The sequence below is a fragment of the Danio aesculapii genome, chromosome 10, assembly GCF_903798145.1.
Source record: "Danio aesculapii chromosome 10, fDanAes4.1, whole genome shotgun sequence".
Taxonomy (NCBI): Eukaryota; Metazoa; Chordata; class Actinopteri; order Cypriniformes; family Danionidae; genus Danio; species Danio aesculapii.
This window is the reverse complement of record NC_079444.1, coordinates 22,015,326-22,076,273: the sequence shown is the minus strand read 5'-3', so window position 1 is coordinate 22,076,273 and position 60,948 is coordinate 22,015,326. Positions and strand designations below refer to the sequence as shown.

Below are 60,948 nucleotides of genomic sequence, written 5' to 3'. Positions count from 1 at the left end.
GTGACAGTGCTAACCATTGAGCCACTGTGTCGCCACATTATTATTATTATTTGACTGTTATATACAGTTTATATATTGTTGTTCTTATGTTGCTTATACGTGTATATAGTAATATGTATCCATGTGATGCTAGTATTTTCACAAAGTCATGTATTTGCAGTTTAAACAAAGAGAATGATTGTATTGTTAAAATATAACATTCACTTTAATTCCTATTCTTAAAAGTTTTTTTTTTTTCTCCGAAATGGGTTTTTTTTTACGTAAATGAATAGCCAAAACCATTTAAAGTTCTCTGTTTTAAGTTGTGTAACAATGTTGTGTAAATACACTCACCAGCCACTTTATTAGGTACACCTTACTAGTACCGGGTTGAACCCCCTTTTGCTTCTAGAACTGCCTTAATCCTTCGTGGCATAGATTCAACAAGGTACTGAAAATATTCCTCAGAGATTTTGGTTCACATTGATATGAAAGCATCACAGTTGCAGCAGATTTGTTGGCTGCACATCCATGATGCAAATCTCCCATTCCACCACATCCCAAAAGGTCTCTATTGGATTAAGATCTGGTGACTGTGGAGGCCATTTGAGTACAGTGAACTCATTGTCATGTTCAAGAAACGAGTCTGAGATAATTCGCACTTTATGACATGGCGAGTTATCCTACTGGAAGTAGCCATCAGAAAATGGATATAATGGGATAAAGGGATGGACATGGTCAGCAACAATACTCATACAACAATACTGTGGGGTTTACATGATGCTCAATTAGTACTAAGGGACCCAAAGTGTGCCAAGAAACTTTCCCCCACAGCATTACACCACCAGCAGCAGCCTGAACCGTCGAGGCAGGATAGATCCATGCTTTCATGTTGTTGACACCAAATTCTGACCCTACCATCCAAATGTTGCAGCAGAAATCGAGACTCATCAGGCCAGACAACATTTTTTCAATCTACTTTTGTCCAATTTTGGTGAGCCTGTGCAAATTGTAGCCTCAGTTTCCTGTTCTAATCTGACAGGAGTGGCACCCAATGTGGTCTTCTGCTGCTGTAGCCCATCCGCCTCAAGGGTTGACGTGTTGTGTGTTCAGAGTTGCTCATCTGCATACCTCGGTTGTAACGAGTGGTTATGTGAGTTACTGTTGCCTTTCTTTAAGCTTGAACCAGTCTGGTCATTCTCCTCTGACCTCTGGCATCAACAAGGCATTTGTGCCCACAGAATTGCCACTCACTGGAGTTTCTCTTTTTCGGACCATTCTCTGTAAACCCTAGAGATAGTTGTGCGTGAAAATCCCAGTAGATCAGCAGTTTCTGAAATACTCAGACCAGCCCGTCTGGCACCAACAACCATGCCACATTCAAAGTGACTTACAGTAAATCACCTTTCTTCCCCATTCTGATGCTCAGTTTGAACTGCAGAAGATCGTCTTTACCATGTCTACATGCCTAAATCCATCAAGCTGCTGCTATGTGATTGGCTGATTGGAAATTTGTGGTAACAAGCAGTTGGACAAGTGTACCTAATAAAGTGGCCGGTCAGTTATGTAGATATCATTTGTAAAAAAACATTGTTTTGTTAAATTTCGTGTTCACAAAACTGATCTGAATAATTTGAGCACAAAGAATTAATTTAGGGTAAACGTAATAAGATTTTTATATTGTCATATGGGAGCTTGCATGTTCTCCCGTGTCCGCGTGGGTTTCCTCCAGGTGCTCCGGTTTCCCCCACAGTCTAAAGACATGTGGTATAGGTGAATTGGTTATGCTAAATGTTCCGTAGTGTATGTGTGTGAATGAGTGTGTATGGATGTTTCCCAGTCATGGGTTGCAGCTTGAAGGGCATCCGCTGTGTAAAACGTGCTGGATAAGTTGGCGGTACATTGCGCTGTGGTGACCCCAAATTAATAAAGGGACTAAGCCAAAATAGAATGAATGAATATTGTTATATGATTTTTTTACCTCTCCAGTAAACAGTCATTGCATCTGCATTTAATCACCGTAATAAATAATGTCTATTTCTGTGTTTTCTACAGTAGAACGTCAATCAGTCACAGGGTTTAGAATGAGATACTAGAGTGAATAAAGGACAGAACTTTTATATCTATTCAACTATTTCTTTCATCATGTGGAGGCCATCTTTGTGAAGGTCAGCTTTGATCATGTGGATTATACCAAAGCTTCACAACTGCAGTCCTCCACTTAAGTTATCATTACTCTCTAAATCCAAAAGCAGAAACGTTGTACTCCTCAAGAAAACTTCACGCTGACTTCTTCTTCGATTTCTCTGTAACAACACTGCAAACAAGATCAATGAAGCTTAGTCCATCTTCTCTCTCTCTGTCTTTCTCTGTGTTTCTGCTTCAGTTTCCAGGGACGAGCTGTATTTTAGCACATACAGAGAGATTGTAGAGGGGAGCTTAATTTAATATTTGATGAAGGGTGGTCTAAAGGGGGGCATGGATTGTATATTTAGTATTGTACCGTACAGTATCTGCTAATTTGTGCATTTGTGTTTGCTTACTGTACACTACCTGACAAAAGTCTTGTCGCCTATCCAAGCTTTAGGAACAACAAATAGTGACTTCTAGTTGATCATTTAGTATCAGAAGAGGCTAATATAAAAGGCAAAGGCCTGTAAAATGATGCTTACTTTACCAAAATAAAATATAATCATGCCTTGATTTTTAATGATTTAATTAGGACATTAGGGTCTAACTTTGCTTAGACAAAAGTCTTATCACTTAACAGAAATAATGTACAGTATAGAATATAAAGTCATGGTGCAGTGGAAAAAAACATGAATATTGTGTTAAAATCCCATGAGCTTGGAGGACTGCATCCATACATCTCTGCAATGACTCAAATAACTTATTAATAAAGGCATCTGGAATGGCAAAGAAAGCATTCTTGCAGGACTTCTAGAGTTCATTAAGATTATTTGGGGCTTCATCTTCAATGCCTTCTCCTTCATCTTACCCCAGACATGCTCAATAATGTTCATATCTGGTGACTCGGCTGGCCAATCCTGGAACACCTTGACCCTGTTTGCATTCAGGAACTTTGATGTGGAGGCTGAAGTATGAGAAGGAGATCTATCCTGCTGAAGAATTTGCCCTCTCCTGTGGTTTGTACTGTAATGGGCAGCACAAGTTATTATTTGTTGCTTTTACAACTGTGATTGTCGACAAGACTTTTGTCAGGTAGTGTACATGCTTGACTGGAAAACAAAAGGTGTGTGACCTATAATGAGGTTTTGTAAACAGTAATTCTATTTTCATGCTTTAAAGAGAACACTGTATTTTAAAATGTAGGTACGCAACTGCACTAATTGTTTGGTTTGTGTAGAGATTGCTAAAGCTTTGACATGAGTTAAACATGCTGTCAGTAAAAATAATTTTTTTTAAGCCCTGTGTTTGCTATATTCTAGCATTCACACAGCCTTTGACCTCTTTTCTTGTCACTCAAATTTTTACAGGTATAGGTGAATGAAGGCTAACTTATACTGTAAAAGGTGACAGAAGATCAAACAACTAATAACACCCCAAACCTCAGGTGGTACGTCTTGTAATAAAAGTTTGCATGTACTTTAATGTGATTGGATGAATAGTAATTACAAGACTTATGAACTTAGGTCTAATTACGGGAAGGAAAGAAGAGGCTTAAACTTTTAAACCTGCTCCGCTTGACCGTGAGAGGAAGGCCCTGAGGAAATTAAAAATAAATGAGAGGTTAGAAAGAGTACCTTGAATGCTTTTATTATTTAATTTATTTATTTCATAAATCTAATTTTAAAAGGTTTCAACAAAGATGACTATGGTATGTAAATATTTGTAGTTAGTGTAATGCTTAGAGGGAAAGAGCTTTAGGGAGGAGAATGTTTTCAAATATCAGACGATTACATAGGCGTATATGCTAAACATTTTTGTGATCTTCTACGTGGAAATACTGTACACAAATGTTTTGACATTTGTTGTCTCAGTTTATCATTTGGTGCACTGGAACTTAGTCAATACTGCCATCTGGTGGTTGTGCTATTAGTCTTTCTTTACTGTATGTCACTAAACAAAGTCACTTATAGGATTTAAATTACGTTTAGTGCTGAAAACCGTGTACTGAACGTAGTATAATGTCACGTGTCAGGAAAAAGAAGAGAAAAACAAAGAAAAGAAAATATATTAGCAAAAAATGAACTCGTATTAAACACAAAATGATCAATTATCTGTTTTGATACAAATGAACACTACAAAAATATATAGTGTTTATAGGAACCTAAATTGTCTGTTTCCTGTGTTAAAAAAAAATTACCACGCTCACACACACTCCTTTTTTCCTGAAACAAAAGTGAAAATAAGCATGAGGCTTGTGATTTCCCTATAGCACAGACTCGCAAGTCATTTCCTCATTAAGCGAACTTCACGATGGATGAATATTATCCCATAATTGTAGAGGGGGACTGGGGGCCTGAACACGCCAAAAGTGTGAAAAATAAACTTCAGATTCACTTCCAGAGTAAGAAGAAATCTCAGGGAGGAGACTGCGTCGTGAAATACGACGAAAGGAAGTCTGCGACGATTCTGTTCAAAACGTCTGACAGTAAGTGCGAACACAAACGATACAAACGCCGTTTGCGTAGATTTATTCAAAATGCAGACAAGCTTGAGATGTTACCATGCATGCTGCCAAAACTAGCCTGACGAAAATTAATAAACCGATGGTTTTGCTAAAACAACATAGTAGCCTACTTAAACCACAACGACCACAATTTAACCATGTTTTTGCCACACTGACCCTAGCATTTGTAGTAAAACCATGGTTATAAAATAAGCCAAAAAGAGAAAGGGAAAAAAGCGTTACATTTTAAGTATGATAAAACTGGTTAACTTCACTATATCACACCCATCAATTTAAACCAAGGGAGGTTAAATGAAGAATATTGAACTAAAGAAAACAGATACATGCTAAATATACATATAACAATGAATACATTTAATGAAATAAATCATTCTTTTTCAAGTAGGGTGGGAAAATGTTGTGTTTTGATACATGTCTAATTTGGATTGTTTGTGTTCAAGTCCGAGATGCTGTGCTCTCTCAGACGGAACATGTTATTACCATTGACACGCAACAAATCAAGCTAAAAGTATATAAACCCAGCAATGTAAAGGAAAATGCAGTCAGCACTGAACAACAAGTGAGTATAATTTGTCATGTCAACCATTTATGAATAGCAAAAAACGTCAAGAGTTGTTCTATCATTTCTCTAGAAAGTTTGTTGTCTTTGTTGAAATATTATTGGAAGAGGGTGGAGAGGAGAGAAGAAATATCTCACTGTACTTGTTTGACATCTTTGTGCTTTCAGAAAGACCAGGCATGTGCAAATCAAGAACCAAGTAAGTAAATCATCTGAACTTTGGACTCTGATAGCTTGCATGCATGTGATCTTTTATTGGTTAAGTTATCTTGTTATTGTGGGTGCTACAGAGAAGTTGATCCTTTTTCAAAGTTAAAAACAGTTTGGTATTTACTCATTTTATACAAAAAAAATATAATAATAATAAAAATCCTGTCTAAAGTTGCCTGTATAAAGCTGTCTATATATTTTCATTTACAAGAGAAAATTGTGTGATGCCACTGATATATGACGATTGCTTATATACCTAAAACAGCTAAATTTATTGAAATAAATAGAACTGCGATTGGTTAATTGTACAGAAGGACTTTAACATCTAACGTGTGCTACTTTTTAATTTTGTCTGAAGAACAAAGTGCCTCTGAGACTGAGTTGGATGTGAAGAAGCCTGAGGGGTCAAATGCTGTGGTCCTGGAGAACATTGCAGATCATATGAATCAAGATGTCTTGACTCTTTTGGTGGAGAACATCAGCGGTCTTTCTGATGATGACTTTAGCATGGAAATAATACCCGAATTACAAGCTGCCGTTGTGACCTTTAAAAATCCCAGTGGTATGTTGTTCTGCTTATATAAAATCTTGTTTACATTCATTATTAATATAAGAACATATATTAGCATTTTAGAATCAGGTTTTATTAGTGAATGATGTTATCTAAATGAATAAGCATTGAACAATATATTTATTACAATTTATTTATTCATCTTTATTAATGTTAGTTAATGAAAATACAGTCTTGGTCCTAGTTAACTCATATGTTTATTTTAGTAAATACATTACCTTAAAAAATGGATTTACTAATTTGGCAAAATCTTGATAGTTCATTGTGCTCTTTTTAGACTAGGATCTTAGATCTAATAGTTACACTGCAAAAAAATTATTTTAATACTTAGATTGTTTTATCTTGTTTCTAGTCCAAATATCTAAAAAAAACAGAATTATTTTGCTTACCCCATTGGCAGATTATTTTGCATGTTTTAAGGAAAAACTCACTTCATTTTGGCATATTATTTCTTAAAACAAGACAATATGTTTTGCTTGTTTAGAAAATACTTCTTGATTTTAGAGTTTTTAGATATTTGGACTAGAAACAAGACAAAAAAAATCTAAGTAAGAAAAGCATTTTTTTGCAGTGTAGAATATTTATCTGAGACGATATCCAGTTATTTTAGACACAAACCAGTTATTAAATTTAAATCAATGAATGCTGTTTGGAGCCTCTTGTAAGCACTGATCCTGTATTTACCCAAACTAACTCACTTTGGACATGTCTGACAGTCAGATTTACAAGAGAAAATATTCCAGATTTACTTTATTTTATTAAAAACACAGGTAATTATTCTGGTGATACAGATTTTACATTCTCAGTCACTAGCTCAGTCACTATTTCAATCTCCCCAGTCAGCCCACCTGTCACTGATCACCTATTCTAAGGTGGTATATGAAAGCTTAAAGTAAACTGACTGTTTGCCACAGGCAGTGACTTTAGAGTCAATAGTTGTTTAAATGGACACCTCAAAAAATTATTTCAGCAAAAGGATTTAGCCAGTGTAACATGGTTAAAACTTTATACTTTAAGGGAAGGAGGAGGCAGGATTGCTCTGTGTTTGCAGGTCGAAAATGCGAAAGTGCACCAGTGGAAACAACACACAATCATGGACAGCAAAGTATAGAGAGCTTTGGGGAGAAAAATAAGGGAATATTTGCTTACCACATTACTAACTTCTCGCTTGAAATGATATCAAAAGTTGGTCAGAAATATAATTTTACTATGTAAAATTAAAATGACACCCGATTAGAGCTTCCAGACACCATCTTTATTTTTTTATCTGAACTGTCAGAAATGGAACACACAGGTTTGTGGGATGTCAAAGGGAGTGAAGGCAACATCACAAAGGTACTCAGGAGACAGGAGGATAAACTAGATTAGGATTCAAACATGTGTTAGTACCATTATACCTTGGAAGTCATCCTTTGTAGGCTTCATTTTCCAAGCTTCAGACACAGTCTATAAACTGTCACCATTCACACCATTATTGTCTGGACTCATTGCTGTTTCTCAGTCTTACAATATTTGTTTAAAGTGAGCACGTGGCTTCTGTCATGTTTGTCATGTGGATTGTTCAATTGTGTAACAGACTTTTTTTTTATTAAACAGTTTGAATATAATTTTTTCAGCTGCAGAAAAGTTCCTTGAGGACAGCAGAATGCATGAAAGAATGAAGAAGAACAATCTGAAGACTCGTCCACTGGAGAGAAGCACATGTGTGCGGGTGGAGGATCTTCCAGCTGATGTTAACAAGATGCTGCTGGAACTGCTGTTTGAGAATCGGTGTGGTCCAGTACAATGTATTGATATAATTCCATCAGAACATGCAGCCATTATTACATTTAAGGAAGAAGAAGGTAAGTACATGCGCAATTGCTTGTAGTATTTACTTGTTTATTTCTATTTCCTTCATTTTGACAGCATTTCATTGTACTTGCAACTTTCATATTTTTTCAGCCAAGGAAAGAGTTATGAAGCAGCAGATTTTCATCAATAATATTCCATTGAAGATATATCCCTACTTTAAATCACTGGATATGGTCTCCTATGGTGACAACAAGCCACATTTAAAGCTGCCTGAACCCATTACAGCCAGTCTACATGCTGCCATCAGGGCGTTCCTCTTCAAGACAGGGCAGATTTCCTCTATTGAAGATAAAATGAGTTCACACTTCTGCCTGATAAACATGGACAAACCTGATGTTTTGCTCAGTCCTGATCCAGCATTACTGAAACAGAAAGGAGTCAGCAGAAGACACATTGATGGCTGGAGTAAGAATGCTTTAGAGGCCTTCAAGAAAATCATCTCAGACTACACAACATCTGAGTGGCCGGTGTCACACGCCTTGTGGTCTAAAGTGGAGACTGATGTTAAAGCAGTGGTGAAAGATCAGGTTTACACAGATATGGATGCCTCTAAAGGGGTCCTGACTCTAGCAGGAATGAGCCATGAGATAATTGGTCTGAAACCCATCATGGAGAAAATTTTGGAGCGAGCAGCAAATCAACTGGAGAGAGAGAAGAACAGTGTGACAGAGAACATAGAGATGTCTCCTGCCATGTACTCTCTGCTTGAACAAGATGGCTTGAAAAGTGCTGTTTCTCCACAATTGCGCATTGACTACTACAAAAATATGAACAGACTTACTGTATCTGGTCTTCAAAAAGAAAGTCTTATCTTTAAGAACTGGGTCCTTGAAAAACAAATAAATATGAAACAGAGGTCTTTAAAGATTGACCGTTCAGTCCTGGATTTCCTGAAATCAGTTGATTGTGATGAAATGTCCACAGATCTATTTTTATCTCATAGAATATCTGCTGTCTACACAATTGAAAATGGAGATGTTGTTGTAATTGGGAGCACAGAACAAGCACATGCTGAAGCAGAGAAGAGGCTGAATACAGTACTTACATCCAAAACACTCCTTGTAGAAGATCAGAGTGTTCTTCAAATGCCAGAGTGGCAGGATCTCAACAAACAAGAATTGTTCAATACATCCAAAAAGAGAACTGTGTCTATAAACGTTTTACAGAGCGACAAAGTGATAGTGTCTGGATTCAGAGAACCAGTGATGGAGGTCAGTGATAGGTTGGAAAAGTTCATTGAGAAACACACTCGAATTGAAGAAACTGTTCGTGTCAAATCACTTGCAACTGCACAGTTCATAGAAGACAGAAAATCACAAGATTGGCAACATTTATTGAAGTCTGATGAGATTAAAGTAAGTTTTGATCCAAAAAGACCCCAGATCAAACTGTCTGGACAGCGCATGTTTGTTCAGCCAGCTGTGACTTTCTTCAAAAGGTTGGCAGAATCTCTCCACACAGATACACTGACCATTAAAAAGGCAGGAGCAAAGAAGTACTTCAAGGAGCAGGGCAAAATGATGCTCTTAGTGCTGCTGAAGGACAAAAGATTTGTAGTGTTGCTCCAGGAAGATCATATGCTAGAAGAGGATGAGGATGATTTTACTGAAAGTAATTTTGGAGATTTTGGCCAGGCCTCTTGTGAGGTTCAAATTCCCGGTAGAGTAACAGTAACAGTCAGGAAAGCAGACATTTGCACTCTCAGTGTTGATGCTGTGGTCAATGCTGCTAATGAAGATCTGAAGCATACAGGTGGCGTAGCTTTTGCACTTCTCCAAGCTGCAGGAAGATGTCTGCAGGAATACTGTGACCTACACATAAAGGTAAATGGGCGTCTGAGTCCTGGAGATGCTGTCATCACTGAAGCTGGTCGTCTTCCATGTAAATATGTGGTGCACGCTGTTGGGCCTCGATTCAGAGGTTCAGACCAACGTACAGCTGTGCAACAATGCCTGAGACGTGCTGTGAGAGAAAGTTTGAACCAGGCATCACGCAAAAAATGCTCCTCCATTGCAATACCAGTGATCAGCTCAGGGATATTTGGTTGTCCTCTTGATCTTTGCACTGAATCAATCGCCAAAGAGGTGCGGCAGTACATTGAAAATCATAACTACAGTGGCTCCAGTTCCACACTGACTGAGATTCAATTGGTTGACAACAATGACAAGAATGTGAATGCCATGGCTCAAGCTGTCAGAAATGAGTTTGCAGCTTATAACCCCAAAATGACTTTCCCTCATCAAAGCAAACCCCATGAGTATAGTAACTATGAGCATGGACATCGTGCAGATAGTCGTGGTCATGGTCGTGAAAACCATAACCAAAGAAACCATCGTAGTCATAGCAATAGAGAATTTGAAGAACAAGCACACTCATGGTCTGGTGACAGAACAGATCAATCTGAGGGGTTGATTGTTCTTGAGACCAAAACTACACAAGACGGACTAAAAATTTGTCTGTGTGAAGGAAACATCCAGGATGCACGCGTAAGTGTATCAAGAGGTTGGGGTGGGTCAGGGAATGGGATTAAGCTGTGTTGTTTTTAAGAAAAAGGTAACTTTGCTCAAGGTTTAAATTTATATTTTTTATTATATTGTTTATTATCTTTATTATCTTGTATTATATGTAATATGTCAAATCTAAATAAATTAAATCAATTAAAACAAAGGACCATTTTTTCAAAATGGGAAATTTGTTAAAATATATATTATGGTGCTAACACTTTGCTAATATTACATACATTTTCTGTGCCAGCACACATCAAAAGTGAACTATTTCATATTGTGTTCATGGTAATCAATGTTGACCAATTCCTCCAGAAACATATGTCTGCTTATTTCTCCTGCAGGCTGATGTCATTGTCAACACTATATCAGAGGATATGGATCTCAGAAAAGGTGCTGTCTCTAAAGCACTCCTTCACGCTGCCGGTCGTCAGCTCCAGTCTGAAGTCAACAGAGCTGCTAAGCCATTTAGGATGAATACTGGTGAAATAGTCATCACAGATGGTTATAACCTGAAATGTTCCAGAGTCTTTCATGTAGTTTGTCCATTTTGGAGACACGGCTCAGAGGACAGGGTGAGAATAAGTGCTGTGTAAATCAGATCTTACAAAACTGTCAATGACTGTTACAGTTCACTGATTTTGAGATTAAACATTGTGCCTCATATTTAGGCTTCATTTAAGTATTTAGATGGTACTTTTTATTTAAAGATGATAATATAAATATTTCTTTACATTTTAAAAGGTTCTCAGTCAGATCATTAGAAACTGCCTAAAAAATGCAGAAACCCAGAGAATGAATTCAATAGTTTTCCCAGCTATTGGCACTGGAAATCTCGGCTTTCCTAAAGATCTGGTGGCCAAAATCATTCTGACAGAAGTCCAGCAATTTAACACTACAAACCTAAAAATGGTCACTGTGATTGTGCACCCTTCTGACAAGGAAAGTGTTAAGGTGAGTGAAGGAAAAATACAGAACAATAAAAACATTGTATTTTAAATAGTCTACAATAGTTTCTCATGTTAATGTTTTCTTATACTGTATATTTCTGTGTTTTATCTATTAGTGCTTTACCAGCATCTTCAGACATGGGCATCGGGGTCCAATCACAAAAGAAGCACATCACCATATCATGCCTAAAAAATCAGCTGAGACCTCTGGTAAAATTTTATTATCTGATGTCCAAGAGACTTTTTGAGTACATTTTGTAAAATGATTTATAATAATGTATCTACATCACAATAAATATTTAGGGTAAAGATTTTTCACTTTTGTTCAGGAACTCTTGGCAAAGTCTCCTCTCTGTCTCTTGGGGTTTACACTATGCAGCTGGGTCAGGTGACTCTGGAGGTTTCATCAGGAGACATAACCAAAGAAAAAACAGATGCCATTGTCAACTCCTCAAATCCAACATTTTCTCTAAAAGCAGGTTAACTAAACTTCACTCACAATATTACTCATTTGCAGAGTTGGGTGTAACGCGTTACTGTAACTTAATTGCATTTTTGAGGAACGCAGTAATGTAACAAATTACATGTTACATTTGTGTAATTTGATTACAGTTACTAAAGTCAATGTAATTGCATCACTTGCGTTACAAATTTAATATTTAGAAGAAAAAAAAATCTTTTAAATCACGTTTTCCGCTGCACCGTCCGTTAATAAGCATGTGCTTTTACATTGCTGGAAAACGCGAGCTGAAATAGTTGCTGTGGAGAGCGGCTGCTTCTTCAAGTGGAAATACAGACATTACTTTGATTTCATTGAGCGTAAAAACTAAAATATTGCTGTGAACTGCAGTCTATGTCCAGTCTCTAAAGAACTTTCGACTGCTTTTAACTCAACCAGCAACTTGTTCAAGCATTTGAACAGGAAGCATTCTACGACAAAACTCATCACCAAGGAGGACAACAGTGCCCAAAAACACAGTGGTCCAACTCAGCCTAAACAGGTTAAATTGGATTTTTGTGCAGGATTGGGAGTGAAGGTATCATCTGAATGTGAAGAGAAGCGTAGCTGCTTATGGGGTCGTTCATATATCACGTCTTTTGCGCATGTGCATAATGGGAGCGCATATTGTGTGCGCTCGCATTTCCCAGACGCACTCGTTGAAAACCGCGTGTCACATGACAAGAACTGACCGATCAGCTTCATATTTTGTAAGGTATATACACATTTAGGTAGACTAATTACCTCAGACAAACACAGAACACTCAAACACTGCAGTGCTTTTTCATACTAATAATGTCAGTGGTTACAGATATCCAGTTTTCTTCATGTCCTTTTGTGTTAAAAAAAAGACAAACGGGTTTGGAAAAAAAAGTTTTGGGCGAACTATTTCTTTAGCTCTTTTGAATATGTCAAGCTGCTTTCATCAACCCATTTTAATTTTTTTCAGTGAAAATTAAATTACTAGAAGAGTTGCAGTATATTTTGTATTTTTATAGGTAAATTTTATGTGTTTTTAAAAGTAACTTCAAATTAAAGTAATTACTAATCTGATTACTTTTTACAATAGTAAAAAAAAGTACAATACTTTTTACAATAGTAAAAAGTAGTAAAAAATTCATTGGAATCAGATTACAATTTTCCTGTAGTTTCCTGTACTTTTTAAAAGTAACTTACTCAACACTGCTCATTTGAATCTTTATTTATTATTAATTTAACATCTAATTCACAGACAATCATAATGTAATTGTTTTTCTCTTTGTAATCCAGGAGTATCCAAGGCCATTTTAGATGCTGCTGGAGGACAAGTAGAACATGAATGTTCACAAATTGGTTTGTTTACATATTTAAAATGTATTTTCATTTTCATATTTTGTTATGTTGATGAATATTACTTTATGAGATATAATGAACTTCATATGTTGGTGGTAAACCCACTTTTTTCCAATAGTAGCATCATCAAACAAGCAGCAAAGAGAAATTGTGACCTCATCCGGACGACTCCCATGTGGAAAGATCATCCATATTTCTGGATGCAATGGTCTATCTACAATTAAAGAGGTTGTTTTGTCTGTTCTGAAGTTGTGTGAATCACAGCAGTTTACCTCCATTGCCTTCCCTGCTCTTGGCACAGGTAACACGCGGTCCATAGTTAAAGTAAGTTTTGATTATTTGCTTAACTAACAATTTGCCTGAATTGTTCACTCTTCTTTCCTTTTTGGGAAATGTTGTGAAACCTTTAGGTCAGGGTGGTGCGGAACCTGGTGATGTTGCAGACGCAATGGTTGACGCAGTTGTTGACTTTGTGAAGAAGAAGAAACCGGTGCATGTAAAGTTTGTGAAGTTCCTTATATTCCAGGCGAACATGCTGACAGAGTTTCACCAAAGCATGGTTAGAAGATCTGGTGAGAAGGTGGAAGAGGAAAAAGGTCTGTTCACCAAATTTAAAGGTCAGTAAAAATTCAAAAGCTTGCTAATCCTATATATTCTAATTTTATAAACACGGTTATTGATCTCTCCTTTTTTCATCAAACATGGGCCTTGGAAAAAAAGATTATTTTTTTGGGGAAAGTTCAGAATCTTCTGCAAATGAAGAATTTGTGATGGTGGGTGAAGAAATTGAGCCGGCTGTGTTTCAACTCTGTGGAGAAACACCACAGGACCTGACTGAAGCCAAGGAAATGATCAAGAATTTTATAATACAGGAGCATTTGACCATCCCAATCCATGATCCAGCCATTGCTCATTTTACCAGGGAGGATGTAGAAATGCTGAACGGCATGCAGAAGGAGCTCACAGTCAGTGTCAAACTAGAGAAGAAAGGTCAAGACTCTGTTGTTACAATGGAGGGTCTGACAAGAGACGTTCACACTGCAGAGAGTCGCGTTCGGGACATGATCCGCAAGGTGGAAAGAAATGAAAGCAGAAAACGTGAAGCATTAATGATCAGAACTATAATTAAATGGCAGTATCAGGAGTATGGGCAGAGATTCGAAAACTTTGACATGTTGACCAATTATGACCTGGAACAAGCCTTTCAGAATCGGCAGCCTTCAGTGAGAATCAAGATTAATAATGATGAATATGAGGCTGATTTAGTTCGCAAAGTGGCCAATAGAAGAGGAATAAGGATTCAATTGAATAGAGTAGATCTGGAAGGTGAGATTATTATTTAAATATTAATTAAAATGTCATCATGTACAAAGATCAGCTATTAATGTTTTTCTTTTTCTTTTTGTAGATGCAGCTAAGTCTGGGTCCCAAAGCTCTTTGCCTTCACACTGGGAGAACATGAAAGGAAAGTCAGTCATTCTTGTGAAACTCAAAGCAGGTTCCAAGGAATATACTGAAGTGGAGAAAGAGTTCAGGAGAACTGGTCTAACATTTAAAATCATTGAAGTAAGACTGAGGGACAAGGGAAATCTCTTAATCACTTTTTAGGAGCAGGGTTTTAGTTCTAGTTTTCTAAGCTAAGCATTTATTTTTGCTTTTAGATTGAAAGAGTCCAGAACAGCGCACTTTGGAGAAGCTACATGATCAAAATGAATGAACTGGAAGACAAAAATCAGCACAAAAACAATGAGAAGCGTCTTTTCCACGGCACTGGCCCTGACACGACAGATCAGATCAACAATCACGGCTTCAATCGCAGCTACGCTGGGATGCACGGTACTAGTCAAATTCATCATAAACTTAATTTTCTCTTGTATTTATTTGTGTCAGCTGTATTGCTCTGTTTTTAGGTGCCATGTTCGGGAAAGGATCATATTTTGCTGTGGATCCGAGTTACTCAGCACAAGGCTACTCTAAACCGGATGCCAAAGGACATAAACGCATGTACCTCGCCAAGGTGCTGGTTGGTGACTTCACTCGAGGAAATCCAGGTCTTATTGTTCCCCCTGCAAAGAGCACCAGTAGTGCTGATCTCTATAACAGTGTGACTAATGATGTGAACAATCCAACCATGTTTGTGATTTTTCATGATGTACAGGCTTACCCAGAATACCTGATCACCTTCCAGTAATGATTATGAGATCTCAGTTCTGTATCGTAGGGTTGTTGTTTTCTTTTACTGTTTCAGTGAAGCAGATTATCTATGAATATGCGATATTTAATTTCAGAATTATTACAATGTTATAAGTTAATCCTCATATATGGCATTTTGGCGTATTACGGCATAACTGACATTTTGACCACCCTAATTAGGAGTTTTTGGATGTTAAATATTATATATAATTTTACTTAAGAAACAAGTTTTCTCTGAATACATATAAATGGTGATTTGTTTTTTGGTTTGTTTTCTGGGGATTTAAGGAGCGCAATGATAGAAATTAAACAAACCATTAATTAATAATAAATGTAAGAATTGTCAAATGTTCCACTTGAGATATACAATAAATAGTCAACTTCAAATTTAAGTAAAATGAAGTCCTGTGTCGTTCAGGGGTGATGAGTGAAAAATTATGTTGTGTCTGGTGTGCTGAAGCCTATTTTGTATAAATAAAAATTGAAATTATGTATTCGGCAAAAATTCTGGAATTGTCAGAAAGCTAATCCTCTTGAATTTCTATTTAGTTGTTAATACAATGTATTCATGAATAAAATGCAAATCTCTTTTACATTTAACCAACAATATTATTTCAGGTCACTTTTAAAGCCACCTGAACCCATTACAGTCAGTGTACGTCCTGCCATCAGGGCATTCCTCCTCAAGAAAGTGCATATTTCCTCTATTGAGGATGAAATGAGTTCACACATGATGTTTTGCTCAGTGCTGATCCGGCTTTATTGATTATTGATTATTGTGTCACCAGAAGACACATTGAAAAAGAGAGTTGTAAAGATCCAGAACTTATAGACTGTCCATTTTGATCCCTATAGCTGTTTTTATAAATGTTTTCTAATTGTACTATTTAGTAGATGTTGTCATAATGTATATTAAAGTATTCAAATAGCACAGGTACACCTCGAGTTGTCTTTTGCAGCAAACACGGCCTCATATACCACCTAATAATGATTATTTCCACAAACCGGATAGTCCGATTTTATAAGCCCGTTTCAAAAAAAATATTTAAATAGTACTTTTGAGGTATTGTTGAATTAAAATTAAAACTGATTGACAAAATTCATTGTTTTCTAGCGTTCTAAACACCGCACGTTGTCTACACCTGCTGGTCAAGATGCTGTAATGCAACTTGAAGGTTAATGACACCTCTTTAGTGTACTTTAGTTTGTTTAATTTTTTAAAATCTAAACCAAACATTTAGTTTTTAAAGCATGTAAGTAAAATAAAAAAATTGTTTACATTATCTAATTTTGTTTATTTTTTTAGAAATAAGTATTTTGTTTTGTTAAGAAAAAAGGCTATCTGACATTAAAGCTTGATGCGTTATAACAATGAATATCCCATTCGAATGAACGAGTTTCCTAAGTTAATTTGGAGGCTGAATTTATTTATTTATTTATTGCTCCACCTAGTTATCGTTTAAAAAAACTACTCTCTCTCTCTCTCTCTCTCTCTCTCTCTCTCTCTCTCTCTCTCTCTCTCTCTCTCTCTCTAATGTGTTCACAAAACAGCCTCAGTCTTGGTTTCAGTCGAAACTGAGGCAGAATCGAAAGTGAAAATAAGCAAGAGGGCGTGCGCTGCGCTTAGTGACTCGCAAGTCATTCCCTCAACAAGGACGATGGACGAATATCCCATCGTTGTAAAGGGGGACTGGGGGCCTGAACATGCTAAAAGTGTAAAAAATAAACTTCAGATTCACTTTCAGAGTAAGAAGAAATCTCAGGGAGGAGACTGCGTCGTGAAATTTAACGACGAGAGCAACTCTGCCACGATTCTGTTCAAATCATCTGACAGTAAGTATTAATACAAAAGTATAATGGGCTAAGTTTTGTGTTGTTGAGTAGACTAGTCATGGTGTAATGAATCTGTCGATAAACTTAATGTACTTTCGTGTACAAATACGTGTAGCATAATTAGAAAATATGCCGTTAAAATGTAGTTAGGCATTTGAGTAAATTAATTAAGTCTTATACAAACAATACAGGCTAAACCTGACATATAGACTCTAAAAGAATCCCTGACTGTCAACAATTGTATTTTCGAGCCTGTAATTGGGACTAACTCTAAAAATTTACAGGCCTCGAGTCAGGCTAACCACCTGATGAATATTATGTAACGTTAAACACGTAAAACAGTCTTGTATTATGTTCTATGCTTTATAGTGCAGTGGCGTATCTCACTAAGTTTGTATATGTTGTTTGTGTTTAAGTCCGGGATGCAGTACTTTCTCAAGAAGAACATGTCATTACGATCGAAACTCTGCGAATTAAGTTGAATGTTTATAAACTCAGCGATGGACAGGAACAAGCAGACAGTACTGCACAAAGTGTGAGTAGACTTATTACAATATAAGCCATATTTAAAAATAAGGCATATTGTGAACCACAATGATTTTAAAGTAAAAGTAGCTTTAAAAAATCTCCTTGTCACTATGTATAAATAAAACAGTTTATTATTAAATTAATTCATTTTTGTTGTTGATGTGTAGGTGCAGTTTTGAGGAAGTTGGTTAGCATTTCTCTGTATCGTTTAAAATGTTATGTATTTGTTTAGTAGCATATCTTTAGTTGGTATAATTGTAAATGTTTTAATTTTGTGTGGTTTCAGACGGACCAGGCATGTGGATATCAGGAAACAAGTAAGTCATTTATCTGAACTTTGATCTCAGACTGTTTACATGCATGCCTTTTTTATTGGTCAGGTTGTTTATTGTTAGTGTGGAAGTACTTATACAGCACATACAGTTTCATTCACACTGCTGCTTTGTCAATTGATATTACATATGTATTTTGCCTGAAGCTCAAACTTCCCTTCAGACTGAGTTGGCAGAGAAGAAACTAGAAGAATCAACTGCTGTAGTCCTGGAGAACCTTCCAGATGATTTTAATGAAGATGTATTGACTCTTTTTGTGGAGAACATCACCACTCTAACTAAGAATGACTTTACCATCGAATTTATACCAGAATTAAGCAAAGCAGTCGTGACCTTTAAAAATCCCAGTGGTAAGTACATATACATGCATTTTTCATCATAATGTTGTATTTTTTCATTCATTCATTCATTTTCTTTTCGGCTTAGTCCCTTTATTAATCCGGGGTCGCCACCACGGAATGAACCGCCAACTTATCCAGCACATGTTTTACACAGCGCATGCCCTTCCAGCTGCAACCCATCTTTGGGAAACATCCATAAACACTCATTTACACTTATACACTATGGACAATTTAGCTTACCCAATTCACCTGTACCGCATGTCTTTGGATTGTGGGGGAAACCGGAGCACCCGGAAGAAACCCACGCAAACACAGGGAGAACATGCAAACTTCACACAGAAACGCCAACTGATCCAGCCAAGACTCGAACCAGTGACCTTCTTGCTGTGAGGCAACAGCACTACCTACTGCACCACTGCATCGCCTTAATTTTTTCACCAAAACTTAATTTAATATTTGCATGATGAATTAGAAATCTAATGGTGTTTTTCTGTAAATGTAATTACATGCGTCTGGCCCATTGTGTAAAATATAATTTTTTACAGCTGCAGAAAAGTTCCTTGAAGAGAGCGAGACACATAAAAAGTTCAAGAAGAACAATCTGAAGGCCCGTGCACTGGAGAGAAGCACATGTGTGCGGGTGGAGAATCTTCCAGCTGAGGTCAACAAAAACAAGATACTGTTGGAACTGTATTTTGAGAAACTGGGTGGTCCAGTAGATGAGGTTATCACAATTGGATCAGAACAAGCAGCCATTATTACATTTAAGGAGGAAGAAGGTAAATACATAAATATTTGTGTAATTTACCATTTTTCCAATAACAATGCACTGATTCAACTTTCATTCTTAACAGCCAAAGAGAGAGTTTTGAAGCAGGAGAATATAGTCTGTGATGTTCCAGTCAAGATATATCCTTACTTTAAATCACTGGATACAGTCTTGTATGGTGGCAACAGGCCACATTTTAAGCTGCCTGAACCCCTTACAGTCAGTGTACATCCTGCCGTCAGGACGTTCCTCTTCAAGAAAGGGCAGATTTCCTCTATTGAAGATAAAATGAGTTCACACTTCTGCCAGATAAACATGGGCAAACCTGATGTTTTGCTCAGTCCTGATCCAGCATTGCTGAAACAGAAAGGAGTCAGCAGAAGACACATTGATGGCTGGAGTAAGAATGCTTTAGAGGCCTTCAAGAAAATCATCTCAGACTACACAACATCTGAGTGGCCGGTGTCACACGCCTTGTGGTCTAAAGTGGAGACTGATGTTAAAGCAGTGGTGAAAGATCAGGTTTACACAGATATGGATGTCTCAAATGGGGTCCTAGTTCTGGCAGGAATGAGCCATGAGATAATTGGTCTGAAACCCATCATGGAGAAAATTTTGGAAAGAGCAACAAATCTACTGGAGAGAGAGAAGAACAGTGTGACCGAAAACATAGAGATGTCTCCTGCCATGTACTCTCTGCTTGAACAAGATGGCTTGAAAAGTGCTAGAGCTGTTTCCCCACACCTGCGCATTGAGTACAATCAAAAACTAAGCACTTTAGTTTTGTCAGGGATTCAGACAGAAATTCTTTTGTTCAAGAATTGGTTCCTTGAAAAGAAAATAAGTATGAAAATAAAACCATTGAAGATCAGCCACTCAGTCCTGGATTTCCTGAAATCAGTTGATTGTGATGAAATGTCCACAGATCTTTTTTTATCTCATAGAATATCTGCTGTCTACACTACTGACAATGGAGATGTTGTTGTGATTGGGAGCACAGAACAAGCACATGCTGAAGCAGAGAAGAGGCTGAATACAGTGCTTACATCCAAAACACTCCTTGTAGAAGATCAGAGTGTTCTTCAAATGCCAGAGTGGCAGGATCTCAACAAACAACTACAAGAATTGTTCAATACATCCAAAAAGAGAACTGTGTCTATAAACGTTTCACAGAGAGACAAAGTGATAGTGTCTGGATTCAGAGAACCAGTGATGGAGGTCAGTGAGAACTTAGAACATTTCATTGAGAAACACACTCAAATTGAAGAAATGGTTCGTGTTAAATCGCAAGCAGCAGTTGAATTCATAGAAGACAGAAAATTACAAGACTGGCAGCGTTTTATGAAGTCTGGTGAGATTAAAGTGAGTTTTGATCCAAAAAGACCCCGGATCAAACTGTCTGGACAGCGCATGTTTGTTCAGCCAGCTGTGACTTTCTTCAAAAGGTTGGCAGAATCTCTCCACACAGATACACTGACCATTAAAAAGGCAGGAGCAAAGAAGTACTTCAAGGAGCAGGGCAAAATGATGCTCTTAATGCTGCTGAAGGACAAAAGATTTGTGGTGGTGCTCCAGGAAGATCACATGCTGGAAGAGGAGAAGGATGGATTAAATGAAGGTAATTTTGGAGATTTTGGCCAGGCCTCTTGTGAGGTTCGAATGCCCGGTGGAGTAACAGTAACAGTCAGGAAAGCAGACATTTGCACTCTCAGTGTTGATGCTGTGGTCAATGCTGCTAATGAAGATCTGAAGCATACAGGTGGTGTAGCTTTTGCACTTCTCCAATCTGCAGGAAGATGTCTGCAGGAATACTGTGACCTACACATAAAGGTAAATGGGCGTCTGAGTCCTGGAGATGCTGTCATCACTGAAGCTGGTCGTCTTCCATGTAAATATGTGGTGCACGCTGTTGGGCCTCGATTCAGAGGTTCAGACCAACGTACAGCTGTGCAACAATGCCTGAGACGTGCTGTGAGAGAAAGTTTGAACCAGGCATCACGCAAAAAATGCACGTCCATTGCAATTCCAGTGATCAGCTCAGGGATATTTGGTTGTCCTCTTGATCTTTGCACTGAATCAATCGCCAAAGAGGTGCGGCAGTACATTGAAAATCATAACTACAGTGGCTCCAGTTCCACACTGACTGAGATTCAATTGGTTGACAACAATGACAAGAATGTGAATGCCATGGCTCAAGCTGTCAGAAATGAGTTTGCAGCTTATAACCCCAAAATGACTTTCCCTCATCAAAGCAAACCCCATGAGTATAGTAACTATGAGCATGGACATCGTGGAGGTGGTCGTGGTCATGTCCGTGGTCATGGCGATGAAAACAGTACCAAACGAAATCAACAATTTGAAAGTCCTACACATCGTGGCAGTAGAGACTCTGAAGATCAAGCACACTCATGGTCTGGTGGTAGATCTGATAATTCTGAAGAGTTGACGTTTCTTGAGTCAAAAACTACAAAAGAGGGACTAAAAATCATTCTGAGCAAAGGGAACATCCAGGATGCAAGCGTAAGTTAAACATGTAAAATTCACATGTAAAGTTACTTATGAAAACATGAAGACAGCTCTTTTAATCACATCAAATATACCTGAGAATCAACACAGCATAAGATTTGTTAAAAAGTATAAAGTATATAAAATATATGACAATCTGAAGTTGAAATGTTAATTTGAATTATTGACAATTGTAATTTAATAAATCTGAATTTTTATATGCCGTTAAAAAAATAATTAGAATTTCGTAATTTAATTTTCTCAATTTTAATTCTTTCCCTGTTGATGACCCCTGGCCTATTGTTGAATCTGAATTTCTGGTTTTGAATTTTAGAATATTGAATTTGATGTTCTGAATTTCTTCTGAATTTGATGTTCTGAAATTATTCAAATTTTAATTTTAGAATATTGAATTTGATGTTCTGAATTTCTTCATCTTGAAAATTTCAAACTGTATTTTCACAAACTCAATATCTGCAGTCTATCAATTTAGAACACAAACAATCTAAAGTTTAATAATGCATCTATAAAATATTTAGCCTTGAAATATTCAGTCGTCTTACATTTCAGATGTTCAATATTCAAGTTATGAAAAAAATTAAAACATTTTAAATTAAATTAAATTATTCAAATTTTAACGGCATAGAAAATGCAGATGTGTTAAATTACAATTGTCAATAATTCAAATTAACTTAAAATTTAGATTGTTTTGGCATATTATTAGCTCCATAAAGTTCTGCCCCCTGTAGAAGTTTCTCTATTTTTCCTGCTGCAGGCTGACGTCATCGTCAACACTATATCGGATGACATGGATCTCAGTAAAGGTGCGGTCTCTAAAGCACTCCTTCAGTCTGCCGGTCATCAGCTCCAGTCTGAAATCAGCAGAGCTGCTCCCTCTAGCGGTCTGAGTTATGGTGATATGGTCATCACAGCTGGTTATAAACTAAAATGCTCCAAAGTCTTTCATGTTGTTTGCCCATTTTGGCATGGTGGACAAAACTCACAAGATAAGGTGAGGCCTGTTTTACCTCATTCACATTTCATTCATTCATATCATTGGTTCTCCGAGGATATTTTTTGTACTTAATTCAAATGAACATTGTAGAAATACATAGCAATGTACAGTCGTCGCTAACAGAAAATTGTTGATTGCATAATGCAAATGTGTTGTACATTTTGGGAGACCAAAAATGTGTTGTACATCGTACCACTTACATGGTAATATATTTAAATTGTATTTTATTTAATTTAAACATACTAATAGATGTAAACAATGCAAAAATCTGTTTTCATTTTAAAGGTCCTCTGTCAGATCATTAGAGATTGTCTGAGAAAAGCAGAAACCCAGGGAATGACTTCAGTAGTTTTCCCAGCTATTGGCACTGGGAATCTTGGCTTTCCTAAAAATCTGGTGGCCCAAAACATGCTCACAGAATTCCAGCAATTTAACACTACAAACATTCGAAAGGTTACTGTGGTTATGCACCCTTCTGACAAGGAAAGTGTTCAGGTGAGTGAAGAAAAACAATATATATATATAGGGCTGGGCGATATGGCAAATAAAATCTAGGTTTTTTCATAAAGTTTGACTTATTCACGATTTCGATTATTATTATTTTTTTATTATTATTGTGTAACTAGTCAACTTAAACATTATAACAACATGACTGAAGTAACATTCTCTTTATAAGTAACTTGAAAAGCCATCTAGTCAAGGAACATTGTATTTTGATTGGCCTTGCCATACATAAATTGGTCAACAAGGGGTAAATAAATGTAAAAGAAATCCACGAGTTAAATATCATTGCAGAAGTTTTGAATGAAAAATCAAAGTAAATGTTGTGCAATTTGAATTAAACATTAAATACTTCTGTTCTGAATATACAGTAAAAAAATAACCATTTTAATCAATCTAAACATAACATCAGTCAACTCAAATGTTAAGCAAATTTACAACAGTAAAAAAAAAACACTTTGTAGACCATCGTGCAAACATAAAGCATGTTGATGATACGTCACATGTAGCTGTTCTTTACAGGTTTCTGTTCAGATGCTCTTTGTGATCATTTGATGCGCTTTGCACCACTCTCTGTATTACGCTGCCTGACTGCCTGGGTTTCAACCATGTTTTATATACATATATATACAGTTGAAGTCAAGATTATAGCCCCCCTGTTTATTTTTTTTCCATAAATTCTGTTTAACGGAGGAAAAAAAAATGTCAACACATTTCTAAACATAATAGTTTTAATAACTTTATTTTATCTTTGCCATGATTACAGTAAATAATATTTGACTAGATATTTTTCAAGACACTTCTATGCAGCTTAAAGTGATATTTAAAGGCTTAACTAGGTTAATTAGGTTTACTAGGCAGGATAGGGTAATTAGACAAGTTATTGAATAGAGATGGTTTGTTCTGTAGACAGTCGAAAAAATATATAGCTTAAAGGGGCTAATAATTTTGACCTTAAAATGGTTTTTAAAAAATTCAAAACTGCTTTTATTCTAGCCAAAACACAACTAATAAGACCTTCTCCAGAAGAAAAGATATTATCAGACATACTGTGAAAATTTCCTTGCTCTGTTAAACATCATATATATATATATATATATATATATATATATATATATATATATATATATATATACCAAAAATTATTCACTTTTAACATTTCTCACATTATCACAGTTCATTTGTTATATATTTAGAAAATGGTGATAAAATTATAACAAGTTAAACTGTATCAGAACATATTCATTTGGATAATGTCAGATAACTTTGATGGAACGTTACAGTATGTAATGGATTACAATCAACCAAAGAATTATAAAAACTTTTAGTAAGGCAATATTTACACAACTGTCAAAACTTCTTTGGGTCACCCTTAACCTCAACGACAGTTGTCCCACAGGCTGATGTGAACCATATTCACGCAAACCTAAATTTTTATATATATATTTTTTATTATTATATTTGTCATTGTTTATTTATGATCAAAAGTGATTCAAAAAGATTTTCTAAATTGTACTAAGACCAGAATGGGTGTTGTTGAATAGCTTAAGAAGAACTTTAATGAAAGGTTTTGAACCAATTAAAATGTTGACTTCTGTATAGTGTCCTGCACCCATTAGTAAAAAAAAATCAAAATGATATCTGGTGTCTGAATAGTTTTTTTGTTTGACTAATATATAGTGTATAAATAGCATTTCTTAAAATGTTGTTTAAATGTATTTGCTTTAATTATGATATTTCTGTACTTTGTTAGTGCTTTACCAGCATCTTCAGACATGGGAATCAGAGTCCCATCATAAAGGGAGCACATCGACATGTCATGCCCAAAATAAATATTTTAAGCAAACCAGCTCATACTTCTGGTAACATTTTTTATTTATCTGATGTTCATAAAACACATTCTGAGTACATTTTAATATAGAATTTATAAACATATATTCAAATGTAGGTTTCAGATTTTTAATAATTTTTTATCTGTTTGTCTTTAGGAATTCTTGGCAAAGTCTCCTCTCCTTCTCTCGGGGTTCATACTATGCAGCTGGGTCAGGTGACTCTGGAGGTTTCATCAGGAGACATAACAAAAGAAAACACAGCTGCCATTGTCAACTCCTCAGATAAGACATTTGCTCTTAAAGCAGGTTAATCATCTTCACACATGCTGTTATACATTTAAGCTTAATTTAAAATCAAATTGTCATTCACAGGGAATTAAAGTGTAATTATTAACTTTCCGTTTGTAACCCAGGAGTATCCAAGGCCATTTTAGATGCGGCTGGAGTACAAGTGGAACAAGAATGTTCACAGATTGGTTTGTATTCTTTCAAGTTTGCTACTTTATCTTTTTGATACTTCAAGGAAAATCTTTAAAAAACTCAAAATCCTATTGGTAAACATGTTTTTTCTCAATAGTGGCATCCTCCTACTCACAGCAAACGGAAATTTTGACCTCAGCTGGGCGACTCCCATGTGGAAACATCATTCATATTATAGGACGCAATAATCCATCGGATATTAAGGATGTTGTTTTGTCAGTTTTGAAGATATGTGAATCACAGCAGTTTACTTCCATTGCCTTCCCTGCTCTTGGCACAGGTAACTTTTTTTGTGTGGTCTTAGGTCTCATTCACACAGAATACGTTTTTCCATTCCAGTGCAACTTGATGGACTGCATGACTGTTACACTCGGGTCTCATTTCTTTTGATAAAGCACATGAATGCCACATATTTTAGACACCATGTCAAGTTAAAAGATCTTCAACTTTTACATGACATGTTGCTGCTCAATATTGGTGTCAAATCAATAGATAAAGAAGAACACGGAGACCAAAAAGCAATGCAAGTTTCGTTTTACAGCTGCTCAATGGCGTGCGCACTACATCTTGTGTTTTCAGATGCAAAGACATGTTCTGTATGAATAAGCCCCATTGCTTTCAATTATTTCGCAGCAATAGTAGTCATTTGATGGTTAATAAATTTTTTGTATTTGTCTGAATCTGTAAATATCTAATACTTTAGGTCAGGGTGGTGCAAATCCAGCTGATGTTGCAGACGCAATGGTTGATGCAGTTGTTGAATTTGTGAAGAAGAAGAAACCAGTGCATGTAAAGTTTGTGAAGTTCCTTATATTCCAGGCGAACATGCTGTCACATTTCCACCAAAGCATGGTCAGAAGATCTGGTGAGAAAGTAGAAGAGGATAGAGGTCTGTTAACCAAACTTAAAGGTTAGTACAGAATTGAATTTATGTGAATAAGTTTAAACCAAAACATAAATAAAACATAATAAATCCCTCGGTTTTTCTATCAAACATGTAGACTTTTTTTCATGGGGAAGTTCAGAATCTCCTACAAGCGAAGAGTTTGTGATGGTGGGTGAAGATATTGAGCCGGCTGTGTTTCAGCTGTGTGGAGAGACACCACAGGACCTGAGTGAAGCCAGGGACATGATCAACAATTTGATCATTCGGGAGCATTTGACCATCCCAATCCATGATCCAGCCATTGCTCACTTCACCAGGGAGGATGTAGAAATGCTGAACACCATGCAGAAGGAGCTCACAGTCAGTGTCAAACTAGAGAAAAAAGGCCAAGACTCTGTCGTTACAATGGAGGGTCTGACAAGAGATGTTCACACTGCAGAAAGTCGTGTTCGGGACATGATCCGCAAGGTGGAAAGAATTGAGATCCGAAGACGTGAAGCATTAATGATCAGAAGTGTAGTTAAATGGCAGTATCAGGAGTATGGGCAGAGATCCGAAAACTTTGACCTGTTGACCAATTATGACCTGGAACAAGCCTTTCAGAATCAGCAGCCTTCAGTGAGAATCAAGATTAATAATGATGAATATGAGGCTGATTTAGTTAGCAAAGTGGCCAATAGAAGAGGAATAAGGATTAAATTGAATAGAGTAGATCTGGAAGGTGAGATTATTATTATTATTATTATTATTATTATTATTATTATAAAAAAGTTTTCAAAAGTAACAATCATTGATTAGAAGGCCATCAAAAATGACTAAAGTTTGAGTTGTTTTATTCACAGATGCAGCTCAGAGCTCTTTACCTTCACACTGGGAAGACATGACAGGACAGTCAGTTGTTCTTGTAAAACTCAAAACAGACTCCAAGGAATATGCAGAAGTGGAGAAGAAGTTCACGAGCACTGGACTATCTAACATCATTACAGTAAGGCTAGACTAAGAAGCAAATTATTATTTTACCTTAATTATTCACCCTCATGTGGTTCCAGTTAGTGCTGAGCGATTAATCGAAATCGAATCGCAATCACGTTTTGAAACGTTGCAGTTAGCTAATCGCAAGAAGCTGTGATATGAAATATATATATATATATATATAAAATTTCCCCCGCCCAGGGCAAATACGTGACTGCCGTCCGTGTGTGATACTCTTACTAGTCAATTGAGTGACCACACTTTCGTTCTGCTCAATCAGAATTGTGCAACTGAACTATGCGGAATGCCCACATTAAAAACAAACAAACAGGAAAGATCGGACAAGTGATGAGTGAGGGATGATGACATTTGCTGCTTCCGAAGCATTAATAGACGAATTAATATCAAATGAAAAATAGGAGATCTGCAATATGGGAATATTTTGGATTCAAAGTCACAGACACCAAACAAAAACAGGTCATTTGTAAGAATTGTTGACACAGCACGAGGAAATACAACAACCAGCACCTAAAAAAGCACCACAGGTGGCTTTATGAGGAGTGTCAACTGAAAGTATTGCCAGTGACACTCAATCTAGTAGCAAGCAACAGCAAAGTAGAGTTTTTTCAGCCATGTTAGTTTGCTGAGTGTTCTGTATTTTATAATTATTATTTTTTATTTTTATAATAAGCAACACTATCTCCCTAATTTGAGTTCAACTTGTTTACAGATAGGTACGATCATTTTATTTCTGTTTACTGTTTGCTTTAGAGAAAAATTTGTGTTTCATTTCTGAGTATTTAAAAACTAATTTGAATAAATATGATTAGTAAGTATTTTTAATTATAAGAATAATAAGATAAGATTTAAATAAGTTGGTATCCTTTCAGTTCCTTTTTTTAACTAACTCTCTCTGCATTTTAGCAGTAAAGCCTCCTTTCTACTGCACACGACAAGCGACAGACCGGAAGTCATTTTTTTCCAATGAAGAGTAGTCCGGGAGCTGCGTGGAGTTCCGATCATCTCCGTATGCGGAAAATTTGGATCCGAATCGAGCTGCAGATCCATTGAAATATTTGAACTCCTGTGACTAGACCGTATGCGACCGGCCAATAGGATGTGATGCATTTCAATGTTGTCCAAGCAGGTCCGTTCGCGTGACACTTTTTTTTTCTTAATTTTTTGAACAAGAAAGAAGTCTATATTAAAAAAACATTTCTATTCATAAATGAGTAATAAAAATATTGTTTTTATGTTGTTTTCACATTGCTCTTTTTTTTTGGACTTTAATTCGGACATCACGAGAATTAGCTTCTCTCCCATGGTGCACGACAACATTGAAAATTCTGTGCGACTGCCACAAGGGGGCGTACTCAGACAGTCGAAATATCGTGTGCAGTGGAAAGGTGGCTATAAGAAGCTACATGTCATACAGAATATTGAGCTGAAGCTTGACTACGAAATAAAATCGCAAATAAAATCGAAATCGAAAATCTAAATCACAATTAGATATTTTCCCCAAATTGCACAGCACAAGTTCCAATTCCCTGAGACTTTCGTTTGTCTTCGGAACACAAAGTATTAAATGAAATCCAAGATCTCCCTCATCCTCCATTGACAGCAATGGTCCAGAGACATTCAAAGTTCGGAAAATGAAATGAACACATTGACAAAACATTCTATGTGACTTCAGTGGTTGAACTGCACTCATACAAAGCTCCTATATACCCCTTTTGGGCCAAAAAAAGAAAATAAATTCAATGTCAGGTCATCAGGGTTCCTCTATACTAAGGGGATAATGTAATAATGTATTGCAATTAAAGTCAGCAGCACAAGACACAAGCATCATACAATGAATACAAAAGAAATAAGCAAAGTTGCCACACAAAAGTGTTCTGGGAGCTTCATAAGATCACAGTTGAACCACTGAAATCATGTGAAATGCTTTGATAATGTTTTTTGGTTTATTTTCTGGACTTTGAACATCTCTGTCGGTTTCGAACTTCATCTAAAATCTTGTGTTCTGAAGATAAACGAAGGGCTCAGCGTTTGAAATTACATGAGGGTAAGTAATAACAAAATTAAATTTTTGTGTAAACTAACACTAATGTATAGTTATTTATTTTAAAATGTTCTCCTGCTTATTTGAGCACCACAGTGTAATACAAATGTTATAAGCTGAACGTTTACTATAATGTTTAGATTCAAAGAGTCCAGAACAGCACACTTTGGAGAAACTACATGATCAAAAAGGAGGAACTGGAAGACAAAAATCAGCACAAAAACAACGAAAGGCATCTCTTCCACGGCACTGGCCCTGACACGACAGATCAGATCAACCATCATGGCTTCAATCGCAGCTATGCTGGGATGCACGGTATTGGTCAAATTAAACATAAACATTATTTGCTTTTCTATGTATTCTTTTAAAGCAATTATCTTTTCCTGTGTTTTTTTTAGGCGCCATGTTAGGGAAAGGATCATATTTTGCTGTGGACCCGAGTTACTCAGCACGGGGCTACTCTAAACCGGATGCCAAAGGACATAAACGCATGTACCTCGCCAAGGTGCTTGTTGGTGATTTCACTCAGGGGAGTTCAGGTCTTCTTGTTCCCCCTGCAAAGAGCTCCAGTAGTGCTGATCTCTATAACAGTGTGACCAATAACGTGAACAATCCAACCATGTTTGTGATTTTTCATGATGTACAGGCTTACCCAGAATACCTGATCACCTTCCAGTAATGATTATGAATAAGTAAGTTTTCATTCGAGGACAGGGAGATACAGCAAAATTCCTCTTATTGAAAAAAATAAATACAAAAAGCATGCCCTATCTAAAACCACCATCCCATACACTATGCCCTATAGACAAATTATTTTATGTTTTATAATAAAATGAATCATGCAAATGATATGAAGTTTTTCACATATGAAAAATTTCGCACTGTTAAAAAAAGCCATGAAAATTGTTCAATGAACAGCGCTTATGTCATTTTTTAACAAGAGGAGAACAGAAGGTATGCTACTTCATTTATTTAGAGATTAAACACAATTTCGGGACATAAGACTGATTTATATGTCACTGAGGGAAAACAATGCTTAGAAAGGGAGAGGGGAAATGTCTTACGTTCAAAAAGCATTAAGCAGTTGGCTTAGAATGCCTCTGTGATGAAAAGTTCTGAAATAAATACCTCTGTGGGTTTCTGTATTTTATAATATATTGAATAATTAAGTAATATCATACAAACAAGAGAATTGTTTTCCTAAATACTAGTTGTTATTGTGATAACATACAGTATAAACAAAGGTCCATCTGAAAGCCAAGTTCCAATACCCACACATACTGTACATTCTTGGCAACTTTATTGCAAATATTGTCTCAGGTCTGAAAAGTGGCAAATCTCATGGGATTGAATCCCATCCTTCATCACAATATACAGAACTCACCTCAAAATTCAGAAATTTTTTAGGAAAACCGTGCAGGTATTTTATTAGATATTACATATAATTTGAGGAAAAAGTGAATTTAACATTCTGAGATAGGCCATTATGATTATGTACTGGTACTTATTATGCAGTATTGGAACTGGCCAAGTCACTTTGTTTCTAAATGAACGAATTGCAGTGAATTAATGAATGGATGAAAGAGATTTGTCACCACCAGTAGGGGAGTTTTAGTGTCATATGTATCTATATTTTATAAAAAGACTAGCACAAGACTAGCACAAAAATACCACCAAAATATACTACCAACAACTTCTTCCAACCAGGGTTTTCCTTTTATCCTGCCAACTGAATAAAGTCCTGATTTTTTAACGGGTTTTTAACGGGTTTTTTTTACATTGACAATTCTGTTTTTACTGTAGGTATGTAATGCAACAGAAGACCATATTGGCTAAAATTATTTAGGGTTATATGTTGCGAAACTTTTGATTAAGATACGGTGTGGTTTGCAAATAAAGCTTCTTTGAAAAATGTCATTCGTTTCATTTAGTCACATTTTGTGTGTATAAAAACGATCTAGAATCTATAGAGATTATTCTTTTTAAAGTACCTGGGATGCCAATTAAGATTACAAATGCAACCACAGTCAAAAAATTTAGGAAAAATTATTATTAAATGGACAAAAACATTACATGGCTTTTGTGTACGTCCTGGGTTCTGACTTTGGCTATTGATGCAAAATTAGTAATGAGTTCATTAATATGGTAAATACAGGCGAGCGGAGTGTAATTTGAGATCAAGGAAACAGTTTCTTTTTAAAACCCTTATTAAATATTTACATTATAAATATTTGTACTTGTGTTGGTGATTGTAAAAATACTATTGAATATGAACAATTTTATTTTTACATTATGTTATATTATACTCAATATTTCCTCTGTAATACAGGTAGCCCATTAATAAACACTGTCATCCTATCTGAAAGGATTCTGGGATGCTGAACAGGACAATTAGCCTATTTATGCTTGGTTCTTTTAGATTTGCTTTCAATAAGAATAAATATGAAATGAGGACACTGCATCTACCTAAATCTTCTAATGGTGCCAGTTCAGAAAATAAACAATAATCTACTTTATACCATTTTGAGGCATGATTTATCACGTTCAGCCTTAATCTTAAAATGTCAGCAAATCATCCGTTTTGTCATCACTTTAGACATTACACTAGAGAATCCTTCAAACACTAGCTCTAAAGTGATGTTGGTGAATTAGTAACTGCTTCTGCTGTTCTGCTGTGAGCTGCAGATGTGAATGAATGGCGAAGGAAAGTAGTTCCTAATATAAAAGTGTTTTTAGACTCTCTTCTTTAGACTTTGATTTTCTTTTTTCTATACATGATTATGCCGTCAAACTGTTTTATAAAGGCAATATCACACTTGTAGCAATGCGATATGGACTGTATATCAGCATTGGTGGAACATTAACGCACAACGCACGCCTCCCACCAGTGCTGATATGCAGCCATATCGCACTGCTACTCGCGTGATATTGCTCATATATGTAAGACTCATTTATCTTGAGGTAAATCAAACTCAAAACATACCTCATACATAATTGGTGAGTGAATTTCATTTTATCTCTTTAACATTACTCTGGCACCTAAGAATGCTTTGGAAAAATGTTTATATAAAAAAATAAAGTACATACATTACCCCTATACTGTAGAAAGAGAAACCTATCAAAACTGTTAGAATAGCATCAGTTTACTAAGCAGACAAAGGTATCTTGCACATAAAAAAGGAAAGCAAGAAAATATTCAAGAAATGCAAACTTATGAAAATGAAAATATTACAATTATCACACAGAAGAATAGTATTATCAGAATAATGTTGCGTTTTTTCACCAAATATAGTTTGAGCGGACAAAATCTCTCTCATTTTGAAGTTCTATTGTTGAGTCTGACATAGCCATTGATCAGTCATAGCTGTTTTGGGATGTTGTAATAATCCCTGCAGTGTAAAATGAGTTCTAGTGGGCCAGTGAGCCTTTAAGGACTTTAATGGTACCTAAAGCTATGAATGTCTTTCTTCTGGAAGTGTTGAAATCTCCCTTTTTCCCACACCTACAGAGCAACTGTCCACACGCCTGACGGAAATCCCTGTTTAAGGCTGGATAAAGGATGGGATTCAGTGCAGAGTTGAGGTATCCCAACCAAAGAACAATGGAGTGGGTCAGTTTGTTTGGGTGAATCGACCACATTCCCATGTATGTGAAGTAGGTGAAATAGGGGAACCAGCAAATGATGAAAGCACCAAGCACTGCAGCGAGGGTCACTGTGGCTTTGTGTTCTCGTGCAGTGGCAGCTGCATGTGCAGCCTGTGCAGAGGATGGAGTGGCTGCCCGAATACGCCGCACCTAAAAGTGAGACATGAAAAGAGAGAAAGAGAACTTGCAGGGATGCAATGAGTTGTTTGCTAAGATATTTATTAGATGATGCAGACCTGGTGCAGTCGCAATCTGAGCTGCATGCAATGCTTTTTAATACGCACATCTAACCCCACCCCTAACCCTACCCCTCACAGTAGCTACGTTTCCATTCACCTATTTTTATGCGCATTTTGGAAAAAGTCGAATGGAAACAACAAGATATGCATCTATTTTAAAAATGCACGTAAAAAACATGCGCATAACTGAGTAGGATGAACTTTTTATTCGATAAAAAAGATGCGCATAAACTATGATGGAAACACTTTTACCGAACAAATTCCAGTATGTGCATTAAAAAAGTCATGTGATTTTGTTATAAGAGATCATGTGATGATAAAATGTGTGCGAATTGATAAACCATCAGGCTGAGCACATTGTAAAACATCTAAAATGTTGTTTTGGTCCTTCTAAAACACCTTAACCATTTCAGTAATAGTGTTATTAATGACCTCCAGAATCAAAAGTGTCTGTGCTTCGCATCTCACGCCTTCAAACGCCACTGCGCATTTACTGCGTGTCAGGATTGTCTTCTGAGGTGAAAGTCATTTATTAAATGAAGAAAAGATTCACACAGTTTCTCCTATCGCAGTAATTTCCGTTTTTACTGTTGATATTTGGCTCCAGTTAATCAGGAAGTGACGATTTTGTTCGCTTTGACTTGTTGGATGAAAACGCTGCTTTATCTTCACATCTTTTATGTGATAATCAAGTTTTGTGCATAGAATTAATTAGCTTTTTTGGATGAAAACATAGCTAGTGACGTCACTAGCTCCATTGAGTGCATTGTTGCAAGTCTTGCAGTTTCAGCTTGCACAGTCAAGGCTGCATCCAGATACTATTGAGATGAAGAATAAGAAAATGTGTGTGTGTGTTTTTTTTTTGATACTTTATAGTATTTTGTAGCATATTCAATTTAATTTTATGACTAATTACTTGTAACTATCAATCAAAAACGATTTTTTTTAATCCAAAATATTTCAACAAATAGATTAAATTATTCTCATATATCAAATAATATTGTTAAATGAATTAATATTAATATACTATACTGTAAAATGTTTATTAATCAATGTAGACAGTGATATTATGTGATAATAGTACAAAAAATTGTTAATTATTATTATTTCATTAATTACTTAATGTGTAAAATTGCTAAAAATGGCAAATTATCTCAAATGTCCTCAAATAACTGAAGAGTTCAGATGCAAAAACCTCTAAGTGCCATCTGGAATTTTCTTCTAAAATTAGCATTTGTCTCAGGCTCCTTTGTCTAGGATCAGTAACTGCACTTTTATGGCAAAGAATAGGTATTTTTATCGCTTTTAACATGAAATAACTGAACATAAACATAAAAGGGCTGAGAAAAATGATTGTTGTAGAATACATGTATTGTTGTAGATGGCACTAAGAGGTTTTAGCATTTAGCAACTCTTCAACTGTAGTTTTATTGTAGATTTCATTAATTGCTATTTCTGTGTTTCTCAAATTTACATTGAGTTTTAAATCATTTTTTGATCATTTTTATTTTAGGTTAAACAAAATCAAAATCTGAAAAAAAATCTGAAAAATTTAATTTGGCAACTAGATGAAATAAAAAGTATTTTGTATTTTATGTTCAATTTGTTTTATATTAGATGTTTTGTTCTCTATGTTTTCATTTCTTATTTATTTTTCCACATTCTGGTTTGCATCTAACATATTTGTAATCTGTTTTTGTTTCATGTATTTTATAGTAATAATAATACCAATAATACTATAAAAATATATAACAATAATAATTTTTAGTTTGCATGTTCTTCCCGCGTTCGTGTGGGTTTCCTCCGGGTGCTCTGGTTCAAAGTATAGGTATAGGTGAATTACAACAGGTAAAGCTAAATTGTCCGTAGTGTATGTGTGAATAAGTGTGTGTGGATGTTTCCCAGTGATGGGTTGCAGCTGGAAGGGCATCCGCTGCGTGGAACATATGCTAGATAAGTTGGCGGTTCATTTCGCTGTGGCGACCCTATATTTATAAAGGGGCTAAGCCGAAAATGAAATGATAATAATAATAATAATAATAAAAATAAAAAAAATAATAATAATAATAATAATAATAATAATAATAATAATAAATCCATAAAAATGTAAGCCCATCTTACAAGAGAAGTATTATGAACCAAATCACTGTATATATGCAAAGTGTTTTTAGAAAGTAGATCTGAACATCATGTCATTGACTGAAGTGTAGAAAAGTACCTGCTCCCGTGCAACACAGAATATGCGATGGTACATTCCACACATGACCAGCAGAGGGAGGTAGAAGATTCCAAACGCTTTCAGCAGCACATAATTATTATTCCACTCGTAGCGGCAGGTCCTGCCTTCCTCTCCCTCATCCCACATGCTCCAGTCCAGATTCTGCACTCTGAAGTCCGGTGAGTTCCAGCCTAGGTTTATAGACACAAAGGACACCGCTAGAGAGCACGTCCAGATCACAGTCAGAGCGATCGCCACCCGTCGAGGTGTGACCCTCCTGGGATAGAAGAGCGGGTTAGAAATGGCAAGGTAGCGGTCAACACTAATGGCCAGTAGAGTCAGGATCGAAGCACTGCTCAGCATTACATCCAGAGAGATGTAGATATTGCAGAAAACACCCCCAAGAGGCCACTTCCCATTGCGCAGTTCCAGCATGGCAGAAAGTGGCAGTACTAGCAAACCTAGAAGTAGGTCTGTCACGGCCAGGGATAGTATAAAACAGCTACTAAGCTGGTGCAGACGGCGACTGGTGGCCACGGCCATACAAACCAGTATGTTTCCACAAATAGTCAGTGCGATGAAGGCCACCAGAACCACCCAACACAGGGCTCTGATTGTCATTGTTATTAGTTGTCGAAATAGGAAAGCTTGGAAATGTTTGTAGTTCTGCGTGAGAGGGATATCCAAACTAGTTTATTTAGGACTCCATGTGTCCATCTGTTTTTCTCACACATTTATTCTGGGATGCTATAATATGCCATAATATTAACATTCACGGTGACTGCTGAATCAGCCCAGGGTCATTCCTACAAGAAAACAACAGAAAAATGTTTACAGAAAAATCAAGTAGGCCTATGAGTAAGTTAGTTACTTATTTATATATAAGTTTATATATATATATATATATATATATATATATATATATATATATATATATATATATATATATATATATATATATATATATATATATATACACACACACACACACACACACACACATATAAACACATACAGGGATGGGCAAAAATACATTGAATTGTATTTTAAAATAAAATACCAAATACCCCTTTTTTTTAGATGTATCAAAATACAGCAGCCACAAATGTATCAAAATAAAATACTGTATTTTTGTATTTAAAAACTACTACAAAATACATTTACGAGTAAGAAGCATGAACCACTGCAAATCTTTCATGAATAGGCCTATTTGATCAATCCTTTCACTTTTAAGTGTGAAGTAAACAATATTTGATAGCAAAATTTTATTTTATTCATTTAGTATATTTTTTTGCGAAAACAAATCATACAGAAAGCCCTGTTCAATGCATATAATAAGTTAAAATATCTTACTATATCTGTTGATTATGTTTCTACCCATTCGTGTGGCCAGTAAAATTGATATAATTTCTGTTTAATGATTATTCAACCTCTTAACATTCTTATATTTTAAAAGTGTATATGTATATGTTTTGGGATAACGCATTATAAGTAAGACAAGTTACTTAGTAATATTACTTTTCTAAAGTCTAAAGAGTAAAGTAACGAATTACTTAAGAAACTATTAGGTAATAATATTTGAGTTAAAAAACATAATTTGAGTTAATTTTAGATTAATTAATACACTTTTTAAAATAGTTGGCTGAATTAAAATGAGTGTAATCATGTTAAATCTGTGATGGAAGTATTCTCATTATTTTGAACACATGGAAGAAAAGGGGATTGTCTCAATGGACAGTGATTTTACTGAACTAATAAGACAAAAATATGTCTAGCTATGTATAGCTTCAGGAAGTTCTCAGAAGGTAACATTATTCAATTTTTTTTATCGCATTTTTTAAAGGTAAATGAAGGTGTAGGTTATACAGTGTGTCTGTAAATTCAGAGCTCCTCTAATAAAAAGAAAAAGACTTTAAAAGTTTTGAAAGAGATCAAGCCTCAGGCATGAAAAGCAACACAACGTAACTCAAAAGTAACATAACGCATCACCTTAAGTAACACAACTAGTTAATTTTTGGTTAGTAACTCAATATTTTAATGCATTACTTTCAAAAGTAACTTTCCCCAACACCGTACGTATGTATATATATCTATATATATATATATATATATATTAGTTTATATGCTATATGGTATATATAAGTTTTTAAATGCTAAGACAACGTGAAGTTAATTGGAAAAGTGTAACTCTGTGGCATTATCAAATTTATATTTGCTTTTGTCTTTGTCTGCTGCAATATTACTTTGGTCAAAAAAGGCCTATAACAAACTGCTTTTGACAAATAAAATGAATATTATAGACTTTTATATCAGAGGTTATCACATCAGTCATTGTTAAAATGCATTTACCTTTAACTTTAATGAATACACATTCCCCCTTTCTCTCTGCTTAGGTAAAATTTAACTGTAAAACCCCCACAATTAATGATTATGTGGCAGATGATTGCATAAAGATTTATTTCCCCACACAGCTTCATGCCCAATGCTCAGTTATCACCTCACAACAAATAACCCTAACCCTAACCCTAACTTCCACTTAATGTTTAATAGCTGATTTATTAAAACTTGGTCAGATTGATCTGTTTTAATACAATTTAACACATTTTTTAGTGTTACTATCTGAATATTTGCCTAATATCTGAATAAGAGCCAATGAATTATCATTTTAAAGAAATGCAGATCTGCAAAATTGCCCATTTTTATACTAAGCCTTGGTTGGCTTGTTCTCTGCCATTCATATTTTCAAGCCTACGTGTTAGCACAGAGAAATGTTAATGAATGCGCTTGTCTGATATTCTGTGGTATTATGTCTTCTGGAAGGTCACCAAAAAAAATTTAATGCAAATCTGAATCTAAATCAAATGCAAATTTAATGCAAAACTTCGGCCCCTGTTTACCTCAAGGACAAAAAAGCCACAGCTCTACAAGATCTCAGAGAATCAGATATCTCTCTTATTTGTAGCTTCTTCTTTAAAGTGGCTGCACGGATGTTGATTTGTTTTCTTTTATTTTACATTCAAAGCTGCATTAGTTCTTGCTGATTAACATTGTTGAAATCAAGTAGGAGATGGTAGTGGACTAAACACACTTGTATTAGGAGGAAAATACATTATCACTCTATCATTGTGAATTTCATAGCACCAGAGATAAAAAAATCTTTTATTTATTTTGGAGTCCATTTTAAACCTAAATTTTATCTATCCATAAAAATAAATTCAGTTCTTTGCTGCCATACTCTGCAATGGATAGACTTGTGTGTTTTCATAACGCCAAAGTTGAAAATGATGCATGTAGTTCTGGTTCACTTAGCATTCACACAGATAAAGACGCTAAAGACGTGAGGATCAGTTCACAACTTTATTTGACCGCTTTTAAAAAATCCAAACCAATGTTGTGTGATGGCATTTATTTGCACATATGGTTGTACAAGTGTATAAAGATTTCTTCTCTTGTATTCAGAAACAAGATATAGTGGAAGGGCTCACAGTCATTTCTCTGTGTGTGTGTGTGTGTGTGTGTGTGTGTGTGTGTGTGTGTGTGTGTGTGTGTGTGTGTGTGTGTGTGTGTGTGTGTGTGTGTGTGTGTGTTTACTAATAGACCAATAGACGTCCAAACATAGATGTCTTGTTTGGTCCAAGACTAGTTATTAAATAAAGACAGATTTACCTCAACGTCTATGTATGGATCATTGTTAAACATGTAATAGATTTTTACTGACAGCCTACATTTAGCCTTGTTTTATGCAAGATCTCTATGCTTTGACGTCTGTTAGACATATTTTAAAAATAAAATTGCTTGATGAGAAGATGGTGGTTATAATGTTGCTCCATGTATGCATATTTTTTCTATCATGCTAATTTGTAGTATTGCATATTGTAACAACACATCTTGATTGGGTTTGTTTCTTTAGAAGTTTTTGGTCTGTGCATTGCTCATATTCCAGTCAACCTGCATCAGAATTTATTTGGTTTGGTTTGATTAAAAGGAACTTTGGTGCATTGTCTGTTCATTTGGATATGAATACTGCTATCCAAAAATCTAATTTGCAGTCTGTGCAAATAAGTGGGCAGAGATTGGTTAAAAGAAAACTGTTGGGCCATTTCCAAACTCTGGTGCAGTTTGACTGAAATATGAAAGTGACACAGACTATAGACATCAAAAGTAACACACAAAAAAAGACATGTCAAAAGTAGGAACATGAAATGAACAGATTATTCCAGCATACATGTTTTTTCTTGTCTCAATGTTTTGAATCTTGTGTACACAGTATAAGCATCTCTCAAAATACTTCAATCACATGCACACATACAACAAGTACTAGAACTACTAGAATTCTATAACCAGTAGATTGGCCATAGCAATCAATCTGACTGTTTGTGGTGTATACGACTGTACCTAATAAAATGTTGTCATGTCAGATTTAAAGCTTCTATTGACATTTTTAAATCATGCTTTGAATTTAGTGATATTTTTTTGAAGCCAAAACCCTAAAAATACAATCTTTTCAGAAGTATAGCCTATATAATTGTATAAAGTACTATACCGCCCTTAAAAGTGAGTAATTCATGTTTGAAATACATGTCTGAAGTAACTTTATGTTTTGCTATCAGAAAGTTATGTTTTGGTTAGTAGAAAGTTGCTGGGCAACAGAAGCATGCATGTTCAAAGGCACAGAAAAAAGTAGCAGACTGAAATGCATGCAGACAGTATGAACATTATGGCAATTAGAAACGCTGTTTTTTTAGAATTATTGTTAGAATGAAATATAGACACATTAAAGTTTCAAGAAACCCTTGAGTACTTTAGGGTCGTATGTGTTTGTTTCCATGATCTGCGGGGTTTGTTGTATGGCTTTCTCTGTGATGCTGTCCGGGCTACCGATACAGCCAAGCTGTTTGTGTGCAGCAAGTATTTTTTTCGAGAGAGCTATACGAGAATTGGAGAATGGCGGACTTTGTCTTTTATCAGTTGAGTTTGTTACTTTTGAGACACATCAACGCTCTGCACATTTTTGAAATCCTCCAGATTACTGGCAGAGCTTGATTTAGATAGGGCAAGACACCTGCTGCACTGCTATCCACTGTGTTTGCATTCAGACCCGGGGATTCAGGAGGAGATAAGTCCGCCTCATTTAATGTTTATATAAATGTGATTATCTTTATAATGATATAACAAATTGTAGTTACGTGTAGCCTGTATATTATATGAAATTACGAATAACCTATCGTACATGTAGCATATGTTTTCCCTGCTCTGCTGGCCATGTCCACTCCTCCGTCTGCTATCAGCGCTCCACGCTCATCTCAGAGCATTTTTTGAATAAGTTCTGAGGTAGATTTAAACTGAAAGAGGGGAACATGACCTGAAACTGAACATGACCCTTTAAAGTCCTTATGAACTGGAAGCTGCGACCATTAATTGTTTTGTATTGTGATGCAGTTTCTAGATACACAAATTATTAAATGAGAAAACAGTTGGCGTGGCTTGTTTTTTCTACTGTGAGCTGAATGGATTTAATAAAGTAGCCATTTTATTCAGAAATATCGGGAAAAGTGTTTGTGGAGAGTTATTACAACCTAAGAGATACCTTCTGCTCACTGTTTTTGTTTGTTTTCAAAATTGACAGTTGGAGCAGCCTGGTTAAATATGTTAGTCAAGGCCATTTGCTAAGATATACGTAATCTGACAATTTAACTTAAAAAAACAACAGGAAGTGCATTTTCGAATTTCAGATAAAGATTTGAAGGTCAAACAAACATTTTTCTTAATCACATGCACAGATTAATTTTTCACCACAAAACTAGCATGAGCTAACATGTGAGCTAACAAATTCATATGGTTAGTTTTGATTTCTTGGGGACTTTAAGGAACGGTCAGATTTTAAATAAATGTATTTAATTACACCATTTAAAATGGCCAAAATGACTATACGTCAGTTAAAACTTTAGGTTCAGATTTTAAATGACCAGATCCATTTTTTTTTTATTTTGTAATTTTAAAATCCCCATCACCGGTTGGAGTTCAGTTCAGATGGCAGCATTCACATTTACTATGTAAATAAACCACATTAACAACAGAGCAATTGCCATGTTTTGATTCAACTAAGGCTGATAAGTGTAAACAAACCCTAAAAAGTTTACTGCACAAGTTTGAGGAAATTAAATTTAGCCAATGACAATGTTAAACCGATATGTTAAGATATTAACCATAAATTACCATAAAGACCATAAATTACTAATACATTTTTACCATCTTGAAAAATAGCAAGGGTATTTTTAATCATAAATAACTTTACCTTAGTCAGAAATGGAAAATTTTGAATTAAAAACTAGTAAGAACAAAAAAGCGACTGTAAACACACACACACACTAATTCACAAAGAATTTACAGACACATCAGTTTGTATCACTTGGTGAAAGGGGAAATGTTTTCACCTAATAAATGTTTTCACCTAACAAATGTTTTCATCTAATAAAATGTCAAAAATCTCACATCAGTATTTTTAAAGAGAAATGTATCGAAAAACATGGTTGAACACTTCACACATGGTTGAATTTCATACACAAGTACAAAATTTGGTTGTAAGAGATGCGTGACTAAAGATAAGACCATATCAGTGTGCTTTTGTGCATGTGCATATTTGATTTGCCATCATCCTGTAGTTAATCTGTAATCTCTCACCCCTTTTAACCATTTGTTTGTTTCCGCAGGAACGTATTTACCCAAGATGCATGTTCATTTTACACCTTTATGGCGGAGGGCTGAAAAAAAGCAGATTGCCTGGAATGCTCATAAACATAAATGCAGGTGAGAAACGGCTAATAGCAACGACACAATTAAGGCACTTTCATTCAGCATTCTCTGCAGTGTAGAAACATGAGCTGAAATACGTTTCCATGACAAAATTCCAAGCTCACCATGTTTGCCCTGTGTCCTATTAGAGCTGCTTTGCTTTTGCTTTTTTGAACAGCATGAACATTAACTGTTCAGACGGCTCCATTACATTGCATGAGTCCTGTTTTCCACCTCTGCTGAGCAAGAATCACATGCTCTGCTTCTTTCACATGCACAAAAATGTGTGTTCATGCATTACATATTCACGCAGTGAATCATGCTCAAGTAAATGAAGAGTTTAAGGGTGCAAGTATGAGGCTGATGACAATATTGTCGCCTCGATTAACAGTGAATCAAACAGTTGGAGCGGTAATTAGCAGCACAGAGTCTGCACTCCATGGGCTGTCGATCTAAACAGCCACCAAAATTATGAACAAACTATCTACAAAATGAATATCTTAAGTAAAAATAGTGAATATTCATTGCTTGAAGCGTGATCAAAAGTTATAGGCCTTCTACTTGCGGACGTTTTCTAAGTGTGTGGTCTCACCTCAAACAAACAGCAGATAATGATAACTCATTCGTCTTTAAACAAATGTTGAAAACTCATAATTCTTTGCACGTATACCACCCGGCTACCATAGTCAATGTTTAGCTTCTTTGCTTGGAATGAAAAATAAATGACCAGGCAGCAGTCTGCAGATTTTCCAAAATGTAGCACTTAACAAACATCTATATTTTATAACTTGCTTATGTTAAGCATAATTGCTTTGCTTATGTGATTCACAACGGCAGACAGTACACACATCTGTTACTGAATATGTCTACTATTCAGTTCTACTCTTTTAAACTTCATATAAGATATATAGATTTATATTTCACTTCATATCAACTCATTATTATTATTGTAACCTTTATTTTACCAGGAAAGACAAATTGAGATTAAAAATCTCTTTTACAAGAGCGTCCTGGACAAGATTAGGCAGTATACATGTCACATGAGTCTAACAGATAACAAACAAAAAAACAATTGACAGTTAACATGAATCACACATTGACAAACAAGCCTGTGTTTCAATTTCTAAATCATTTATACTCTTTTTAAAAGCATTTAGTGAAATCAATTCTTTAAACTGCAACGTTGTTTGTAGATATTCTGTAATAAATAAATAAGTAAATAAATAAATACCCTGTGAACGCAGGTCATAGCTTAAGAAAGATTTTTTACTAATGTAATTCTGAAGATATGATGGGAGTAAACCCAATATAGATTTGTAAACAAGATATGCCAATGCTTGAGCCTACAAATGGACAAAGCAGACCAACATTTTCTAGTATTCAACACACAATGATGAGTGAGGGATTTAAAATTAGTTAAAAATCTTAGCGCACCATGGTAAACATCATCCAATCATGCAGACTCTGAGACAAAGCATGCAGATAACATCACCATTGTCCATCATCAATATACAGTTGAGGTCAGAATTATTAGGCCCCCTGAATAATTAGCCCCCCTGTTTATTTTTTTCCAAATTTTTGTTTAATGGAGAGAAGATTTTTTTCAACACATTTCTAAACATAAGAGTTTTAATAACTCATTTCTAATAACGGATTTATTTTTTCTTTGCCATGATGACAGTAAATAATATTTGACTAGATATTTTCAAGACACTAGTATTCAGCTTAAAGTGACATTTGAAGGCTTAACTAGGTAATTAGCTTAACTAGGCAGGTCAGATTAATTAGACAAGTTATTGTATAATGATAGTTTGTTCTGTCGACTATCGAAAAAAATGCTTAAAGGGGCTAATACTTTTGACCCTAAAATGGTGTTTAAAAAATTAAAAACTGCTTTTATTCTACCTGAAATAAAACAAATAAGACTTTCTCTAGAAGAAAAAATATTATCAGACACACCGTGAAAATTTTCTTGCTCTGTTAAACATCATTTGGGAAATATTTAAAAAAGAAAAGAAATTAAAAGAGGGGCTTATAATTCTGACTTCAACTGTAAATGTTGCATCAACCAGATTCTTTTTAGCATCAAAAGAAAGGCAGTTCTTAATTCTAAAATAAATGCCTAAAATCACTTTTAATTTTTTCACCAATTGCTGAATGTGAGAACTAAAAGAAAGAGTATCATCAATTAAAATTCCAATTCTTTGTTTTGAATTTGAAAATAACATAAGTTTTGTTTTATCTGCATTTAAAACTAGTTTTAACTCAAATAAATTATGTTGAAGTACGTTAAATGTGATCTGTAGTTGAGTAAGGGCCAGATTGGGTGTAGATGCAGCTGTGTATATGACTGTATCATCAGCATAATAATGACAATTTGCTTTTTTTATATTTTAATAAATATTATATATATATATATATATATATATATATATATATATATATATATATATATATATATATATATATATATATATATATATATATATATAGCAAAAAAAGGCCCCAGTACTGAACCCTGAAAAACGATATATTTCCACAAATATTAGGTGACAAATATTAATGTTTGCAACAGTGAATATAATAGAGCACAAAAATTTGCATATTCAAATAACTGAAGCTCATGTGATGCTGATGATTGGATTAAGATACTGAAAATTCAGTAATTGACTATAATTCACTTTATTGGAGTAATAGTAATAATAATGTTTTAAAATATATCTAAACCAAAAAAAGGATTAATTTTCACACAATTTCATTTAATAACTTAATCTTTAGTCAGTACAGAGAGTACAGAACACTGCTTTATATGTAATTCAAACAATACAGAAGTCATCTTGCATACCATTTCTGCATTGTGAATCATGACACTGCAAATCTTTTTTTAATAAAAAACACACTTTTCTACCCAAAGGTAAAACTCCCTACAAAAAAGCATTGAAAAGTTTTAAGGTAACTCACATTCTGCAGGTGCATTACGCCTGTGAAGTAGAAACTCCAGATTCCTGCATGAGCTGATGTTCACCACACTGAAACTGTTTGCGTTTGTGTGCCTTTCAGTGTGTGTGTCTTTTTTTTCTGTTGGTCCCCTTCCTTACTTTCACACATCTATTTCCCTCCTGGTGTCTCCCTCTTTTCCTGTCAGTCTTAGTATTTATAATCTATTATGAATTTAACGCTGTTATCTTATCACTGTACTACACAGACTTCTCTTTTTCTCACGGGACAATATGCTACTGTTTTAGACAAATATGAGACATACAATATGACAATAAATTAATTCTAAATATACATTTCTTAATAATAAAAATTGACTGCTGATTTTCAGAAAACATTTAAGATGTTGTATGATATTTAAACATTAATGGCTTTGACGAACTCTATATCTAGCTCCTGGCAATACGCTGCGGTAAAAAAATTCAGTCTGTGCAAGAAAACGAGCATTATTAACAAAATGATTAACTTTAATTTGTCTTAATCCTGCATCTGTCCCTTTAACAGATTGCATCCATAATTTGCATATCTACAGTTTAGACTAAACATTAAATATCATAAACAGTTTTAGTAAAATTATCTATTGCAGTAGAGCATTTCATGAAGAAATTAAATCTTTTCCTGCCTTACTGCAAGTTTTGCAGATACCTGAACCCTTTCTGTTCCTTTTTTCAGACTGAAACAATGCGATTAAGAAGTTATTATAATGTGGATATAAATTTGACATATCATAATTAAATTTTATGATAATCACATTTCAGTAATTCTATTTTTTTTGTGCACAGTGCCGCAGCTGTTTTATAAAGCAACAATAGCAGAAACGTGAAGGCACAATTCATGCCTGCTGTTGAATTGTTGAATTTACACTGTTTACACTTACAGGCTGCTTACGCACATGGTGTGTTTTTAATCAAAGCGATAAGGATTCCATGAAGGATCATTCTTATTTATTAATTATTAGTTGATAAGGTGTTTGACATGAGCCTGAATGACTGACAGCCTGATGGTTATTTGTTGCCCTGTGCTTTAGTCTTATCTGTGTAATTAAGGAGCACGCAGTGCAGACTGATAAGAACATACAATATGCGCTCTTTATTAAAGGCATGGACACACTGACAATTTTCCAGCCTTAAATGTTAATGACACTTGACAAGGAATCAAAAGAGAGAAATTATCTTTCTACTTTATTGTCCTAGTACTTATATGTATACTGATGATTATTTGAATAAATCACAACGTTATAGATATCATACAATACACTTTTTTTCTGCAATGTCAAACGGTTAGTAAAAAATGTTATGCTTAAATTTGGAAACCTTTATTGGTTGCACTATAACTATATGCAGTTATACACTCTGCAACATATCTATAGAGCTCATTAGAATTCACTTGGATTTAGGTTGGGGATGCTTAAAAAGCCCATATTATGGGTTTTTGAAAATGCCCTTCCATGTAGTGTGTAACACAGCTCTAAGTGAAGTGAAATATCCAGCTAAGGCTTAAATCTGTAAGTGTACAGTGTTTAAAACTATTGATTCATCTATAAAAGAGTCGACTCATAGTGCTTCAAACGAGTCGTCTTGATAACGAGTCATTAGGTGTTTCGCGATGACGCAGCCACGAAACACAAGCCTCGCCAGTAGTTACGCGCGCAAACCAGTGAGATTTGAAACCTGCGGCCCCGCCCACTAACACAGAAAAAACACTAGACACACACACACAGACGCCGCTGGTCGAATGAAGTCACGCTGTGCTCAGATGGATAATATTGACAGTCTCTACCCAAAGATGAGTTGTGAACTGTGAAGAGTCAGTGGTTGAGGTTTATTCACTAGTGTAAGTAAGTGCGATTAAAATTGTTGCCTCGTTTAACTTGCAAATTATGTATTTATTGTGTTTTGTTACTTGTTAACTTGGTACAGTACACGCGGTTACTCTTTATATTCTCGTATCACATGTAAGCCACGTTAAAAACGCGACGCGTGCCGCTTTGTTTACGGATTTAACGTTAAAGGCTTTTGTGAGCTCGCGTTCCACTGCCGTTTGTCGTTGCTATGGCGATCGTAAGCTAGGAGACAGGAGACTCGCATCGCTTTCCCTAGTTCTTCTGAAGAGCGTTGTGTGTGTGTGTGTGTGTGTGTGTGTGTGTGTGTGAGAGAGAGAGAGAGAGAGAGAGAGAGAGAGAGAGAGACTCGCGTCGCTTTCCCTAGTTTTTCTGAGGAGCGTTGTGTGTGTGTGTGAGAGAGAGAGAGAGAGAGAGAGAGAGAGAGAGAGAGAGAGAGAGAGAGAGAGAGAGAGAGAGAGAGACTCGCGTCGCTTTCCCTAGTTCTTCTGAGGAGCGTTGTGTGTGTGTGTGAGAGAGAGAGAGAGGGAGAGGGAGAGGCTAGGAGACTCGCGTCGATCTCCCCAGTTCTTCTGAGGAGGGTTGTGTGTGTGTGTGAAAAAAGCCTTACACTATGAAGCGCGTGTGCACTGTGACTACTTTTATATAGTTGATTACCAGCTGGGCATTTCACTCTGTCTCGTGCTGAAGCCTGTCACTGTCGACCAATCGCAGCAAGCTGTCATCGGTCCAATCAGCGCAGATTAGCTTCGCGCTGAGGAGGGGTTTGCGAACAAATGAATCGCTGAACGATTCATATGGGAGTCGCTGGCACAATTAGGTAAAAATAAATGCAGATTATAAGACCATAAAAGTGTTTTATGACCTTGCATGCATATTAGACTGTTGTTGGAGACCCTTACAACCTAAATATGACCCTATTTCATGTATAATATGGGCTCTTTAAATAATGTAAGTTGAAATGTAGTCCATTCTAATAAGTGGTAGTTGACATGTTTTTTAGCATTAAGTTGCTTAGCATTAACAAAAAGGGACCTACTGCAAAGTGTTTATGATATTACACACAGCCAATATATAAATATTTTACAGTTTTTTAATGATTTAAGGTAATTTTTTGTATAAATTTCATTTTTAAATCACAAAGCATTAATATTATTTTATGCAACTGGACAATATGCATAACAGTAAATGGACAAGAGTAAAAGCAAAATCAATAATTGTGGTGAACATTTGACAAATTATACATTATTAGTTAATAAAATTAAATTTATTAATGAAGAATAAAAGCATGTAACAACACAGGCACAAAGTGGGCCAGAAAACTAACCACCACAAACTTTAGAGAAGCACCTTGCATGATCCATTGTAACACTCATATAGGTCCCACTTTATATTAACTTACCTTACGTACTTGCATTTAAATTAATCATTTTGAATAATGCATTCATTATGTTTTTACTTTAGATTTTTTAAATGATCTGCATGTAATTAAATATTTAATTAATTTCTGTAATTGCATTTATAATTACACCATTGACCCATCCCTTACACTTTAACGCATGCTTAAACCTACCTGTACCACCAAACCTGTATCCCACCTCAGTAGCACTATAAATGTTGTGGAATAACATATGAACACAAAACATTCAGATTACACTTTATTTTAAGGTGACGTAGTTGCAGTTAAATTATTCATTAAACTACTGAGCAATATTAATTAATTACATATACTTACAATGTGGTTGGGTTTAGAGTGTGGGTTAGGTTTAGGGTTAGTTACATGCAAAAAGTTATGGTAACTCAAACCATTTGAGGAAACCGACTGCAACAAACTATTTGAGTTAGAAAACTAATCTATATGAGTACTGTGAACTTATTCCATTTAAGTTGAAGTAATGAGGTATTTAATTAACCTATACCTTCAACACTGAAAACACTTTTCAAATGAGTAGAATTAACTTTCAGTTAGGGGTGGGCGATATGACCTAAAATTAATATCACGATATTTTTCATCTTTTGAACGGTGACGGTATAATATCATGGTATTACTTTAAATAGCAAAATAATATACATTTCAAGGAAGAACAGACAAAAAAAAGTCTCACTTCTATCACTCTTTAAGTTTTGGTTTCGGTTTGTGATCTTCATTTTTCTCTGTTTGTGGAATAAAGCGGCACCAATTTATGAGCAGACAGAGCAGGATTCTCGCGATGACATTTAGCGGACATTTGCGCTGAACACGCAGTGAAAGCAACGCAACAAGATTCGGGCACCTTCTCCGAAAACCCTCGATTGATCTCAGCTGGTGGATCAACATTTATCTCATGTCATGATCGCTGTCATCTGCGCCATTATTATTATTATTATTATAACTTTAATTGAGGTTTGCAAACCTGTGTACTTTTCATTCTTCAGCCGTTTGCATTTCCTGCGGTAACAAAAGCTCCCTGTTATCTGACAGTGGGAAGCGTTGAGTGATTGACAGCTAATATGAACCAATACAGCGGCAGCGTAGAGCGATTCAGCAAGTTTATAGAGAAAATCAAATGCTCCAAAATATATTATGAGGGCGCATAGATTAAATTTCGGGCGCACATGCGACCAAAATGGTTGCAATTTCGAGCCCTGTAGGATAAGGACAGGTATTCAGACCACAACTGAACGTTTGAAGAAAATTTAATGCCTTATTATTTAGAATTAGCTATTATTGATGTAAATGCAGCTGTTCAAGGCACATAATTGATTTATTACGGTATTGACAGTATTGACAGGTTTGTTTTAAAGGGCATCTATTTTACCCTTTTTACAAGATGTAAGATAAGCCTTTGGTGTCTCTAGAATATGTTTGTAAGGTTTCAGCTCAAAATACCCATCAGATTATTTATTATACAATGCAGAATATGCCCATCTTGTTGGCTAAGGACAGTGTACTGTATAGTAGCTTTTTTATAGCCTGCGGCTTTAAATGCAAAAGCAAAATATTCTCTGTTTTAAAAACGTTTTAAACTTATAAAAGTAATTCTTGACAAGCAGCTGATCACAGAGAGTTGGAACAGATATTCTAATCCCAGTTTCTTTGTAAAAATAAATGTGCTGTCGACATGTTTATACATGTTATTATAGAGACATAGCACCTATCAAAATCACTAGGATTTAGATCCTATTTTAACATTAAGGAATTTAAAAAAAGAGACTTGTAGTGTTTATTTTACTCCAATATGAATGTGGACACACTATACCCACACACAGTTCTGTCCAAACAGCTTCCAAAAGTTGATTTTACGTCATAGGTGTCCTTTAATAACAAAAGAGGAATGGTGCAAGCAAAATCTTGAAACTTTTTGAAAACTCCTCTTAGGGTGAAGATTTTCACTGAGGTCTGTGTTGTCGATTTTTTGGCCTGTCTGCACCATCATTTCTTTTGTGTGACATATTAGAATGTGTGCTGCAATCTCAGTTGTTTACAAGACATGCATCTGTACAATGGCTGAAGTAACCAAAATACTTCTGCTAATAACAGTGCTTGTACCATCTATACTGATACATGGACAATTATTCCACTTAATTTTCAAATAGAGGCATCAAAATTGAAAAAGCATGTTAACTGCTAACCCGAATCGATAATAAGAATTTTTTTCTGACTGGTGAACATGACTTCACTGTTAGGAGTATATCACCACCTGTTGTTTTAGCATGCTCTTGACAGCAATTCATTGGGCACTTTGCGTTCTCAGAGATGTGTGGATGAGATTTTTATTTAAAGGGGTGGTCAAGAGTGTATTTTTAAGGCTTGGTTGTGTTTATAAGAAGCAAAGCAATGTGTGCTCATGCTTCATTTGTAGAAAACTACATACATTTTTTCATAAATTTTACTTTCATCATATACTGCTAGCTAACATGAAAATGACTGGCATATTTCCTAGTTCCTCTAAAAGGCCAGCCCTCAAGAGGCTCTGATTGGTCAGCTAACATAATTTGCTGTGATTTGCGGATTGGCTCCACGTCACCAGGAAAATCATTGCGCTTTTGCGCTGTGTAAATACTGTCAGTTAGAGAAGCTGGTAGCCGTATGAGTTTGAGCCTGAATCAGACAGAAAATGGCACAGAGGACACAGCTGAACCTCTCGTCTGCTCTCTAAAATAAAACCTGACAAGTGTCTTTCAAAAATATTCAGAATAAGCATGTGTAAGTACGATGAATCGTTCACATATCTTTTGCGAGTTGGTTATTTGAGATGTAGAATGCAGGGAAAGCGGCTGCATAGAGAGACACTGAAAGTGGCCGCATAGAGAGACACTGCAGTGTTGGTGAAGATTGTGGGTGTTTACAGGGGTTTGATGGATAAATATGAATTTGTAGCTAAATTGTTAATGGTGCCAAACAGCATTTCCCGTTGTTTATATCCTTGTGTACGTCCTCGCTACAACATACTGTTAACGCTAGAAACTGTGCATGTAATAGATCAATTTTAACAAATAAAAATACTTACAGGTTGTGGCTCACAATCCACAGTTTCGTCTATTATGGTTGGAGCTGCTCCTTCATTTAGGAGTTTTTAGCCAAATCCAGCACTGAACTGGGAGATTATTCAATTCAATTCAATTCAATTCACCTTTATTTGTATAGCGCTTATACAATGTAGATTGTGTCAAAGCAGCTTCACATAAAAGGTCACAGTAAATAGGAACAGTGTAGTTAAGTTTGTAGTGTTTAAGTTCAGTTCAGTTTAGCTCAGTTCAGTGTGGTTTAATAATCACTATTGAGAGTCCAAACACTGAAGAGCAAATCCAACGATGCGCGGCTCTACAGATCCTGAACCATGCAAGCCAGTGGCGACAGCGGAGAGGGAAAAAAAACTTCACTAAAGGCGGAAGTGAAGAAAAAAAAACCTTGAGAGAAACCAGGCTCAGTTGGGCACGACCATTTTAATTTCTCCGCTGGCCAAACGTCTTGTGCAGAGCTGCAGTCTCAGTGGCGGAGGCTGGAAGCTGGCCTCAGCGAAGACTCGTCTGTCTCTGGAGCGTCATAGGAAACAGTCTCATGTTCTCCACTCTTCCATGACCATCGCAGTAGTTGTTCAGGATTCGGCCAGGTCCAGGATATGGAAACCTTGGGATCATCTCGTCGTTGGTCTTGGATCGAATCAGTGACTCTGCATAGTCTGAGGGCCTCGGGAAGAGTATCCCCAGGTGGAAATGGAGAATAAAGAAAATAATTAGCGTAGCTGATGTTCACAGTGTATATCAGCAAGATGCATAACCTGTGTGGAAGCCCCGTAAGTGGTGCACTAAGTGTATGCTTTACTGAACAGATAGGTCTTTAATCTAGTTTTGAATTGGGAGAGTGTGTCTGAGCCTCGGACGTTATCAGGAAGGCTATTCCAGAGTTTAGGAGCTATAAATGAGAAGGCTCGACCTCCTTTACTCGACTTTGCTATTCTAGGTACTACCAGAAGTCCTGAGTTTTGAGATCTTAAAGAGCGAGTTGGATTGTAGCGAGACAGAAGATTGGTTAGATAAGCAGGAGCTAGATTATTTAGAGCTTTATATGTAAGAAGCAATATTTTAAATTCAATACGAAACTTAACAGGCAGCCAGTGTAAGGAGGATAAAATTGGGGTGATGTGATCAAATTTTCTAGACCTGGTTAGAACTCTGGCAGCTGCATTTTGTACTAATTGAAGTTTGTTAATAGAGGATGCTGGGCAGCCAGCAAACAGAGCATTACAGTAGTCCAGCCTAGAAGTCATAAAAGCATGGACTAGCTTTTCTGCATCTGAGATGGATAGCATACTTCGTAACTTAGCTATATTTCTCAGATGAAAGAAAGCAGTTTTTGTGACATGGGAAATATGATTTTTAAAAGTTAAATTGCTGTCTAATATGACACCCAGATCTTTTATAGTAGAACTAACGCTAACTTTGTATCCCTCTAATTGTAGATCGAGTTGTGAGGTCTGCTGTGTACAGGATTTAGGCCCAATAAGTAATAATTCTGTTTTGTCTGAGTTTAAGAGAAGATAATTGTTGGTCATCCAGTCTTTAACATCTTTAATACACTCAGTTAGCTTGGACAGATTAGACGTCTCGTCAGGTTTAGTTGAAATATATAATTGAGTATCATCTGCATAGCAGTGAAAGCTGATCCCATGTCTTCTAATAATGTCTCCCAGGGGTAGCATGTATATTGTAAACAGTAAAGGGCCTAAAACTGATCCTTGAGGCACCCCGTATTTTACTGGGCTGATTTGTGAAGGCTGTCCATTTATATTTACAAACTGGTAACGGTCAGATAAGTATGACTTAAACCATTGTAGGGCATGTCCTTGGACACCTGTAGACTTTAAGCGATTAATAAAGATTATCTGATGCTGTCCTTTGTCAAGTGCTAGCTATATATTTTTTTAATAATTCTCCGCAACATAATTAAAATTAAATTGTAATTTAAGCACTTCTCTCTTCGTGTAGTGTCCTTTGGAAGTCCAAATACAGAAACAGAACAAGCTCTTTGGAAATAGGGGTATTTGTATAGCATTTTAGCCTCTCTGCGCATAACCTGAATCATTTGTGATCTCATTAGCCCGGATGTATTTTTTTGTAATCATTTACTGTTTCACTGTTTTCACCATTCACTGTAGGCTTTGCTAAGCGAACTCTGTAAAAGCCAATGTCTCCCTTTGCAGATGTTGTTTAAGTTCACACAGCTGCTTTACACATCAACTAAAGTTGAAAATATGATATCGTAGTGGACCACCCTTTTAATAATGGAGGAAAACTCTGTTCACAAAAATGTGAACATGGCCATAGACAGGCAGTTCTGGCTGAGGTAGAGGGTTTCAAAGCAACTTCATTGGCACACTGTCAGACTAGCCTACTGCAAAAACTGAACCAGTCAATTTAAATGATGAGGACGCTATCTCATTGCCTTATCAGCCTGCACCATCTATAGTTTTATTAAGTTTATCTACACATATATTACTATCACTAAACATACAGGGTATGCGTTGGACAAAACATTAGCCAAGGCCAAACTTGGTACATCAATTTGGGAAATACTTAATTGAACGATATCAATAATTATTATATATAACACTTTTTGATTACTTGTTATTACTTTGGCACTCAGGCTTGTATTTGTAGATCTATAAAACATGCAATGGCTTTCAACGGGTTACAGAAGACCTTCAATCAGTGTACAGAGAAATATCTGACAATACGGTGAAAGAGCTAGAAGCGGCTTCTATAGCATCTGAAAACAAATGGTACTCGGCAAATGACTGCGCTTGCAACTAATGATTCGAATTTCAGCATCTGTGTTGTAGGGGTTTGTGTTAGTTTGAAGGACGTTTCCTGTCAGCAGGATTATTTTCGCTCTGTGCCTCTTCTGGGCCAATTAACAGGGATTCAAAATATCTTCTGGTGCTTAGATCCTGTCTATGTATATCATTCTCATCTGAGCATGTGTGTGTGTGTGCACGCGCACAAATAGGCCAGAAGGAGCCTCTACTCTATGCTTGTCATTAACCAGCCCAAACACGACCAGTGACGTCTCTGCACTAAGCTGGATGTCAAGGGTCTACAGTCACGTCTGTTCTCTGATCTCCCTGTCCAGAGTCACCTAGCAACTCCAGACCTCAATGACCCCTTGTACTGCTCAAAGAGTGGACTGAAAAGATGAACAGCTGAATCGAGATGATATTAAGACTGAGCAAACAGTGAGACGCGCTCGTTGACTCAATAGCAAGTCTCTCCTGGCTGTTGTTTGTTTTTCCGTCTTAACGGAATATTCCGAGTAAATAAATTAAAGGCTTTTAACGGAGGTGAGAGAGTTTCTTCCTGGCTAATGAACCTGAAGACTCTTTTTTGAGCTTGTTTAATGTGATAGAAGCTTTTATTGAGACACATTCTTTTGTATCTGGAGCCGTGTTAAAGCGAACCAACGTTTTTCTTGGGTCAAGTAAAGCTTCTGTCAAAGAAATTCTTGTTTGGAGGTGATGTGTGTCATATTTTTTTTCTTTTTTTAATTATACTTTCTCCCATTTCAGCTTAATGTGCAGAGACACATTATAAATAAGCCATCTGTGAGTTACTTTCCCCCAAAAATGTAAACGCTGCAGTTTTGTGGTTCTTTCTGCAATGCTCATTTGTTTGTGCAGGCAGACACAGCAACATTGCTCAAACAATGCTGTCCAAATGATGTCTGAAAGACAGAAAATCTGTGTGCGAAAAACACTTTTTGTTTCTATTCAGTTTGTTGTTGCTAATGATGAAAAAATTAGCACAATGCATCTTTTATATTTGGTGAATCACAGGTTTAGAAAGAGAATTGCTGGACTGTGGGGCACTTTAAATTAATAAATTGTCTGTAATTTAACGTAGAATGGGTTAGATTTACTTAATTAGAATGGGAACCCCTATGCAGAATAAAATAGAAATATCATAAAGTGACAAGAATATAGATTAAACATATTTTACATATGTTTTATAATTAGTTTCTAATAAGTAAGATTTTTTTATTCTTTTATTATTTTGTATTTTTGAAAAAAGTTCATGCTCAAAATGGCTGCATTTATTTGATCAGTGACAAAACACAATAATAATATTATTATTAAATATTATTGCAATTTCAATGTCAATATATATATATATATATATATATATATATATTTTTTTTTTTTATTATTAGAATGTTTTACAATTATGTTCAAATATTATCTCATATAAAGGATTGAATTTTTTTCTATAATTATTGATATGATATAGCTCTCTGCAATTCTAACATGATCGTACACAGCTGTATCCGGTCAGTACCTGGATGGGAGACCACATGGGAAAGCTAGGTTTCTGCCAGAAGTGGTGTTAGTGAGACCAGCTGAGGGCGCTCAACTTGCAGTCTGTGTGGGTCCTAATGCCCCAGTATATTGATGGGTACTCTATGCTATCAGTGAGCACTGTCTTTTGGATGAGATGGTAAACTGAGGTCCTGACTCTCTGTTGTCATTAAAAATCCCTGGATGTCCTTCATAAAAGAGTAGGGGTTTAATCCTGGCATCCTGGCCAAATTTGTCCACTGGCCTCTGTCAATCATGGCCTCCTAACCATTCCCATATCATAAATGGCTTCATCACTCCGTCTCCTCTCCACCAATCAGCTGGTGTGTGGTGTGTGGCCTGGTGCAATATGGCTGCCGTCGCGTCATCCAGGTGGATGCTGCACACTGGTGGTGGATGAGGAGATCCCTCCCAAAAATATGAAAAGTGCTTTGAGTGTCTAGAAAAGCACTATATAAATGTAATGAATTATTATTATTATTATTATTATTATTATTATTATTATTATTATTATTATTATTATTATTATTATTATTATTATTATTATTATTATTATTATTATTATTAATTAAATATTCCTTTGATGGCTGAATGTTCAGCAGCTCCAGTCTTCAGTATCTTGTTATTCCCCAGAAATGATTGATTTGTTATTTATTCAATTCAATTCACCTTTATTTGTATAGTGCTTTTACAATGTAGATTGTGTCAAAGCAGCTTCACATAAAAGGTCATAGTAACTTGGAACAGTGTAGTTCAGTTTGTAGTGTTTAAGTTCAGTTCAGTTTAGCTCAGTTCAGTGTGGTTTAAAAATCACTACTGAGAGTCCAAACACTGAAGAGCAAATCCAACGATGCGCAGCTCTATAGATCCCGAAACATGCAAGCCAGTGGCGACAGCGGAGAGGGAAAAAAACTTCCCTAATTAGCGAATGTGAAGAAAAAAAAACCTTGAGAGAAACCAGACTCAGTTGGGCACGACCATTTTAATTTCTCCGCTGGACAATTTTTGGAAAATTTTCCTACTATATTATCTTATTAAAAGTGTTGAAAACAGTCAAAACAGTTACTCTTAGGGTTTGCTGATGAATATTATGATTAAAAGAAAAAAAAATTTTAATTACCTTTAATATGCTTCAAATATGCTTATTTTTTCATATAAAGTCACTGCTGCAATGTCTCAGCTCAAATTGCCTTAAACATCAAGACACTAAATGCTGAGACACCTTATTCTGTTCAGTGCTAAACTGGTGAGCAGTTCCAGCTGCAGTGTTGAACTGATTGCCTACTGCGATTCTCTGCATTATCCTGACCACTTTTTGTCTTTTGTGAACAATCAGCTTTTTCATGGCAACTTGAATGACTTAGTAACATTGTAAAGATTCAATACTGTAGAAATCACAGATGTGAATGACTGACTTTTCTTGCAGTAGCTTAAAGGGCCATAAACCCCCCCCCCCACCCCTTTTTTGGTGCAAGTCTAGCTCAGTTTTTTCAAAAAATGCATCATAATGGGCGTGGAGGGGAGAAGGAGGGGAGCGAACAACTGTTGTCAGTTGGCTCAAAAAATGAGACAGAAACTGTGAGAAGACCCATGATTTTATAGTTTACAAAGTTAAAATGCAAAGAAATAAACAGCAATTTAATGTCCTGTTACAATTGTTATTCGTAATTTCATATACACACAACCACAATTTATATAATTATAAAGATAATCCTGTTTATATAAACACTATAAATGAGGACTTCTCCCTCAACCCCCAGGTCTGAATGCAGATTCAGTGCAGCAGGTCTCTTGCCCTGCCTATTTCAACCATTAGTCCTGCTGGTAATCAGAAGGATTTAGGCGAACGCAGCAGCACGGCGATGTGTCTAAATGTGAACAAACTCAACTGATAAAAGACAAAGTCCACCATTCTCCAATTCTCATAATGCTCTCCCGACAAAAATGCTTGCTGCACACATACAGCTTTGCTGTATCAGCCCTGACAGGATCACTGGGAAAAACATGCAACAAACCCAGTGGATTGTGAAAACAAACCCATACAGTACGACACTTCATGAACGGCTTAATACTCTGTGCCGTATACAGAGTCTGTGGACGCGGTCTCACCCAGTCATCAACATAGGGTCTCACAGCTTGGCAGGTCTGTCTTACCTTCGGAAAGCATGTGCAGTCATGAATAATTAAGAAGCAGGGTCTTCTCATAGGATAAGAAAACTCAGCTATGAATAATATAAGAAACCGACGCGTCATCACTCCACTTGCAGTTTTGCACTACGTCATCGATTTTAATCCCACCCCAAAAATTATCTCAAACCCAGAAGATGAAATTAGCTGACAAAAGCTCAAAATTATCCAGTTTTCTCCACAATTAAAGCTGACAGCCGCTAACATTGTCTTAAGTGATGCTCAACACACACAAATCTGTTAAAATCTCAAAAAAGTATAGAGGTTTCTTGAACCTTTAAAGGCTCATCTCATCCCATCACTGCATGATGAATATCACTGAAGTTTATTCTTCCTAAATTTGTTTCAACCTTTAAATCCTAAAACATTTAACAAATCTAAATAATTAAACAAAGCAATCTATGTCATTCTGACATGCTCCCCTAAAGCAGCAGGAGTTTGTAGTCTTGTAGAGAGGAAAACCAGTGATACAGCAGGACTGTGATTTAATTGGCTCCTCAGCTGTTGATTCATCTTAACGGCTTCACAACTTTGGCACCAAAAGTACAACCTCTCCGGAAACAGCTTGGAGCCGTGAGCACTAAGCTATCATCATCCCCTCTGCCTGTCAGGAAATCTCCTTGAATATTTTAAGATATTTAGAGCAGCAAAATTAGCGAGCTGACTGATTTCAGGTCAGCCCCTTTCATCGAGATGATTGTGTGTTTACGGATGCGTTTCGGCGTGATACAGTAACTGAGTGTGTGTATGTATGCATCTAAGTAGTAACTAAGTGCATAAACTGTGGCCCTTTGCTGGATCTATCATATCACATTTTCATCCTATAAAAACAGACCTTATATTTCCAGAGACACATGTGCAGACCTCCTGAAGAAACCCACTGGGTGAAGGACGCATTCTTGCATCCTACAAAAACACACACTCCCTTGGGAGGGTCAGCTGTCACGCATTGTCTTCAGCCGCCTCCATCTGACTTACAGAGGCATGTCTGCTTTCTTTTTTAGGAAAAGTGAGAGGAAGGGGCTGCTCTACTTTTCTGGATTAGTTGAGAGAGAGAAAGGGAGAATTTATGTTTAATTTTTTGTGTATATGTATAAATGAGTTAAATTTTGAACTTATTACTTTAATGATCCTGAAAAATGTATTGTAAAAATTTTACATTGTATAATAATCTGAACGAAATATTACTTGAGCTGCAAATTAGCTTATTAGAAATATTCCTGAACCACCATTGAAGATTTGGAGAAATGGCTTGCAGTTGAAGATTTGAGAATACAAATGCTGCTAGCTCTCTGCAACTCTCACATGGTCGCCCACTGAAGCTAAGCAGGGTTAATACCTGGATGGGAGACCACAAGGAAAAGCTAGGTTGCTGCTAGAAGTGGTGTTAGTGAGACCAGCAGGGGGCTCTCAACCTGTGGGCCCTAATGCCTCAGTAAATTATGATAGATGTTAAATCGAGGCTCTGTTGTCATTAAAAATCCCAGGATGTCCTTTGAAAAAGAATAGAGGTTTAACCTCATCATCCTGGCCAAATTTTTCCACTGGCTTCTGTTCATCATGGCCTCCTAACCATTCCCTATATCATAATTGGCTTTATCACTCTGTCTTCTCTCTACCAATCAACTGGTGTGTGGGTGGTCTGGTGCAATATGGCTGCCGTCATGTCAGTGGTGAATGCTGCACACTTGTGGTGGATGAGGAGATTCCCCCCAAAAATGTGTAAAGCACTTTGAATGTCCAGAAATGTTATTATTATTATTATTATTATTATTATTATTATTATGAAAAGAAGAAATTGTGTTTTTAAGTATATTTGGGAAATAAGTGGTAAAAAGTCAAATCTGTTTCCGCCACTGGACAAACAAACAAGCAAACAAATAAATGTATAAATAGGCAATTGTGACCTTTTTAGCAGAGTAGAACCCAGGGATAAAAAAAAAATAAATAAAAAATTCTTGAAATTTTGAAATTGAACTGTCATTTTCTCAGAATAGTGAGATTTCTTCAATTGTTCACTGTATTAAAAAAATCCATATATTTAAAAAGGGATAATGTCATGGCTGAAAATTTACAACATATTTTCCATGAAAAACTTACCTTCATTAACAAATGGTCTTAATCAGCAAACAGAGTTTGATTAATTGAGTGGTTGTACATTTCAAAAGAAAAACAAAGCCAATTTCACAACTACAAAACTTTAAATGTACTGGTAATTTTTTGCATGGATTTGTAAGCTTATAACTTAAAACTGGGAGACAACTCAGAACTCTAAATGAATACTTAATTCTGAGAAAAGAAAACCAAATTCATGAAATGTAAACACACTGAGGAAGGCATTGTGCCGAAACGTCTGTGGTTTTTATATCACCTGAAGAATGTAAAATAAAAACTATACAAAGCAATTATTTAATGAGTGTGAATCATGACCTTCTGAATGATATTGTTGATAAGATTAATGCACCAAAAAAAAAGGTTTTGAAGGGCCACGAGCGCGCAGGACAAACTTAATTTCTCAATCAAATGTAAACTCACAATTGTGATTAAAATAATTTGCAAGACAAAACGTCTCAATTTTGTACTGAATGTTTTATATTTCTGCTCAAATTCATTCGGTCCAAGTGAACATTAGTCACTTCCTTCAAAAGTATTTAACAAATCATATTGACCACCAATACAAAATTGTATGTTGTGATGCTGACAGTCGTGCCAGCAATCATGCTGTCTTGACTTTTAATATATATAAATAGTGAGAGAGAGAGAGAGAGAGAGAGAGAGAGAGAGAGAGAGAGAGAGAGAGAGAGAGAGAGAGAGCAAGAAGAAGAGAGGATTCATGTT

General features: G+C 35.9%; 3 protein-coding genes across 6 annotated transcripts; 2 read left to right on the top strand and 1 right to left on the bottom strand.

Annotated features, from left to right (window-relative positions):
- The first annotated feature begins 4,328 nt into the window (after positions 1-4,328).
- parp14rs4 (poly(ADP-ribose) polymerase family member 14-related sequence 4) lies at positions 4,329-16,242 on the top strand. 2 transcript variants are annotated; one of them, XM_056467326.1, is made up of 17 exons: positions 4,329-4,594; positions 5,074-5,192; positions 5,361-5,391; positions 5,761-5,964; positions 7,590-7,817; positions 7,918-10,313; positions 10,676-10,906; positions 11,076-11,285; positions 11,398-11,491; positions 11,611-11,760; positions 13,050-13,112; positions 13,234-13,413; positions 13,523-13,729; positions 13,833-14,438; positions 14,521-14,678; positions 14,774-14,948; positions 15,023-16,242. In XM_056467326.1, exons 1-17 carry the CDS (start codon positions 4,420-4,422, stop codon positions 15,301-15,303), a joined length of 5,508 nt encoding a protein of 1,835 aa, XP_056323301.1. In that variant the 5' UTR covers positions 4,329-4,419; the 3' UTR covers positions 15,304-16,242. The 2 variants fall into 2 exon arrangements, with proteins under 2 accessions (XP_056323301.1, XP_056323300.1); XM_056467325.1 differs by having other exon boundaries at positions 13,231-13,413.
- Positions 16,243-16,936: 694 nt separating this feature from the next.
- LOC130235986 (protein mono-ADP-ribosyltransferase PARP14-like) lies at positions 16,937-42,244 on the top strand. Of its 3 annotated transcripts, XR_008838430.1 has the most exons (19): positions 16,937-17,138; positions 17,555-17,673; positions 17,953-17,983; positions 18,145-18,348; positions 18,885-19,118; positions 19,194-21,628; positions 22,389-22,625; positions 22,914-23,123; positions 24,883-24,991; positions 25,118-25,267; positions 25,375-25,437; positions 25,539-25,721; positions 26,145-26,351; positions 26,443-27,048; positions 27,170-27,312; positions 29,502-29,676; positions 29,760-29,866; positions 32,870-32,943; positions 42,174-42,244. XR_008838430.1 is itself a non-coding variant. In XM_056466514.1 (18 exons), the coding sequence occupies exons 1-18, from the start codon at positions 16,964-16,966 to the stop codon at positions 32,888-32,890; spliced, it is 5,409 nt and encodes a 1,802-aa protein (XP_056322489.1). In that variant the 5' UTR covers positions 16,937-16,963; the 3' UTR covers positions 32,891-33,576. The 3 variants fall into 3 exon arrangements, 2 of the variants coding, with proteins under 2 accessions (XP_056322489.1, XP_056322488.1); XM_056466514.1 differs by lacking the exon at positions 42,174-42,244 and having other exon boundaries at positions 32,870-33,576; XM_056466513.1 differs by lacking the exons at positions 32,870-32,943; positions 42,174-42,244 and having other exon boundaries at positions 29,760-31,278.
- Positions 32,610-45,303, bottom strand: hrh2b (histamine receptor H2b). The gene is made up of 3 exons (XM_056466515.1): positions 45,217-45,303; positions 35,464-36,269; positions 32,610-33,156 (listed from the first exon to the last, which is right to left on the bottom strand). Exons 2-3 carry the CDS (start codon positions 36,082-36,084, stop codon positions 32,770-32,772), a joined length of 1,008 nt encoding a protein of 335 aa, XP_056322490.1. The 5' UTR covers positions 36,085-36,269; positions 45,217-45,303; the 3' UTR covers positions 32,610-32,769.
- Between the last annotated feature and the right edge of the window lie 15,645 nt (positions 45,304-60,948).

Coding starts and splice junctions, on each gene's coding strand:
- parp14rs4 (XM_056467325.1), top strand. CDS start 4,420: ATGGATGAATATTATCCCATAATTGTAGAGGGGGACTGGGGGCCTGAA. Junction 5,392..5,760: donor ATGTGCAAATCAAGAACCAA/GTAAGTAAATCA, acceptor TTTTGTCTGAAG/AACAAAGTGCCTCTGAGACT. Junction 14,949..15,022: donor CAGCTACGCTGGGATGCACG/GTACTAGTCAAA, acceptor CTCTGTTTTTAG/GTGCCATGTTCGGGAAAGGA.
- LOC130235986 (XM_056466513.1), top strand. CDS start 16,964: ATGGACGAATATCCCATCGTTGTAAAGGGGGACTGGGGGCCTGAACAT. Junction 22,626..22,913: donor GACAAAACTCACAAGATAAG/GTGAGGCCTGTT, acceptor TTCATTTTAAAG/GTCCTCTGTCAGATCATTAG. Junction 25,722..26,144: donor CTTCCCTGCTCTTGGCACAG/GTAACTTTTTTT, acceptor CTAATACTTTAG/GTCAGGGTGGTGCAAATCCA.
- hrh2b (XM_056466515.1), bottom strand. CDS start 36,084: ATGACAATCAGAGCCCTGTGTTGGGTGGTTCTGGTGGCCTTCATCGCA. Junction 33,157..35,463: donor TCTGTGTTGCACGGGAGCAG/GTACTTTTCTAC, acceptor TCTCACTTTTAG/GTGCGGCGTATTCGGGCAGC.